General features: G+C 36.9%; 1 protein-coding gene across 1 annotated transcript; it reads right to left on the bottom strand.

Moving 5' to 3' along the window:
• Window positions 1–9,024: 9,024 nt before the first annotated feature.
• LOC106078004 (mucin-2-like) lies at window positions 9,025–58,638 on the bottom strand. Its single transcript, XM_056028784.1, has 10 exons — window positions 58,527–58,638; window positions 36,541–36,666; window positions 28,430–28,526; window positions 28,123–28,178; window positions 17,392–17,439; window positions 15,900–16,002; window positions 15,727–15,781; window positions 15,510–15,611; window positions 14,494–14,574; window positions 9,025–14,319 (listed from the first exon to the last, which is right to left on the bottom strand). The coding sequence occupies exons 1-10, from the start codon at window positions 58,531–58,533 to the stop codon at window positions 10,318–10,320; spliced, it is 4,677 nt and encodes a 1,558-aa protein (XP_055884759.1). The 5' UTR covers window positions 58,534–58,638; the 3' UTR covers window positions 9,025–10,317.
• Window positions 58,639–72,089: the final 13,451 nt, after the last annotated feature.

The following is a 72,089-nucleotide window of genomic DNA, read 5'->3' on the forward strand; positions in this document are numbered from 1 at the left end:
TATTTCAACGTTGGAGAATAGTGTTCTTGCTGTTGTTGAGCTTTACAAGGTCACACAATATGTTTTGTACAAAATCTTTTGGATGTTCCTTCAGATTATGTGGATAATTACATCCTAGCCCAAACCTCCCGACAGGAGATGCGAGCAGGAGAAATCAGAGTTTCTCAAGCTTTGAAGGAATATTTTTAGATTGGTCTCGAAAAAAAATTAACTATTTGGTGAACTTGGCCAATGCTCCTATTTCTTCTCTGTGGTTGTCATAGAGCTCATTAGTTACAATGAACTTAATTTTTTTATTATTTTTTCTCCAAAAGGCCATTCAATGAGTATTCCAGTGGCTTTCTGAGAACCATCCATGCAAACTCTGACCCATTGTTTGTTAGGGCAATGGATTTGCAGAAGAGTTCACTAAATTCTTGAGCTCTGTTGGAATATAGTCAAATATTTCTTTCTTCTAATGTAAGCCTTTGCAAACGACATATTTCTGCAAACAACATATTTCTCTATACAGCTGGCTGAGTCAACATTGTCTGGTAATGAGTTTTTTTTCAAATTATTATGGCTCAAGAAATTTACGAAAAACTGCTCTTTGTGAAAACTAAGGCACATTAATATTTAATGTTTTAAAGAACTACTTCATAAAACAGCGAATCCCTATATGAAAAATTATCTCCGTAGCAACGGATGGTAAGCTTGCAAGCCTTTAAAAACAAAAAGTTTCCAATGTGTTTAGTGATTGTATGCTATACGTATTCACTGTTCTATTATGGGTTTTAATTTGTGCCCGTTTAATAGATTTATTTTAAAAAATTAATTCAACTTAAATAGTAGTTTGAAATTACTTTTTCACTCATCGTATCACTGGTTAGAAATTATTTTAAACAAAATGTGTAATTTGAAATTGATGAATTTTCAAAAATTTAATATAACTTAAGCAGGGGGTCTACGGAAAACCAGAAAACATGACAAGGGGTCTACGAGAGAAAAAAGTTTGGGAACCATTGGTTTACATCAAGGATCTACTTCGTAAGCCAAATTACTACTAGTGCATTTGTATTCCCTTTTTAATAAAATTGTATACATGAATATATAAATAACAGAGAGCGAGAGAAGAAGAAGAAGAAGAAGAAGAAGAGAGAGAGAGAGAGAGGAAGAAAGAGGTGCAGGGAAACAAACATTATAAAGATAACTTACAATTGTATGAGTGAATACTTGTACCTTTTTAATTTTAGAATGTTCTGTCAGATGTTGCGTTAATTAAACTTTGATTGAATCGCAATATAGGCGTCAACAACAACTTGGAAACATTTGTCTCACCGTCGATAGTAATCTTAAAAGTGTTCACTTTACATTCATGTTCATTTCGATCGAATCTTTACTCTAGTTGCAACAAAAAACAAATGTAAACGAGATAACCGTTATAATTTGTTGCAATGACATCATCTTCAAATTAAAGTTGGCTTACGTCTTTTATGTTCAGCGGGAATTTCCGCACTCGACTCCAATGTTTCTTTGTAGTTAGAAATAAATGAACGTACACAAACCTTTTGGCACCACCAAATTCAAGAAGGAGGAATTGATTAAAGAAATATTTTTTTTCTTTGACTTGTGGTTTTGCATTTTTGACTTGCGGTTTTAAGACTTCAACTTGTGGTTTTTAGTTTTCAACTTGTGGTTTTGACTATGGTAAAAGTGTGAGCTAACAGAAGGAATTTAAAAGAAAATGTAGACTTTTTTTGAAGATGGATATATAACAGAAGGTCATGCTGACCTTACACGCTGACATTCATTGAGAAACTCTCTATTTCAAATTGCATTGAATACCAAGCATGCCATTGACCCGGGGATCTGAGCGGAGACTGAACTAGATCTAGAGAAAGGAATATTTTCAATGGGTTGAATGTTTCCCTTTTCTCTGTGTTTGGTATCTTCATGAGTTATGTTTCTGATCAAGACTGACCTTGAGAAGGTCGATGATTTCAGGATGTTACTAGTTGGAGTTAATGTTTTGTTGAATGCCCTGGAAGTGAGTTTTTTATTTTCGCTATTTTAAGTTGTCGCTTAACTTGTAAACTTGTATTTTTTTGTGTAAGTGTATTTCCAAGTGTATGAGTGTTGCTAGTTAAATAAGCTGTTGAAATACATGTTAGTCATAAACGAAAGATGTTATCCTTTTTCTGCTTTTGTAACACACAAACTCCTTGAAGCACTCTAGTAGGGGGGGAGGGGGAAGGTAGGAGCTTGTCTATGAAGTACCTTGTCAGTTTGACCACGTCTTTTCAAACAGTTCTTGTAATTAAAATGTTTTCTTAAACAGGAGGATGAAACAACTATGGACATCAGAGATATTTAGGACATCAGAGATATTTAGGACGTCAGAGATATTTAGGACGTCAAAAATATTTAGGACGTCAGAGAAATTTAGAACACCAGAGAAATTTAGGACGTTAAAATATTTAGGATGTCAGAGATATTTAGGACGTCAGAGATATTTAGGACGTCAGAGATATTTAGGACGTCAGAGATATTTAGGACGTCAGAGATATTCAGCACCTCAAAGATATTTATCAGTTTTATGCGGACTTTAGCTTGAGAAGTGGATTTTTTTTTATTCTGTTAGTGTGTGTGTGTGTTTATTTCGATGTTTCTTGCAAATTGGATATTTGTCAAAATCTTCAGAAATACAATAAAATACCGATAGTACACATGATAAGAGCACAGTTAAATAAAATTCCTCTTATAAGCAGACAAACTCTTATCATGGGTTCAAAGAACTGGAACCTGGACAAGGATCTCGAAAACTGCTCAAACGATTTTCCGATGAATTTCGGCAGTTAATGTAGGCCTATATTTTGGGGAAAAAAATTACTGGCTAATTGGCTTTACAGTAAAAACTCTGGATTGACCGTAATAATTTTTCAAAATATAATCATCTTAAATTTAAATGTGATCTTTTTTGAACATACGTCATTGGAATTGTAATTCCCGCATGCATTCAATAAAGATTTAGATAAATAAATGGATGATCAGGAACATTGTGCGTACCGTTATCTGTAGAAATCATTCGCCGGACTGCTTAAATTAACCTGTGACAATATACATGTTTATAATCCTATAATACTTATATAAGTTATCAATATACAGTATCTCTAAGTAGATCCTGTTAAGTAATATAGCCAGGCTGCTGCCTTTTAATATTTGAAATCTGTATCTGTATCACCGAAGTAGAACTTTCTATATTCATGGTGTAGGTTTATACATGGTGGTAGTCAGGATTTTTTTTTCGGGGGGGGGGGGGGGGGGAGGGGGTGGTTCGGGGTATTTTCTTTTTTTTTAAATCTAGTATTTATTACTTATTAAGAGTGAAGTAATGGCTCTTACAAACGTTATCAACTTCATATAGGGGGCAAAGGTCATATTTTTAAATAACTTTTTTATATTACTTGTTTTTCGTTTGATTTTTATAGTCTCTTCAGTTTTTCACGTTTTTCGTAAGGAAGAGCCGCTATTTTTTTTTTATGTTGACAAATTTATGTCGTCTAGAAAAGCGACCTTGTCAAAAGATGCTTTCCTGTTTGTTGCTATAGATCTTAAAGATCTTACATCAGGTTTTTATAGTAATTAAATTATTTAGTGAAAGTCATAAAACTGAATGATTGTTAGGATTGTATAAGACAGTGCATATTCTGACAAAGACGGGTGTCCTGCTAGTATTTTCTAAATTAAAGTATTCGACTTTCTTCAACAAGATCAAGTTTAAAGGTAGATGTTTGTTTGATCTAGATAACTCTTGTATTGCTTGGACAAAGTGTTTTTGTGAGTTGTACAATCCTGAGGATTTCTTCAGTCTGGAAGTAACCTTTGCAGATTCCTTCTAGTAGTGAATCCCGTGGCTTGGGTCTCAGGTGTCTATTGATGGGGGCAAGTATTTAAAAAAAAAGTAGAAACTGTCAATTTGAAGCACGTCTAAGAGTATTCAATGAAAAGTAACAATTCAAATTACAAAAATATAATGCAAATAAATTCTAGTTTCTCAATCATTAAAAGACAATCTCCCAGCTCCTTTTTTTTTTCGCTTGAACTCTTGTGATTGATGACTGTTGTGACTGATGACTCTTGTGACTGATGACTAATGTTACGTTGAAGAAGTAAACGTAAAGTCACGAAGTCTGCAGACGAGAATGTAGGGAGCTGTTTAATTTCCCGCTCTTTCTTGCTGCACTTTCCTTCTGCTAGCTGGCAACTGTCTGCAGTTCAGGTGGTAGACAGGCCAGTGGAGGGGAGCTTCAATCAGCTTCATGCAACCTAGTTTTTTAAACTCGCATGACAGTTGTGAAGTTGGTGGATATATTTAAACCCACGCCATTGTATCTCAACTGTAGTCTACCACTAAGCAGACGTGTGTGTATCTCAACTGTAGTCTACCACTAAACAGACGTGTGTGTATCTCCGCGCTATACGTTCAGTTAACGGTTTTATCCTTCAATGAGTTGCCAGTGAAACAGCCATTTAGTTTCTCTTGTGAAATTATTGTGAAGTAGTCTGTCATTTATTGTTGAGCATTGTGTATTATTGGCCATTATTCGTGTTTTGAGCAACCAACAAAATGTCTAGTATTAATAGTACGTGTTTGTGTAGCCTACTAACAGGCTTAACGTATACACATACACTCGGTATGAACCACACATATGCTGGCTACATTGTTCCCCCATACTTCTGCCACCAGTAATAGGCCTACTAGATCCTACAAGGAAGTGAATCTCATCCCTTATTTCTCTTAGCTATCCAACGTGAGAACCCATACCCCCTTTGGCTAACCCAAAAATATGCACGCGCCATTTCCTGGCCTCCCATTTCCACTCGGAGTTGGCAAGTAAGATCGATTCTGCGTCAGACACTGGGCTCACACAGAGCGCGCTTGTGGATGAGTGCCTTGCCAAGGTCAAGGTCAACTTATCGATCGTCTGGCAACCAGCCCGGCCCGGCCACTGCTTGATATCCTGGTAATAATCACAACACTGGAAGAGAGAGAGAGAGAGAGAGAGAGAAAGATTTAAAAAAATGGAGGGAGGAAAAAAAAAAGGTAAATTAAAGTCTGGAATGTAAAGGAGAGGTCTGTGTAAGCCAGACTTTGCTGAGAGGGTAGAGAAGAAAGATTGAATTCTAGTGCCAGAATTTTACAATGGTGTGTACCCAAGTTATTGAAACAAGAGCTTATTGCTGGTGGCACAAGTTAGAGCAGGCCACGTGCATTAAATGACTTGTTTTTCTTAGTAAGCAGGAAATAACTGAAATCAATCAATTCCTTGTGATTTGTAGTTGAATTTGAAAGGCGAAGAAATTCAAAATGACATTTCAATGTGTATCTGCAGTCCACGAACTGAACTTTGCATACAGGCCTAGGAATGTATCGCTCTGTATGTGGGACTGTTTAATTAATAGTGATTGGACTTAACTAGACTAACATGGATATCTCTCTTTAAATTGGCATTACCCCAATGAAATAGCCAGCATTCCTTATATAATTACGTAACCTACTGTACTGACAGTTTGGTTAAAGTAGGTCATAAAAGAAGAAAAAAAAGTGATAACCTCAAAGCTTAACTAAAACGAACAAGAACAAACAAACAACATACAAACAACATTGTTTGCACATCAAATAAAGTCCATTAAGTCCAATGATGATAAAGCCATGATTTATTTCCAATGTTTTTACAAATCTGTTTTCATGTCTGTACAAAGTGCGGGACAAACAGCCATACTTGGTTGACATCACATTGAGACATCAAATTAGAAATGGGGTCGTGGAAGTGGTGCTCCTATAAATATGAAAGTAAATAATCCTAACATTGTGGCTGCAGACCTAACACCAGTAACCACCACCTCGCTATCACCATCCAATAGTGTAAGCCTACTGGTTCGAGAAGAAACGTTTGACTAGAAACAAAGACAATAAGTAGGACTTGGAGGCAATAGCATCATTCAATCAAGTGTACCGCCACATTTCTCTAATACATACATCCCAGAACATAAAGAAGACAGACCAATTGACTCATGGTTAAATGCAATAAGACCATTCCATCACGTTATAACATCAACCTGTACAGCAGAAAGCGGTCCATTGGACCTAACACTTTTCTATGGTATTTCAGAATCTGACAATTACATATATAAAATCACAACAAAATGACCAGTGGCTACAATTCAAAAAGTAGAATCATCTTAAAAGTGGTACAAACACGTTTCACTATTATTTGATTAGGTATATGAAAGTAATTCCAAGTCCGGCACTGATACTAGTTCACAGCCCTGCAGACACTGTGCATCAACACTATCGGACTATCCAATGGTATGTTTGGTAGCGAGAAGAGAATGTTGTAAGTCCAAACACGTGATGGGCGAGCAACAAATGAGGGGGGTGGGGGCAAGTGTGAGCTGTATTACAAAGCCAGGGGGCTAATGATCACGATGTTGGCTGGAAGGGAGGGGGGAGACAAATGAAAATCGATAGCACTACGCCACGACAAGCACATGACGTGACGGCCAGATGGGCTATCTCCCAGTGGGTGGAAACACAGGTGAAGGAGACTAAACTCTCAAATCTATGGCTGCTATGACGTCATGTCAGCCAAGCTACACTTACACAGAAACACGTGGTTACGAATGTGACAGAGCAGCATCTTTAGGAGTTGAATCTGGATACGCTACCTTACATTAATTGAAACTTTGTACGACAGAGAGAGCTAGACCCAGACCTAGAAAAAGTCTGAGTCGTTGTTTGAAACCAACAAAAAAAAATGTTTTTAGTATGTTGATGAGTTTAACACTTGTTTAAACAAAAATAGTAATCCATATTGTTTTTCTGTTTTATACCTACATGACAATAACACAGTGACGTGAACGTGGTTACCAGAAGACAGTTATACCAATGACCTCAAGACACAGTGACTGTCTCAGTGACCACACAGTTCTTGGGTAGACCAAGTGAATGCCAACTAGGTCAATAACCAATCCCGCCTGCTCGTTATCTTGGTACAACTTCCACAGACTACCTCCGTGCCAGTGTCGACAACCAATCAATAGACATCATTAATACCAATGTATGTCTACAATGGGGATACGATCTCCAGTACTCTCTCCCTCTGATAAGACATGCATTACACAGATGCTGTTATCAGAGAAAATTGTTTTGTACCAAAGTAAAATAAACAAGTGAAGAGAAGTCTCCTCCCAGTGTCTTTGATAAGCTTCAATCACAACCACTCTCCAGGATCAACCTGACAAATCTTACGTCCTTCTATGATGTCAACATTCGTGATAAGACCAACTTGTTCAAATACCAAAAGATGAACAAAACTGCTGTCTTTAGAGTAAACCCAATCATAAGACTATGTTTCAGTCCTGCACGGAAGTGGCCAATCCAAAAACTGATGTATTTCTTATAAAGTAACAATAAAACATGATACAATGTCCAGATTATTATCCAAACATTTAAGAAGCACTGTCAATCTGGTGCCTTCTAATTTGAAAGTAGACATCTTATAGGCAGACTTAGCATGGAGAATAGCAGTAAGACAGAAACCAATAGGGAAGAAATGTGAAGAGACCGACACTGAGGAAGTCACCATTAAACTAACGTCACCCAACTAGTTGCTACAACGTCTGAGTGCCAGGAACAAAATTTGTGGCGCCACCTGTCTCATGAAACCATCGGTCAGCGGATCAGAACTTCTGGTACAATAACAACATGCCTAAACACATGTCTGTCTGTACAGTGACAGTATACTCTGTGTTTCAATGAACAAGCAGGAAACATATGAGATGAAACCATTGGCCAGTATGTTACCAAATAAACATAAAACGATGGTTCACATAAAAAATACAATGACTACAAGAGATCATTTACCGCAAGAGAAAACGTCCTAATAACCTCGATCTAAACCAAACCTGTTCTTTCTGGAACATTCTCCACTAGAACAAGTCAATGCTAGTGTCAGAACAAATTAGAAACAAGATAACGCGAGGAAACAAAAACAAAACGTGTTCACACACACACAGCACGTACTGCATAGCTCATTTCCACAGACCGGGCGTACAGCTAACAAACAATACACACATACACCATACACACATACATGCCTACACATCGTACACTTTGGATCACTGGGAATATATATAAAGTTCTGGTCTGCCCATAAATCCACTCATCTGCTAAATACATCATCACCTTATTTCTGTTTGGGTTTATCAATGACACCACGTGCCACTTATTTTCGGCCAATCAGTGACAAGCATACATTTTAACAATGATAAAGGGAAAATCAGGAAATAGAAACAAATGTCTTCCTCACCCCCGAAGTCTTGCCGATCTGACGTCAGTAGCTATTGGGTTATTAATGTGAACACAGCTATTAGAAGCTAATCACTTAGGAAAAATATACAAACATTTTACTTCCGGGTCTAGAAGTCATACAGACAAACTTTTCAACATGCGGCCTCACATCTTGATGAACCGGCCCTTCATGTGCCGAGGTTTCATTCCTCATTAAGTATTAACCGACGTGGCATGTTGAAATACCATACATCAACAAAACAAAGGCGTGTGTTCCAGGCCACATTTCCTGCAGCCCTAGGGATCATGTGACAGGCCATCAAGACACAGGCCATCAAGACACGGGGCTAACAGAAAGCACACACTAAAGCAGTGATACATTAAATAACGAGTATAATAAATAAATAAATAGAAAGGTTCTTTGGACAACATTTGAATAAATAGTGTAGTCTTGGGTTAAAACAGTAGTACTAATGACATCCTTTAGTTCTTGGGCAAGACAATGCAGGTCTTCCAGACATTCACCAAGATGAATGAACTCTATAGGGCTAGCAAAGAAACAATTGCTAGAGTACAGGAGCTGTTGGACTGTTCTGTTTGGAGAGAGAGAGAGAGAGAGAGAGAGAGAGACAGCGCAGGATCTATACAGAGACACGAGCGAGGAAGAATTTAAAAAAAAACAGGAGAAAAAGAAAAGAAAGACAGAAAGAGCGATAAAAACTTTTAAAAACCAGATGAAAAAAAAAAGGTATAGTGCTATAAAACAACAACAAATGGGGCCTTTAAAAGCTGATTTAAAAAAAAGGGGGGAGGGGGGACTCTAGTGATGTGACAATCTAACATCGTGGACAAAGCCGTTATCGTCTCTGGTCCTTAACACAGATTTAGAAAGTTTTCCTAGGGTCAAGTTTAGAAAGGTAGGAACATGTTCCCTTTCAAAACATGATGACATGAACTAGTTGAAGACGTGCTCACTAAATGTGTTCATTTCTTAGTAATACTTCGGAGGCTTCTTTATGTATTAGTTTTGATCAAACAGAACAACAAGTCTACACTATCAATTGCCATTTACATACTGAGTATATTAAACTAAACGTTTTAATGGTCTTTGACAAAGTCTCTGAAAAGACTTACTAACCAGACACAAATACAACAATAAAACAATGCTTTGTCCCTAGTGCATAAGTAGGTACCTAGTTCGCTTGGACTATTGTTTAATGTATGAAGTCCACAACTTTGCCACGGTGTTTTGCTCAATAAATTACAAAAAAAAAAAAAGGTGTTCATTTGGATCACAGTTTCTAAATGTCCAGGAATGTGTTTCACAGGTAGACGTGCTGGAACTGTTCTGTCTGTACATGAAAGTGGTGGACTGGAGGACTCTCCTATTGATCGGACTGAACCAATGTCAAAGAGACTCAAGTCTAATCTAACTAGATGCTGCTCCTGTTACACCAAAAGCCCCCCCCCCCCCCAACCCACCCACAAAAAAAAAAAAAGTCCAAGTGAATTGAAACTTGATTGTTGCTATCTCCTAAATGTTGCTACCACCTAGATGAGTTTGTCATTACTAAACTGAAGTAGTCAATAACAGCATCCCTTTATCTCTAATAGTGCACATCATTGGCTAGACACATTTTGGGCCACTGACAGGTTCAATAAAGACTAGAATAAGAACAGGCTACACCAAAGATAATACTAAGTCCATTCCAAGAGATAACAGCCCATGCAGTGGCACATAATGAATACAATCTACAAACAAGAATGGGAAGGGAGGCGTGCAACCAAAAGACAACAAAATAAGAGCATCATATAAAATAACTTATCACAATATTATTTCAGTTAGTGTCTTATCCTTGACCTGACAGGTCAATGTCAACAGTGATATAGTAACAAATCAAGCACAAAGCTTCTTTCAAAGTACTAAACATGGCAGTCAAGTCCATACATAATTCACTCATGTAAATCCGAGTACCAACAGATGTTTAAGATTTAGATGAAGACTGGGAATAATCCAAAGGCATGGCATCTGTATCATAGTGGAGATCAGGAAACTTGGGATGGGATTGTGAGGGCAGTTTAAACCCGTTGAACAGAAGGTCAGCTGTGGTGTAACCGTAGCAGTGGTTCATCAACAGCTCAGAGTCTGATGGTCGTCTGGTCTCGCGAGCTGACCGCTCATTCCCAGTGTTGGGCGAGCCGCACTCACTCCCTGCTCGTAGGTGGTTTCGGCTGGATCCATTTTCTACAGGTGCACGCGAACCAGCGGTGGCGGAGCTGTAAGCCCTGTACTGGGGTGTGAGGTGGTTATTGAGACCACTGTCCACGATGATAGGATTTCTATTGATATCTGATATTTTTATAGTTGGTACACGCTGTCTCTCACCTCCCCCAGCAGCGTACACACTCTCTTTAGAGGACAGGGCTGGAGATGATAGGGTCCTGGAATTGTGTTTCTCTTTACTGCTTTTGCCCTTTTCCCCACTGTGGTGACCACTTAGTCCAAATGGACTTGCCGCCGGAGCAAAGATGTAGTGGTCAGTGGAGCCAGGCGACCGTTGCAGCTTCAGAGTTGTGCTGCCCAAGGTAGCCTTTGGGATTGTCAAAGGGGGAATACTCTTACTTTTTGAGGTCTTTTCATGTTTACTCTCCCCGTCTTTAGCACCGTGCTTGGTCGACGTTCTTGGAGGATGAGTAAGAGGAGAAGATGGGATAGTAGGTTTGGGGGTAGAGTGTGCCAGGGAGGCTTTGCTCATGGCGCGTTGGTAGTTCACTGCGCTCACAGTGCCGTTAATGATGGCTGACAGATCATTCCGAGGCAAAGGATGCGGCATGGCAGAGTGCAGGAAACTCCTTGAAGACGGGACACTGTTTATGTTGGTTGGGTATGAGAAAGACTTGGTGTACATGCTCGACTTGGAGCTGATGGAATTAGACTTTGGAATCAAAGTGCTAATCTTTGTGGTCTGTATCACACTGCTGTTGGATCTGCTGGACGAAGCTGAGGAGGATGAAGCAGATCGGGCAACAGAGGAGTACGACTTTGACGTTTGAGATATAGTTTTGGGAAGCTGATGCATAGCAGTCAGCTGGGCCTCCACGGAGCTTCGAGGCTCCTCGGGTGATGAAATGGGCTTGGCCTTTAAAATATTCTTTGGTGGCTGTTTTATTGGAGGAGACAGTTGACGTGGTTTTGAGTTCATCTCTGGTTTGGGAGAATCTTTTTCCGAAGGTTTGGTGTCGAATAAGAAATTGTCAACATTTATAGCTTCTTTAGGAATTGTAGATGTGTTCTGTTCACAATGAGGTGAAGACCTTGACAATGGTTCAACAGAGGGAATGGGAGGTGCGATGAGGAAAGTGTTGGCTATAGATGGAGCCGTGGAATGGATGGATGAGGTGGGAGCTGATTTGCCTGAAGGATGATTGGAGCCATTGCTAAACAAAGCTGAGATGGAGACAGGTGGCACTGAAGACGATCTGGTCATGTTGTCATGCTGTTTCTCTTTACTCTTCCCTGGGGCAGAAGCCATAGATTTGGGCCCCGTGTTGGACAGGTCTTTTGGTCTCTGAACTTCACATGTTTCTGGAGATAAATCCACTTTCTGTATTGAAGTCACTGTTGGTTTTGTGTTGCTAGCTGTGGTGGAAATAAGTGTGTTACCAACTGAAGATATCGAGGAGGTATTGGTGGTGTAAGAACTGGCCAACTTGGCCCCAGACAGGCTTATGGTGGAAGGACTCACGGCAGTGTTGGATGTTGAAACAATGGAAGCAATGGTAAGGGAAACAGAGCATCCTGCAGTAACAAGTCTAGGAGGTTCTGGCAATGATTGCAAAGAAAGAACCCCATTACTGAGTGACTTTGCCTGACTAGAAACACCAGAGTCTACTTTCTGTAAGCTGACTGTCTGCTTCTTTGGGGAAGATGACTTTACAATGCCTTGAGATTCTTGGTCAGTTGCAGACACTGTGATCTCTGTAGGCGAAACTGAGTCTTTAACAACAGTGATATCATTATTGTTCTCGACCACCTTAGTCTGAAGACAATGTACAGAGGAACCATTTAATAAAAGACTTTTTTCATTCTCACCAACTTGACTCTCTTTGGTTTCCAAAGTATTCAAATGTCCTTTGCTTTCTACTTTACACTTCTCTGGAAACCCAGTTTCCTGCTTGACAAGTTCTTTGTCAATGTATTTTATATCTTGAGGGGATATTTTGGAATCTTCTTTAATGTCCACCTTAATTGTATTGTCTGTATCCAGCCCAGACACTTGGTGGTCGGAAGAAATAGACTGCTTGTTGTCTGCTGAAATGACAGAAAGTTTGTTATCAAAAGAACTAGATGACATCTTGTTTTCAATAGCCAATGACAACACTTTTTCTTCCATTGTTCTCCCGAACATTCTGCTGTCTGTAGAAATACAAGGTGACCTGTTGTCATGACTCAGGACAGAAGATTTAGAACTGTTTATAACATCAGATTTTGGGGCACTTTTACTCACTGCTGGGATTCTGTTGCTAATGGGAGTCTCAGACTTTCTATTGGATGTTAAAATGTCTGTTTTTTTCTTGTCATGTGTGATCCCTGACTTTTTATCATTTGAAATCACAGATTGTTTGCTATCTAAACTGACAACAGTCATTATCTCATTTGTGACAAAAGGTATGTTGTGTTCCGGAGTGACAGATTTCTGACTGTCAGTTTCAATGCCACTGTCATTGTCATCTTTGACAACAACTTGAGTTTGAGACACTATTTCTTCCTTGAGTGAAAGTTTCTGAAAAACATCTGAGGAAGTTGCTGGGCATTCAGTTTTAGCTTCTTCTTTTGACTTGTTTCTTGCTGTGTTCTTTGCATACTTTTGCAAGTCAGTTGGAGAAGGTTGATACTGCTCTGAAGATAAAACTTCAGACACCCCTTCAGCACCAGTTGAACCTTGTCCATGAATGGCCAATGGGAGCTCTTGTTTATGACCTGATAGCAGAACATCAGTGCTATCCAAGTTAAGGCACTGAAATTCAGTAGGCCTACTTTCTGAAGGAAGCTCTGGTTTCAGTTCTGACTTGACTGAAGCTGGTGAACAAGCTTCAACTATTTTGCCAGCAGCATCTACAACAACCTGCCTGTTACCAGGGCTGAGTTTAGTCTCCATCACTATGTCTTGTTTTTCTTTAGATTTACCATTTTGCTCTGTATTGCTGACTGCTGACTTGAACTCTTTTTGAGACTTATTACACTTTTTATCTTTCACTTTCAGCTTTTTACTTTGTTTATGAGTTATGTGGTTCAATAGTGTGGAGGAATCAGATGCGTTGACTTGGTCAGTCAGTGAACACTTGGTTAAGGATCCCATTCTTTCAAAGAGATTGGGTTTGTTTGAAAGTAAGGTGGCCTTGACCACCTGTTGCTTCTTGACCTCCTTGGCTGGTTTTAAGTGAGAAGATTTGATCAACATTTTCAGAGACGTTTTGTCTTTGCTTGGCTCTTTGACACTCTTAGATTTCTCTTTTACATTGGACGACTGGATTATAGAATACGAGGTGCACTCTACGTTGGACTTTTGTTTAAATGGTGGCCCTTTAGAATGTACAGAAAGCCCATTTAAACTGTTTTTTGTCAATTTTGGAGGCTGAAGATCAGTCTCACCAGGTTGTGTGTCTAAATGCTTCCTTTTCAACTTCTGACCATTTGGTTTGGTCTGTACCTGGCCATTTGGTTTGGTCTGTACCTGGCCATTTGGTTTGGTCTGTACCTGGCCAACAGAATCATTATTAGAGCTGACAGAATCTGCCACTTTGCACTGCTTTTTGTTTTTCTCTTTCTTAGTCTTGGACTTTCTCTCAGTTTTTCTCTTCTGTGTTTTCTCTTCTTTCTTCTCTTTGTTTTTCTTGTTGACCTTTTCAATGACACTCACTGTCTCCAACTTTCTAATCTTTGGTGGTATCTCATAGAAGGAGTAGAACAGTCGGAGAACACAGTCCTAGGGAAGAGGGACAAGAAAGAGTATCATTCTACTGCAAAACTAGACAAGTCATCTAATGCATGACTGAATGATCTAAGAAAAGCTAGACAAGTCATCTAATGCATGACTGAATGATCTAAGAAAAGCTAGACAAGTCAACTAATGCATGACTGACAGATCCTACAGACGTACCCTCTTCCACATGTGAATGTAAGCTACATCCATCAAAGTGTAGGTGTCACACAATGGTTCTTTCTCTTGAAATAAATCAATCTGAGGGCAAAGCAACAAAAAAATTATTTGTCAAAAACTATAATTAATTAATAATTTTTTTAAAATCTAGATCACAGGCACATAATGAGGTATTGTTTTTGTTTATATTATGCTACAAGGTACCCAGCAAATCTAAGTAACTCTTCCCTTGCATGAGTTCATCAAATCTTAAAAAAAATACTCATGTACAAGGAAGACAATACCTACTTTATACAACTTATGGAAGAGTAATATTTTGTTCTTAATAACAAATGAATTTTAGATTTTAAAAAAAAAAGGAAATTTTTTCTACATTGACCCATTCATCCCCCCCCACACACACACACACAGAAAAAAAAAACCCTGGTTTAGGAAATGTACTAATCTACTATATAATATTTTAATGATAAGCCTTTATATGTTCCATAATATCAATTTATTAAATTCTTGACTGAATAGGGCCTACATGCAGAAATATCAAAAGACTTTGAGTCTGTTGAAGAAAATATGTTTTTTTTTAAACCTTTAGCCGAATTTAAATAATTTTTTTTTATACTTTGAAAAATTGTAATGGTCGAACTAGAATTTTCAAAGTGTGTCCAACGAGCAAGTCATTCTTTTCCGACCTATATACATCAACTGTTACATTTCTAGAAAAATCGTTAGAGCTTTTTTTTTTTGAGAACCATGCCCAGCCCCCCATTCCAAATATGTGACTTGAATAGAGGTATTGTAAAAAGATAAGAACTCTTTCATTGCTTATAAAGTGTAGAGAGTTCAATAAGAGCACACTCTAAAATAGTTTTAATTTTTGTCCTAGTAACTGTTACTGCATACATTCAAAGCCGAACTCAATGTAATCTTCACAGTTTTATGTAGTGCTAAAAAAAAAAGGGGGGGGGGGGGCTGAGATAACTGAACATGCCAGGAATGCAACCCCTTGCTGCTAACATTACCTGTATGTTTGGAGGTAAGGAAAACTTGGACCGAATGAACTTTTTCAGGTGTTCAACTCTGAGAGCTGCAGGGCATTTAAGGTAGCGTTTCTCAGGCTGGTACTAAACAACAGAAATAGAATCAAATCAAACTGTTGAACATAATGTAATGTCTAGGTCATGACACACCAATAGTATTACATTCAATATACACTGTCTAGAGGGACTAGCAACTTACAGTGCATTTGTGTTTTTTCTGTAAGGTTGTTGTAGTTTCTTTGACTGGCTGCCCACTGAAAAAGACAAATACATAGGATTAGAGGATTACCTTTTCTAAAAAAAATATTAAAAAAAAAATGTTGTATCTGATCTTGCTGAAATGTTTGTTGAACTTCAAAATGTTTCACTTACTCGGGAGAGAACTCGATAGAGATACTGAACTCTTCATCCTGGGAGAAGATAATCCTGTCTCCAAGCTCTCCTTCAGGGGAACTGCATGTCCACACTTTTTTGTCTGTGTAAGAAACAAATGAGACTTTAAGTTTAAACTAGAGACACTCTCTCACTCTAAACATTAGGGAAAACAAAAACTGACTGATGTTTTTGAAGGGCAAAGGCACCAGAGAGACAGAAAGATAGAGAGAGACAGAGACAGAGAGAGATACAGAGAAAGAGAGGTAGAGAGAGACAGAGAGAGAGAGAGAAAGAGAGGCACAAAGAAAGAGAGGTAGATTGAGAGAGAAAGAGAGAGAGAGAGATGGCAGCAAGAAACAATGCAGCTCTGCATAAGACAGCTGTTGGACGTCTTATAAACTTGTTTAATAATTACAATGTAGTCACAAGTAAGACATACGTTGTCGGTAAACTCATGAATCAATGTCTTTTGGATGGACCCGGAAGAAGCTAGATCTGCCTGTTTTCAAGTCTTAATCTCACAAACTAAAAGTTCACCTTCAATTACTTTTAGGTCCTCTGACAGCCAATTGTTGTTTTCAAAATGGAATGTGCAAAGCGTATTTTTAAAAAATCCACATCCCTCAGTGTTTCAACCAAGATTTGCTGAGCAGTTGGTGTGTTGATATTGTGTGTGAGTACATTTTGTTACGTCCCAATGTTAACCAGTTCAATCCTTCGACCACTGGCACAGAGCAACTATCGGCCCTACAGAGTTCTCAGGTCAAGGAGGAATGCACATCTATTTATGTTATTCTAGAAGCAGACAAGGAGCTCGCTCAGATCCTACAAGAGAGCCATCCATGTGGAGAGGAGGAGGGTAGAGCAGAGGGGTGGATCCAAGAAAGATGTCAAGAATATCGTTGGTTCGAACTACCTTTGAAAAGGAATCTTATTACTCTAGGTCAAAGTTTTCCTTGACGCAACACTGCGCACATTCTGAATATTTAGCGGAACACTTTGCTTATTTTTTTTTTAGAGAAATTAATTCATGTGGTGGCCTACTAGTTAATTATTTCAGTATTTTGTGGAACATTTTGGGTTCCGGCGGAACAAAATTTGGGAAACACTGCAATAGATTAATTGAAACTTATCGTCACTAGCTACCGGTGAGAATAATTAAAATTAAAACACAAAACTAAACTAAAAAGTAAAAATAAAATATAAAAAAAATAAAAGTGTTGTGTGTGAATTTCCCTTTAACACATACTAAACGTTTTATTATAAGCGTTTTTATTTTAATTGTATTATTTATTTTACATGACAATGAACCGCCTCCTGGTCCACATGAGTTCTATATTCTATTGTACATCGCTGACCATAAAAGACAAAATACAGGAGAATAACTTTATCTCAGTTGTAGATGTGTGTTACAGAGTACAAAGTATATACATGTGTGTGTGTGTGTATGTGTGTTTTCCAACAGACAGAAGAGAAAAATGCTTTTTACCTGTCTGCTTTAACTTTTCATAAAATTCACGTCGCCGTTTCATTTCATCTGAAAACACAAGAAATATTTTTAGTTTGTATGAATTTAAACTGAAGTTTAACAGATCAAACGCGAGAATTCGTAAATACATAAATACATGAGCTATCGTAAATGCATGAGATATCGTAAATACATGAGCTATCGTAAATGCATGAGATATCGTAAATACATGAGCTATCGTAAATACATGAGCTATCGTAAATGCATGAGCTATCGTAAATGCATGAGATATCGTAAATACATGAGCTATCGTAAATACATGAGCTATCGTAAATGCATGAGATATCGTAAATACATGAGCTATCGTAAATACATGAGCTATCGTAAATACATGAGCTATCGTAAATACATGAGCTATCGTAAATACATGAGCTATCGAGACAAGAGCTGAATTTTAGAGGCAGAATCTATGTCACGTGTCACCACTGTTAACGTTCTGTTAACAGGAAACAATTTGAATTGCAGCTTTGGCTCTATGACATTGACTTGCAAAGATCTAACCCAGGAGAAAAGAGTCTTGTTGAAATCAACACACACAAAATTTATTCTAGCCAACCTTTCACTCTGAACAAGTTCATTAGTACTACAGCAGTTCCATCTAAAACGGATGTATGGATTTATAAAACACGAGCCTATACTTCAGGTTGTACAAACTCATTCTGTTCGGTAAAAAGTTTGTAACTCCGACACAAAATCTCGAATCAAGCTAAAATTTCGCACAATTATTTCTTTTACCTGATAATACAAAAATCAATAAAAAAAAAACAACAATTAGTTAAATTAACTATTGGTAATTAATTATTTTGTTTGGCATCTCAAACAAGGGAAATAAATTTTCTTGACTGAAGTGGTGGTATAAGCTTAATTAGTCCTTTTTATAGGTCGCCACTTTTAAGTAAGTTTTTAACAAACAATAGATAACTATAAAATCTTCTATTTTCATAGGCGCATAGCTAGCAGAGTGGTCAGTATGTTGGAGAGTCATGAAATCGAATTCAGATCGTTCCTTCCCATTTTTTAATGAATGCTTTCAAAAAGGGACTACGGTAATTCAGACAGAAATCTTTTTTCTTTCTCTCCCCCTCCCATTTCCCTAACTGGTCCAGACTAATGCTAGGATCACAGCGTAGTGAGAAAGTGATAGGATCACATCGTAGTAAGAAAGTGATAGGATCATGGCGTAGTGAGAAAGTGATAGGATCATGGCGTAGTGAGAAAGTGATAGGATCATGGCTTAGTGAGAAAGTGATAGGATCACAGCGTAAAGAGAAAGTGATAGGATCACAGCGTAGTGAGAAAGTGATAGGATCACAGCGTAGTGAGAAAGTGATAGGACCACAGCGTAGTGAGAAAGTGATAGGACCACAGCGTAATGAGAAAGTGATAGGATCAAAGCGTAGTGAGAAAGTGATAGGATCATGGCGTAGTGAGAAAGTGATAGGATCATGGCGTAGTGAGAAAGTGATAGGATCACAGCGTAGTGAGAAAGTGAAAGGATCACAGCGTAGTGAGAAAGTGATAGGATCACAGCGTAGTGAGAAAGTGATAGGATCACAGCGTAGTGAGAAAGTGATAGGATCACAGCGTAGTGAGAAAGTGATAGGATCACAGCGTAGTGAGAAAGTGATAGGATCACAGCGTAGTGAGAAAGTGATAGGATCACATCGTAGTGAGAAAGTGATAGGATCATGGCGTAGTGAGAAAGTGATAGGATCACGGCGTAGTGAGAAAGTGATAGGATCACGGCGTAGTGAGAAAGTGATAGGATCACATCGTAGTGAGAAAGTGATAGGATCATGGTGTAGTGAGAAAGTGATAGGATGACAGCGTAGTGAGAAAGTGATAGGATCACAGCGTAGTGAGAAAGTGACAGGATCACATCGTAGTGAGAAAGTGATAGGATCATGGCGTAGTGAGAAAGTGATAGGATCACAGCGTAGTGAGAAAGTGATAGGATCATGGCGTAGAAAGAAAGTGATAGGATCACAGCGTAGTGAGAAAGTGATAGGATCACAGCGTAGTGAGAAAGTGATAGGATCACAGCGTAGTGAGAAAGTGATAGGATCACAGCGTAGTGAGAAAGTGATAGGATCATGGCGTAGTGAGAAAGTGATAGGATCACAGCGTAGTGAGAAAGTGATAGGATCACAGCGTAGTGATAAAGCTAAAAGCATGAAGTAGTGCTAAACAAAAGAATAGAAGGTAAAGATATTTCTAAATCGCACACATTTATTGGTGTTGGTCTAGATCTACTACAAAATGTATGACATGACTGAACCAAACAAATTGATACATTTACACTTCGTATTAGCTTTTTTTTTTTTAAAACAAGAAAATATTTATTCTGTTTTTCTTGTTTACCTTTCTTGTAAAAAAAAAAAGCCACAGCTGATGACATTGTCTTTGAAGAATTGGCTGACAATAAATGACATCGACTTTTTATTGTATTTGTGTTCAGTACCTTTACAAAAATGATTTGCAATTCTTATAGGACATGCCTCCATGAGACTATATGTTTGTAAAAGAATCACTGTTGTGACATTAGATTTCCTTAGGTTTTCTAAATGTCCTGAACATTCCCAGGTTGTAGTATTTTGTTGTAAATGTGTCGTTAGCCTCAGCCTGTTGTTCTAAATATAGACACATTGAGGATTTGAATTCACCGATTGCTGTTAGTCTGAAGACGCTAGGTTATACTTAAAAAGACGAGGTTCGACTGTCCCATAACAGGAGCTAGGTGCAGTGATAAGGCAGCTAGGTGCAGTGATAAGGCAGCTAGGTGCAGTGATAAGGCAGCTATGTGCAGTGATAAGGCAGCTAGGTGCAGTGATAAGGCAGCTAGGTGCAGTGATAAGGCAGCTAGGTGAGGTGTCCAAGGTTTCTAGGACACATTTGGTTTAGCTTATAATGTAAAGATGGGCTTCGACATTTTCGTTAGTTACGTCTCCCTTGGAAGTAAGAGATACATAGATACAGACAAAAGAACAGATTTCATTTCACACGTCCAGTAAATGTTTTGGAAGTAAGAGATACATAGATACAGACAAAAGAACAGATTTCATTTCACACGTCCAGTAAATGTTTTGGAAGTAAGAGATACATGGATACAGACAAAAGAACAGATTTCATTTCACACGTCAAGTAAATGTTTTGGAAGTAAGAGATACATAGATACAGACAAAGAACAGATTTCATTTCACACGTCCAGTAAATGTTTTGGAAGTAAGAGATACATGGATACAGACAAAAGAACAGATTTCATTTCACACGTCCAGTAAATGTTTTGGAAGTAAGAGATACATAGATACAGACAAAGAACAGATTTCATTTCACACGTCCAGTAAATGTTTTGGAAGTAAGAGATACATGGATACAGACAAAAGAACAGATTTCATTTCACACGTCCAGTAAATGTTTTGGAAGTAAGAGATACATGGATACAGACAAAGAACAGATTTCATTTCACACGTCCAGTAAATGTTTTGGAAGTAAGAGATACATAGATACAGACAAAAGAACAGATTTCATTTCACACGTCCAGTAAATGTTTTGGTAGTAAGAGATACATAGATACAGACAAAAGAACAGATTTCATTTCACACGTCCAGTAAATGTTTTGGAAGTAAGAGATACATAGATACAGACAAAAGAACAGATTTCATTTCACACGTCCAGTAAATGTTTTGGAAGTAAGAGATACATAGATACAGACAAAGAACAGATTTCATTTCACACGTCCAGTAAATGTTTTGGAAGTAGAGAGATACATAGATACAGACAAAAGAACAGATTTCATTTCACACGTCCAGTAAATGTTTTGGAAGTAGAGAGATACATAGATACAGACAAAAGAACAGATTTCATTTCACACGTCCAGTAAATGTTTTGGAAGTAAGAGATACATAGATACAGACAAAAGAACAGATTTCATTTCACACGTCCAGTAAATGTTTTGGAAGTAAGAGATACATGGATACAGACAAAAGAACAGATTTCATTTCACACGTCCAGTAAATGTTTTGGAAGTAGAGAGATACATAGATACAGACAAAGAACAGATTTCATTTCACACGTCCAGTAAATGTTTTGGAAGTAAGAGATACATGGATACAGACAAAGAACAGATTTCATTTCACACGTCCAGTAAATGTTTTGGAAGTAGAGAGATACATAGATACAGACAAAAGAACAGATTTCATTTCACACGTCCAGTAAATGTTTTGGAAGTAAGAGATACATAGATACAGACAAAAGAACAGATTTCATTTCACACGTCCAGTAAATGTTTTGGAAGTAAGAGATACATGGATACAGACAAAAGAACAGATTTCATTTCACACGTCCAGTAAATGTTTTGGAAGTAGAGAGATACATAGATACAGACAAAAGAACAGATTTCATTTCACACGTCCAGTAAATGTTTTGGAAGTAGAGAGATACATAGATACAGACAAAAGAACAGATTTCATTTCACACGTCCAGTAAATGTTTTGGAAGTAAGAGATACATAGATACAGACAAAAGAACAGATTTCATTTCACACGTCCAGTAAATGTTTTGGAAGTAGAGAGATACATAGATACAGACAAAGAACAGATTTCATTTCACACGTCAAGTAAATGTTTTGGAAGTAGAGAGATACATAGATACAGACAAAAGAACAGATTTCATTTCACACGTCCAGTAAATGTTTTGGAAGTAGAGAGATACATAGATACAGACAAAAGAACAGATTTCATTTCACACGTCCAGTAAATGTTTTGGAAGTAAGAGATACATAGATACAGACAAAAGAACAGATTTCATTTCACACGTCCAGTAAATGTTTTGGAAGTAAGAGATACATGGATACAGACAAAAGAACAGATTTCATTTCACACGTCCAGTAAATGTTTTGGAAGTAAGAGATACATAGATACAGACAAAAGAACAGATTTCATTTCACACGTCCAGTAAATGTTTTGGAAGTAGAGAGATACATAGATACAGACAAAGAACAGATTTCATTTCACACGTCAAGTAAATGTTTTGGAAGTAGAGAGATACATAGATACAGACAAAGAACAGATTTCATTTCACACGTCCAGTAAATGTTTTGGAAGTAGAGAGATACATAGATACAGACAAAGAACAGATTTCATTTCACACGTCCAGTAAATGTTTTGGAAGTAAGAGATACATGGATACAGACAAAAGAACAGATTTCATTTCACACGTCCAGTAAATGTTTTGGAAGTAGAGAGATACATAGATACAGACAAAGAACAGATTTCATTTCACACGTCCAGTAAATGTTTTGGAAGTAAGAGATATATGGATACAGACAAAAGAACAGATTTCATTTCACACGTCCAGTAAATGTTTTGGAAGTAAGAGATACATGGATACAGACAAAAGAACAGATTTCATTTCACACGTCCAGTAAATGTTTTGGAAGTAAGAGATACATGGATACAGACAAAAGAACAGATTTCATTTCACACGTCCAGTAAATGTTTTGGAAGTAAGAGATACATGGATACAGACAAAAGAACAGATTTCATTTCACACGTCCAGTAAATGTTTTGGAAGTAAGAGATACATGGATACAGACAAAAGAACAGATTTCATTTCACACGTCCAGTAAATGTTTTGGAAGTAAGAGATACATGGATACAGACAAAAGAACAGATTTCATTTCACACGTCCAGTAAATGTTTTGGAAGTAAGAGATACATAGATACAGACAAAGAACAGATTTCATTTCACACGTCCAGTAAATGTTTTGGAAGTAAGAGATACATGGATACAGACAAAAGAACAGATTTCATTTCACACGTCCAGTAAATGTTTTGGAAGTAGAGAGATACATAGATACAGACAAAGAACAGATTTCATTTCACACGTCCAGTAAATGTTTTGGAAGTAAGAGATATATGGATACAGACAAAAGAACAGATTTCATTTCACACGTCCAGTAAATGTTTTGGAAGTAAGAGATACATGGATACAGACAAAAGAACAGATTTCATTTCACACGTCCAGTAAATGTTTTGGAAGTAAGAGATACATGGATACAGACAAAAGAACAGATTTCATTTCACACGTCCAGTAAATGTTTTGGAAGTAAGAGATACATGGATACAGACAAAAGAACAGATTTCATTTCACACGTCCAGTAAATGTTTTGGAAGTAGAGAGATACATAGATACAGACAAAGAACAGATTTCATTTCACACGTCCAGTAAATGTTTTGGAAGTAAGAGATACATGGATACAGACAAAGAACAGATTTCATTTCACACGTCCAGTAAATGTTTTGGAAGTAGAGAGATACATAGATACAGACAAAAGAACAGATTTCATTTCACACGTCCAGTAAATGTTTTGGAAGTAAGAGATACATAGATACAGACAAAAGAACAGATTTCATTTCACACGTCCAGTAAATGTTTTGGAAGTAAGAGATACATGGATACAGACAAAAGAACAGATTTCATTTCACACGTCCAGTAAATGTTTTGGAAGTAGAGAGATACATAGATACAGACAAAAGAACAGATTTCATTTCACACGTCCAGTAAATGTTTTGGAAGTAGAGAGATACATAGATACAGACAAAAGAACAGATTTCATTTCACACGTCCAGTAAATGTTTTGGAAGTAAGAGATACATAGATACAGACAAAAGAACAGATTTCATTTCACACGTCCAGTAAATGTTTTGGAAGTAGAGAGATACATAGATACAGACAAAGAACAGATTTCATTTCACACGTCAAGTAAATGTTTTGGAAGTAGAGAGATACATAGATACAGACAAAAGAACAGATTTCATTTCACACGTCCAGTAAATGTTTTGGAAGTAGAGAGATACATAGATACAGACAAAAGAACAGATTTCATTTCACACGTCCAGTAAATGTTTTGGAAGTAAGAGATACATAGATACAGACAAAAGAACAGATTTCATTTCACACGTCCAGTAAATGTTTTGGAAGTAAGAGATACATGGATACAGACAAAAGAACAGATTTCATTTCACACGTCCAGTAAATGTTTTGGAAGTAGAGAGATACATAGATACAGACAAAAGAACAGATTTCATTTCACACGTCCAGTAAATGTTTTGGAAGTAGAGAGATACATAGATACAGACAAAAGAACAGATTTCATTTCACACGTCCAGTAAATGTTTTGGAAGTAAGAGATACATAGATACAGACAAAAGAACAGATTTCATTTCACACGTCCAGTAAATGTTTTGGAAGTAGAGAGATACATAGATACAGACAAAGAACAGATTTCATTTCACACGTCAAGTAAATGTTTTGGAAGTAGAGAGATACATAGATACAGACAAAGAACAGATTTCATTTCACACGTCCAGTAAATGTTTTGGAAGTAGAGAGATACATAGATACAGACAAAGAACAGATTTCATTTCACACGTCCAGTAAATGTTTTGGAAGTAAGAGATACATGGATACAGACAAAAGAACAGATTTCATTTCACACGTCCAGTAAATGTTTTGGAAGTAGAGAGATACATAGATACAGACAAAGAACAGATTTCATTTCACACGTCCAGTAAATGTTTTGGAAGTAAGAGATATATGGATACAGACAAAAGAACAGATTTCATTTCACACGTCCAGTAAATGTTTTGGAAGTAGAGAGATACATAGATACAGACAAAGAACAGATTTCATTTCACACGTCCAGTAAATGTTTTGGAAGTAGAGAGATACATAGATACAGACAAAAGAACAGATTTCATTTCACACGTCCAGTAAATGTTTTGGAAGTAAGAGATACATAGATACAGACAAAAGAACAGATTTCATTTCACACGTCCAGTAAATGTTTTGGAAGTAGAGAGATACATAGATACAGACAAAGAACAGATTTCATTTCACACGTCAAGTAAATGTTTTGGAAGTAGAGAGATACATAGATACAGACAAAGAACAGATTTCATTTCACACGTCCAGTAAATGTTTTGGAAATAGAGAGATACATAGATACAGACAAAGAACAGATTTCATTTCACACGTCCAGTAAATGTTTTGGAAGTAAGAGATACATGGATACAGACAAAAGAACAGTGCAGATTTCATTTCACACGTCCAGTAAATGTTTTGGAAGTAGAGAGATACATAGATACAGACAAAGAACAGATTTCATTTCACACGTCCAGTAAATGTTTTGGAAGTAAGAGATATATGGATACAGACAAAAGAACAGATTTCATTTCACACGTCCAGTAAATGTTTTGGAAGTAAGAGATACATGGATACAGACAAAAGAACAGATTTCATTTCACACGTCCAGTAAATGTTTTGGAAGTAAGAGATACATGGATACAGACAAAAGAACAGATTTCATTTCACACGTCCAGTAAATGTTTTGGAAGTAAGAGATACATGGATACAGACAAAAGAACAGATTTCATTTCACACGTCCAGTAAATGTTTTGGAAGTAAGAGATACATGGATACAGACAAAAGAACAGATTTCATTTCACACGTCCAGTAAATGTTTTGGAAGTAAGAGATACATGGATACAGACAAAAGAACAGATTTCATTTCACACGTCCAGTAAATGTTTTGGAAGTAAGAGATACATAGATACAGACAAAGAACAGATTTCATTTCACACGTCCAGTAAATGTTTTGGAAGTAAGAGATACATGGATACAGACAAAAGAACAGATTTCATTTCACACGTCCAGTAAATGTTTTGGAAGTAGAGAGATACATAGATACAGACAAAGAACAGATTTCATTTCACACGTCCAGTAAATGTTTTGGAAGTAAGAGATATATGGATACAGACAAAAGAACAGATTTCATTTCACACGTCCAGTAAATGTTTTGGAAGTAAGAGATACATGGATACAGACAAAAGAACAGATTTCATTTCACACGTCCAGTAAATGTTTTGGAAGTAAGAGATACATGGATACAGACAAAAGAACAGATTTCATTTCACACGTCCAGTAAATGTTTTGGAAGTAAGAGATACATGGATACAGACAAAAGAACAGATTTCATTTCACACGTCCAGTAAATGTTTTGGAAGTAAGAGATACATGGATACAGACAAAAGAACAGATTTCATTTCACACGTCCAGTAAATGTTTTGGAAGTAAGAGATACATGGATACAGACAAAAGAACAGATTTCATTTCACACGTCCAGTAAATGTTTTGGAAGTAAGAGATACATGGATACAGACAAAGAACAGATTTCATTTCACACGTCCAGTAAATGTTTTGGAAGTAAGAGATACATGGATACAGACAAAAGAACAGATTTCATTTCACACGTCCAGTAAATGTTTTGGAAGTAAGAGATACATGGATACAGACAAAGAACAGATTTCATTTCACACGTCCAGTAAATGTTTTGGAAGTAAGAGATACATGGATACAGACAAAGAACAGATTTCATTTCACACGTCCAGTAAATGTTTTGGAAGTAAGAGATACATAGATACAGACAAAAGAACAGATTTCATTTCACACGTCCAGTAAATGTTTTGGAAGTAGAGAGATACATAGATACAGACAAAAGAACAGATTTCATTTCACACGTCCAGTAAATGTTTTGGAAGTAAGAGATACATAGATACAGACAAAGAACAGATTTCATTTCACACGTCAAGTAAATGTTTTGGAAGTAGCGAGATACATAGATACAGACAAAAGAACAGATTTCATTTCACACGTCCAGTAAATGTTTTGGAAGTAAGAGATACATAGATACAGACAAAAGAACAGATTTCATTTCACACGTCCAGTAAATGTTTTGGAAGTAGAGAGATACATAGATACAGTCAAAAGAACAGATTTCATTTCACACGTCCAGTAAATGTTTTGGAAGTAGAGAGATACATAGATACAGACAAAAGAACAGATTTCATTTCACACGTCCAGTAAATGTTTTGGAAGTAAGAGATACATAGATACAGACAAAAGAACAGATTTCATTTCACACGTCCAGTAAATGTTTTGGAAGTAGAGAGATACATAGATACAGACAAAAGAACAGATTTCATTTCACACGTCCAGTAAATGTTTTGGAAGTAGAGAGATACATAGATACAGACAAAAGAACAGATTTCATTTCACACGTCAAGTAAATGTTTTGGAAGTAAGAGATACATAGATACAGACAAAAGAACAGATTTCATTTCACACGTCAAGTAAATGTTTTGGAAGTAAGAGATACATAGATACAGACAAAGAACAGATTTCATTTCACACGTCAAGTAAATGTTTTGGAAGTAAGAGATACATGAATACAGACAAAAGAACAGATTTCATTTCACACGTCAAGTAAATGTTTTGGAAGTAGAGAGATACATAGATACAGACAAAAGAACAGATTTCATTTCACACGTCCAGTAAATGTTTTGGAAGTAAGAGATACATGGATACAGACAAAAGAACAGATTTCATTTCACACGTCCAGTAAATGTTTTGGAAGTAAGAGATACATAGATACAGACAAAGAACAGATTTCATTTCACACGTCCAGTAAATGTTTTGTTGTCAATTGAGTATTGTAAAACGTATCAATGAATCAATTGATGAATAAATCAGAATGTTCAGGCGGTGACATTTATTTTCCAAACAGTTCTAAGTACATAGCCCTCAACACACTTCTGGGAATGTAACATACAGACATTCAACATATCTACTTACTTTGAAATAAACCAGGAACCATCTTATAAACAGCATTTTGTAGGGAATGGTCTAATCTGTCAAGTAGAGATGAAGGCAACATTGTCAATATGACATGTAACTAGATTATCATTGTCTAACAACATATGGTGAACATGTGAAAAACAGAAATCATTATAACATATGGTGAACATGTGAAGAACAGAAATCATTATAGGAACGCACTGACACCGTTCAGTGCACATTACTAGCTGGCATCGCCCGTGCTTGCCGAGTTCAAATGTCAATATTGCAAGTCTTTTAAACACGTTTTGAACTGTCTACTTACCTAATATTCTGCCAGGGGCGTGTTTTGTGAATTAAAACTTCACAGATAGGGCAGTAGTTGCTGGTCTCCAAATAACGCAAGATACAAGTCTTACAAACTGAGGAAAATAATAAAAACATATCATGAACTGAAGCATACATCCTGCTACGGAATGTGAAATAGACTTTACAAGTATTACGAAAGATAGAAGAACATCGGATTCAAACTGTGGACGCTACAATGTGAGTGTTGAATGAAATGTGAATTCGCTCACGTACATATACTTTTAGGAGGACATTAACAATAATAAAAAAGATCCTTAAGCCTATCAGGAACTGGACAAAATAATCAAGTGGCTACAGATGATCTCTTTCAATAGACTATGAGTATTTCAACACTGCCTGGTCAGATTGTAATGACTAGATACTGTTAATACAATCCAGTACAGGATAGTGATTCATGCCCTCTCTGTATCTCTCCACTCCGGCAAACAAACAGCATGTTGGATCTTGACACGGTAACAAGGGAAGAAAAGGTCAACAACTTTGTCATGAGTAACATTGGACTTAGCGCCAAGAAGACACGTGCCGCTCAGGTGAGTAATAACTACTCTCTCGTGCGCGCGTCTTGAGAATAGACAGGTTGTTGTTTTTTTTTCTAACACATTTTGTCCCCATCACCCCCTCTTGAAAATCAATGACACACAGTAGAAATAAAATCTTTATTTAATATGGTACTGTGTGCCTCGAAACAGAAGAGAAATTGACCTCAGAGAGTAGGGACATTGTTGCAAGTCCAGTTTCCCACCCAAAGGCTAGTACCTCCGCCGTTCCACGCACCGACTCCCTCCATTGTTTCTCTGCCTGTCCGAACGGATGTCCTGTGGTCATTATGACCGCTTGCAACCCCGAGAGCTATTAACTGGCACGGACTTGATAGGAGGCCATTATGGCGCACAGGATTGGATGATTGCTGCTAATCTTGAACTTTTTGACTCGCTCAAGCGCACGCCCGTCCCCTCCCGCTCTTGAACTAGCGGGCGACACTGATGTATGCCTTTAATAGTTATTGCTGTAATTGGCTCGTTTCAGGAGCAATGGGGGCAGGGGCAGTAAGGTGAACATACGACAAACAATCCAGTAAGTAGCGTCGAGATAGCACTAACACTAGTTCATCCCAAACCTGATGCTAAAAAGCAGATAATGACGTAATATGTCTATCCAAGTGTATTAGTCTTGGTCAATAGTATGTTTTGTCTATAAGTGACACCGAGACGGCAATCAGCTGAATGACGAAAAGCACATTGGGAAATGTTTGGTGGGCTCATGAGATGTCAGTGATGACTGGATGAACAGGAAACAGACACTTTTCTATACCTAGAGGCTGAGTTCTAGTTCCTGGTTCAAGGCAGTCGCTTTAAGTCATTGTAACTATTTCTTTGTTTCCCCCTTGTGTAAATGTTCTACTTTGTCTCTGCAAAACTAGTCACTCTCAACCAATACTCGCCTTTTCTCTTCGACATCAAGTAGTGACATTTCCCCTAAGTGTTAGCAAGATTTAGCAAGATTTGATGACATCTACTTAAAGAGTCAAATAGCTGAACACGTCCAATGAAGTAATTGAGGTGTGTCGGCTTGTACAAATGAAGTAATTGAGGTGTGTCGGCTTGTACAAATGAAGTGATTGAGGTGTGTAGGCTTGTACAAATGAAGTAATTGAGGTGTGTCGGCTTGTACAAATGAAGTGATTGAGGTGTGTAGGCTTGTACAAATGAAGTAATTGAGGTGTGTCGGCTTGTACAAATGAAGTAATTGAGGTGTGTCGGCTTGTACAAATGAAGTAATTGAGGTGTGTCGGCTTGTACAAATGAAGTAATTGAGGTGTGTCGGCTTGTACAAATGAAGTGATTGAGGTGTGTGGGCTTGTACAAATGAAGTAATTGAGGTGTGTCGGCTTGTACAAATGAAGTAATTGAGGTGTGTCGGTTTGTACAAATGAAGTAATTGAGGTGTGTCAGCTTGTACAAATGAAGTGATTGAGGTGTGTCGGCTTGTACAAATGAAGTAATAGAGGTGTGTAGGCTTGTACAAATGAAGTGATTGAGGTGTGTCGGCTTGTACAAATGAAGTAATTGAGGTGTGTCGGCTTGTACAAATGAAGTAATTGAGGTGTGTCGGCTTGTACAAATGAAGTAATTGAGGTGTGTCAGCTTGTACAAATGAAGTGATTGAGGTGTGTCGGCTTGTACAAATGAAGTAATTGAGGTGTGTGGGCTTGTACAAATGAAGTGATTGAGGTGTGTCGGCTTGTACAAATGAAGTAATTGAGGTGTGTCGGTTTGTACAAATGAAGTAATTGAGGTGTGTCGGCTTGTACAAATGAAGTAATTGAGGTGTGTAGGCTTGTACAAATGAAGTAATTGAGGTGTGTCGACTTGTACAAATGAAGTGATTGAGGTGTGTGGGCTTGTACAAATGAAGTGATTGAGGTGTGTCGGCTTGTACAAATGAAGTAATTGAGGTGTGTCGGCTTGTACAAATGAAGTAATTGAGGTGTGTAGGCTTGTACAAATGAAGTGATTGAGGTGTGTGGGCTTGTACAAATGAAGTGATTGAGGTGTGTAGGCTTGTACAAATGAAGTAATTGAGGTGTGTAGGCTTGTACAAATGAAGTGATTGAGGTGTTATGGCTTGTACAAATGAAGTGATTGAAGTGTGTAGGCTTGTACAAATGAAGTAATTGAGGTGTGTAGGCTTGTACAAATGAAGTGATTGAGGTGTGTGGGCTTGTACAAATGAAGTGATTGAGGTGTGTCAGCTTGTACAAATGAAGTGATTGAGGTGTGTGGGCTTGTACAAATGAAGTGATTGATGTGTGTGGGCTTGTACAAATGAAGTGATTGAGGTGTGTATGATTGTACAAATGAAGTAATTGAGGTGTGTGGGCTTGTACAAATGAAGTGATTGAGGTGTGTGGGTTGTACAAATGAAGTGATTGAGGTGTGTGGGTTTGTACAAATGAAGTGATTGAGGTGTGTCGGCTTGTACAAATGAAGTGATTGAGGTGTGTGGGCTTGTACAAATGAAGTGATTGAGGTGTGTAGGCTTGTACAAATGAAGTGATTGAGGTGTGTAGGCTTGTACAAATGAAGTGATTGAGGTGTGTAGGCTTGTACAAATGAAGTGATTGAGGTGTGTAGGCTTGTACAAATGAAGTGATTGAGGTGTGTAGGCTTGTACAAATGAAGTGATTGAGGTGTGTGGGCTTGTACAAATGAAGTGATTGAGGTGTGTGGGCTTGTACAAATGAAGTGATTGAGGTGTGTGGGCTTGTACAAATGAACTGATTGAGGTGTGTAGGCTTGTACAAATGAACTGATTGAGGTGTGTAGGCTTGTACAAATGAAGTGATTGAAGTGTGTGGGCTTGTACAAATGAACTGATTGAGGTGTGTAGGCTTGTACAAATGAACTGATTGAGGTGTGTCGACTTGTACAAATGAAGTGACACATCTCCTGGTCTCCGTCATTCCTCTACTATTTCCGGCAGTTCATGTTGAAAAAGTTTTTAAAAAGTTTTGTTCATTTTTGAATTTTATTTACACAACCTTTTTTTTTTTAACCAAATATTTTTTTATTTTATTTCACAAGATGAACACTGCACAAAGAATACGTATTATGAAACCCAATAAAAACAAAACATGCATTGTCTGTGTAGAGAAACATGCATTGTCTGTGTAGAGAAACATGCACTGTCTGTGTATTAGAGAGAGAGTTCTACAAGCCAGGAAGTTGCAGTGCAATCATTTCGGTTCGATCATTCTATGGGACTCTAGGTTCAAATAGATAACAAACAAACGAACTAGTTCTCGTTAAAAGCCAACATTGTTATAGGTGACTGTTCAATTGTCCAGTTTTGATTAGGATTAATGAAGCCACATTGTACACGCGGTTAACTGAAGGACACCAAGACTCTCTCTCCCTCACACACCCATCCACACAACTAATAGTTCCAAGGAAATCAAACGTTCTCAATGTTTCTTTCTAATCGATGCACTAAAGCGGTACACGTGACGTTCTGTTCACCGATGCACTAAAGCGGTACACGTGACGTTCTGTGCACCAATGCACTAAAGCGGTACACGTGACGTTCTGTTCACCGATGGACATCAAAACTACATTGAAAGTATTTAGCAATGTTTAATAGTTTGATACATACAAGTTTTTCGGAATGAAAATGTGTATAATGGGAACAAAACAATAAAACTGTGTGTTTGCTCATTTAAAACATGAAGGAACTGAAGCAGACGTGATGACTTTATCCCTGGCACGGTTCACCACAAACATTGGAATGCCGTTGGCTAAATAGACCGATACATACACACTATTCGATTTTTTTGTCTCACTGAATTTGTCTTATGGGCTTTTGGGGGGGGGGGTGCACCAACATATTCTTGAACCAGGGCGCAAGGGTACCTAGAGCTACGCCACTATGCAGCAGCTTATTTAGAGGCGTGAAAAAATCAAATGTGACTAAGTATTAAGAATCAAAACGTGAATGTCATCGTATGACCTCTAGCTCATTTAGAAACACTGCATTTCTCTAAGCTACTCACTCTCAGCCTAATGACCACCGGAAGTGGACCAGCCAGTAATGTGACGATGAAGCGCTGATGAACTCATACAACAATGATTGAAAATTAAATGCTAGTCTCAAATTATTACACGATTTTAATTAGAATGATACTAATAATACTATTATCTTTGATTAGCTAACAAGGATAGATAATAATAGTGAACATACTTTAGATATGTATAATATTTTAAAGAATGGTTGCCTGTAAGTAAAAAAAAAAAGCAAAGTTAAGATTATAGTTATGGTCAGTAACCATATAAACAAGCCTGGGGCTCTACATCTACATTAAATTAAGAAAAACACTAGTTTTAGTCAATACCCAAATTTTTACATTAAGTAACAACCCGTTTCTACATCAAAGGTTTATGGACAGGGGCCTTTGTTCACGCCCAGAGATATCAAAAGACATTTAGTGTGTATTGATCGCCCCAGTTATATAGGCTAATGATACGAAAGAAAAAACATAGTATTACTATTGTAGCCTATTAAACGATTCATCCTGGTTCGTGCTGTTAACACATTGACTCTAGATACTTTCTAATAAGTGTTCCAAAATCTGCAGTCTGTGTCAACGAGTGAATGTGATGGCGTGATAACTGTATACTGAAGTAGCCGAGGCAACAAAAAGAGAGACAACTGTAGTCTACGTCAAAGTTGTCTCTGCCTCATGTTTACGTATTTAAGTATCAGTTGAACAAGCTCAAAATGTTTGCATAACTGCAATAAGTCAATGCATTAGAGTGTACACAAATAAATAATTCAATTGACAGTCTAAATCAAGCTTTCAAGATTCTAAAAATGTAAAACATATTGCTTACAGAACAAAAAAAAAAGAGAAATCAAGAGCTAATATTTCAATAAGTTTGTCAAATGTGAACAAAATTTCACTTGTCATTTACCTAATCATCAAATTAAATGAACTCAAAGACTAATGTACATAGTGATCATGTAAACACACACTCAATAGTTCCAGTGTATTTTCCCTTTGCCTTTTGTTTCTTTCAAAGATAAGTTGAAAAAAAAATGTTTTCAAAAAATCACTTTAGTAAAGCTCTTCACAAATTTCTCTTTTAATGGCTTTGTTAAAACGTCCATTTTACCGAGAAATCCATTTTAAACCATCCACTCGAGTTCAGTGTTGGTGTAGAGACAGTCTACAAAGATTGAAGTTTTCAAACAAAATTGTTGCTTGAAGTATCAAGTAGCTAGAGAACTTGGCCTGCGTCCATCTCTCTCACCTCTCCGGTAGTGGGGAATGTTGTGTAGAATGAAGGTAACCCTCCGTCAACAAACCACTTCAACAGTGACATTGTGCCAAGTAGAGAGGCACAGAAAGGAGAGGCACAGAGCCTGTTACTCCAATGTCAATTGTTCAGCATCCATGTCCTGCTGAGTGGCTTCAAAGTGTCACCTGATCAGACCCAACAACTTGCAGTGTTTGCCTCATCATGTCTTCGAACAGTTGAAACAATAGGCCATCAGACAAATAGAATTGGACAGAAAAGTTGTCACCCAAAAAATTTTGCCAAAACGGTAAACAATTATTAAATGCAAGCGTTCACTTTTCAAGTTTTAGCATTTGCTTGTAAAATTTAAATTGGGAAAAAAAAAACACTAAATAATGTGTGACTGTGTGATAATAAAACAAGATGATCTCTCGCCAGTTGGTTCGAGGACAAAAGATGAGTTGTAGACAATGGTAACAACTTTTCATTTGGTAAGCACACACACACACAAGTGAATTGTAAGGTGTAGATGTAATGTTGAAACTAGAAACTACAGTCTAGATTTTAATCATGGATAGATGCTCATTAACAGCCAGTTATAATTAGGCAATGTGTATTTGTTTTTTTTTATTGACAGGGGTACAAAAACAAAACAACAGAAACATTGGATCCAATTTTCTTTTTCTTTCAACACTTTCCAATACATTTTATAGTCCATATACATTGGGGGGGGGGGGGGGGGAATAACTAGCTTCTTGGCCATAACGGGAACAAATCTAATCTGACTTCTATAATTTTTCAAAGTATACAAATTAATAAATTTTATTGTTTTTTTTTTTTAAATAGGTTTAAATCTAGATCCAACATTGGTTTTGAAAGGACTATCGCGTTCTGGAATTTCCGAATCTAAGGCATTATTGATTCAAGAGTTAAATAAATTAAAGAATAATTTTACACCCCGTCTGCTAAATAACAAAGTTTTGATGACGCAATGTAACCTACATCTATGCAAAATAATTGCTCTATAAGAAAAAAAAAAAAGACTATTGAACCAACTTTGACGTTCTATTCGATAAGGCACTTGTCATTAATTCTTCGGACTCGAAGATAAGCCTTCTTGTCAGTTGTAGAAAGGATTTTTGTTTTGTTTTTCTTGTTGTCATTTAAGTAACAAAATGAGGAACAACATTTTTATAATAAATGAAAAGTTATCATGGAACCCCCAAAGCGATGACATTATTACAAAATCAACAATGAAACTAAAATGCTATTTATCTTGTCTTATATAATACAGATGTTACTTCAAAAAAGAACATAATTACGCCCTAAGAGGCATGTTAACCAATGACTTAAATTCTGCCAAGTTACTGATTTTCCTGTCTGGCTCAGGCAACCCATTCCATGCTCTAAAAGCACTAGGGATAAAGTAGCATTTGTAAAAATTTGTCCTAGCATATGGAATGAGAAATGTGCCTTTATCTTTGTGTCTTTCTGAGTATTTATTGGATTTTGTTTTGTATTTGAAGATTTAGAGACGCTTCAGGACTCAAAAAGTTAAGTAGAAATAATATAATACGATAAAAAAATAATAAGATAAAACACCGAACCCTAATTTACAAATAGAAACACTCAACCTTTTTAAAATAATCAGAAACATACAAAGAAAAAGCACATTTCTTATCCTATAGACTAGGCCACTAGGGGTAATTGGTTATATTGCTTCTTTTTTTCTAGTGCTATTAGAGCATGGAACGGGTTGCCTGAATCAGCCATGAAAACCAATGACAGAGTTTTAAGTCTCTAGTCGACTGGACCGACACATGGATACGTGTAGGACGAAATTATTTTCTAAGAAGTAACGTCTGTATTTTATAAGATAAGATAATTACCAAGTTAGACGCAGACGTATATGTGTACCAGAACGAGAAGAGAAGCCAATAGGCTACACTAGAATGATGTTAAATACGGATACGCGAAGTTATAAATAAACTAAAAACAATACACCCCATTATTTCTATACGCAGCCATTAAAACACTGTTAAGTTGTATGTTGGGTTTTTCCCAGGCATTGTTTTATTCACATAGTCATATTAGTGCACTGTGTTTTCCAATGCAGCCTATAGATCTCTAATTGCCATCATCGTTAGCAGCTATTAGATAGGACCCAATGGTGTGTGTCCCACACAGTCAAGACATGAAGGTTAAGAGATGGGGCAAGCTAAGGAGAGCAACCAAACAAAGTTCAAAGGTTACAATATAAAAATCAACTTACAAGCATGAAGACACTCTATTATAGTAGTGGCGTCTATCAGATATCCACCACACAGTGCACACAAAAGGTGCGGGTTCAATTCTGAGATGCGTAACCGTTTGGAGCTTTGTGGCTCCACTTTACGTTCTGAAAAAGAAACAAACAAAGTACAGAACAAAAACAAAACTTTAAATAAAAAACGACAAAGCTTATATTAAGTGTATCAATTCGTTTGCATCAGTCATGTAATTAAATTTGTAATAGATCTAGACTAACAATAATAAATTGATGTGATTAGAAATATTTGTTTACCGATTGTTTTTGCTTAGCGCTATTTCGTGTCTTAGCTTTCTCAGTACGCTATGATCCTATCACTTGATAGGACCAGCTGGAAAGGGAAAGGAGGTGGGGAAGAGAGAGAAAGCACGGGGTATCTGGGTGATCGCTTTTTAAATGTATTTAAAAGAAAAAACGACCTGAATTCGAACTTGTGGGCTAAAGCCTTCTCGGGCTTCACAAGCCAACGCGGTAACCGCTCTACCAGCGAAGAATCTATGAACATAAAAGATTGTATACTTATCTATTGTTATAATTACATGTTTGCGTTTACTAAGCCCCATCAATCTATAAAGGGAACAAATTCAGCATATACCACCACTTCAGTCAAGTACAATTTCTTTCCCTTGTTATAGATACCAAATACAAAATGATTTATTACCAATTAACTAATTGGTTACTTTTTAAAATTGATTCTTGTGTTGTCAGGTAAAAGAAATAATTGTGCACAATTTCAGCTTGATCATTGGGTGTCGAAGAAATAACGTGTACAAACTTTTGGACAGACAGACAGAGTGAGTTGATATAAGCTTTGTAAAGTTAAATCTCTAGTCAAGTATCTAAACACTAACTCAGACTCAGAATGCAAGTGTATGCAGACACGGGGAAACACGATGTACAACAGACAACAGAGATACGGGTGACAGCTGGCAACGAGCAGCTTGTCTACATTGGATACAGACTGGACATGATTCTAATCTTCGCCCTCAACATGTATGCACATAGAGAGATCTACAAACCAACTTGTACACTGGCGAACATTGTAGTATTCGATTAAAACTCTTAGTGCTTACAGAGAGAAAGTTAGTCTTTTTGGGTTTACCTTAATATAGGCTAGAAAACAAAATATCTGATGGTATCAGAAACCAGCAACAACAACAAAATTCACTTTAGTAAGAAAAAAAGGCCAAAGTTTGTCTAACAGTCTGTGACAAGACAAATGTCTGAGGCTGCCAATGAGTGTAGTAAGGCTAGCGGCACCCGATCAGATAGACGTCGTAGTTTGAATCGCGCGCAGCGTATAACGTTACGCCGTCCAGTGTTAACTTACATGTAGACTTACGGAACAGGATGACTGCAGATTATCCTCTGCTAGAGTTGGCCCAGTATCTCTCTTGTCTACGCCAATAGTGAAGACAGTCTCAACCTACTGAATGTTGGTGTAGTTTCAAATAGAATGTCTTAGTTCAGTGCGTCAACGGTGAAGTGAGAGGGGGGGTGGGGGGAGGACAATAACGTAAGCAAACTATGGTAGCACTTAAGACCGCCCCAAATGCTGCACTCAAGTCTTGCATGCTGTCAAATGTCTGGGGGGGGGGGGGGGGGATCAGTTTTGATTGATAGACAAAGTCAGAGACGCTGCTTAACTACTACACGAGATCCGGAGGCTAAGTCAAACTGAGGCTGGTGAAAAAAATGCGTGAGAGGGAGGGGAAAGTAACTGGAGCACGAAGTGGCGGCAGCGGAAACTCCTGGCACTGGCTTAGTGCTGGAAGGAACAATACTAGACAGTCCAGGAATATGTTCTAGTGTTGGTATATGTGCAACTGGAGGCGGGGTGCTAAGACGGTGGAAGGGGAGTAGCATAGACAATTGAACAAATAAAAGAAAAAAAAATGCTTTTATATGTAAAAAGAAGCAGTCAAGAGGTTTGGATAATTTTGATCAAAAGAAAGCTCAATGTTAAAACGAATGCCAAACTAAAATAGTCGCACAGATGTAGTTCAATCTATTGTCATAGTTGGGCGTACACATTTTTATGCAAAATACATAATTACTAACAGCTAGGAAATGTTGAGACAGACAGACAGACAGACAGACAGACAGAGACTGAGAGAATGGGATTGATGGAGACAGCGATAACTATTGCTTTTAAAGGAGTCTTTTATTATATTGCTCGCCATATTTAAAACACTCACACACACACTTTCCTCTTCGCCAAGAAGTAGAGCTCCATCCTCTTACCATTGCTCGTAGCTCAGAATAAGTACACAATTAGTGTGTGCCCATACATTACTTGGGAAAAAGTAGAACCGTGGGTCGTTGCGCTAGCCACATCACACCTTAGTTAACCTCCGGCCATAAAAACAGATGACCTTTACATCATCTGCCTTATAGAAGGCAGGTCTGAAAGGGGTAGTTTATTTTTTACTTTACATAAGACCTCTACTTCGACCAAAGTGTTACACAGTGGCAATCCATTTTCTACTCCGGGCATTACGAGTAATGGAAAGCTAATCGGATCAGTAAAAGGGGGAAAAAAAAAGGGGGGGGGGTGAAGAGGCCATTATTCCGAGAGGAAGGTCACATCCGTTGGGAGACAGATGAGACTGAACAAGGTTTTCAATGCTCCGTCGCGTGCTGGAGTCCAAATGTAATATGGAGTCAAATACTACTTGGCGTTCATAGCGTCTACTGTTGGCGTCACGGCGTCATTTTTGTGAGTGTGTGTGCGCTCCTGATGTTTTTTTTTTCCTTTCCAAGTAGAAAGACACCATATGCAAAGTTCAACGGCAGACGGTCTTGCGAATGAACGTCTAGTGGAGCCTATTAGTACTGCAGGGGACATAGCACTTAATAGTTAAGTACAATCGGCAAGAGAAATTGTCAGGCTCGTACGTAAAGTAACTGTGCAATAATTAGCACAAGAAGCTTTTTTTTTTAAATCTGCCCTCCCCTTTCAAAGTAGGTGGGTGGGAGAGAAGGTGGGGGGTGTAGTAAAAAAACGAATAAGTAGGCGTTCCACCAAGAGAATGATGAATGTTTGAACAGGGGCACATGATTTATACCACCCCAGAAGACAAAACGCTCTGCAGCAGTCGCGGGCCAGTTTCCACGGTCAGACAAACCAATAGAACAAGCGAACCGCAGTCTGTAACCAGGTCACACACCAAAAAAAAAACAAAAAAAAAACAACAGAAGCCAGACAAGCGGAAGCACCAGGTTTGCCCGCACCGACATAAAATAGAGAGAACTTCGCCGCATGGACAAGATTTTCCTTCGCCCTCACTCACGCTTGCACACACACACACACTCAAAGTAGGCTAAACTGTTCTGAAAAAAAAAAGTAACATGTGGCATTCAAAAAGCCCTGATATATATTTATTCGCGCAATGAAAATGGCGGCCTACTTTCAAAGAATAACAGAAAGGCGCCTGTGGAGATTGTAATACATATATATGAAACGTATCTAGTTGGCAGGAACTTTAGTTTAGGGTAGAAGTGATTGTAGTGGTATACTGAGGTGGAATAAATGTTTGGTTTGTAGTTGTTGAACTAATGGGCTATGTTTCTGTTTTAGAGCTATTGTGAATAAGATTGATGTTAACACGAATAGTGCCTCGCCTTTATACAAGTTTACAAGAGCGCCTTCAAAATTCCTGAGATAAGGGGATGGGGGGGGGGAATGGTTTGATTCCCCAGAAAATATTAATTTTTAAAAGTTTAACCTTTAAATACCTTTTTGTTTCTTTAGTTATGTAACTTTTGGTGTCACGTTAATGGGAGGGGGAGGGGAGGAAGTTTAGTGTTATAATAAAACATGTGTGCTTAAGTGTTTATATAAGAGGAGTAGGGATGAAAGAAATCCCGAACTCTAAGGATAGTTTTGTGATGAGTTGAGGATAATTAGCAGGTTATGTGTTCAAACGTTTGGCTTGAAAACTTCGATGTGAGCTCCAAGATCAGGTTGATACTAACATACCTCCAAGATCAACAGATACTCAAGGCACGATCTAGGAACAATGTAGATGTTGCTTTGTTTATCTACACGACCTGCTCTTTGTCCTCATGCTGCAATATCCTCGCCTATACAAAGATGCAATGAATAATTGTTTAAAAGTAAAAATAGATCAACCAACTTTTCAATAAATCTCAAATTTCAACGCAGTTGAACTTGAATACAGACCTTAAAGTCAAGATTGAACTTCACAAAAGTGTCTCACAGAGTGCCTAAGTCTCATTGAGTGTCTGACTAAATGTCTTACACCATCTGACAAAGTGTGGAGTAAAATGTTTCACAGAGTGTCTGACAAAATGTCTCGCAGGGTCTCATTAAGTGTCTCGTAGAGCGTCTGACAAATCTCCTGAAGTTCGACCAAATGTTACACTTGTCTTTTAACGTCCCCAATAAAAAAAAAAAAGGTTACAAAAGACAGTTTGTGTGGAAACACAAACTCAAAATCAGCCCCCAAAGTGGTCCACCCAGGCAGGCTTCAATATTTTCAGAAAGAACAGCCGAATCAAATTATATCAAAGACAAATGAGAGATAAGAATGGAGAAAGAAGGTTAACAGATCTTGTGTAGTGCCCAACGATCCACCACATCAAAGGATAGGTGAAAGTGAATGTAAAGTTAGATGTGAACCTGGCCTAACTAGTTCCCCTTTCAGACCTTGTGGTCTATAGGGCAGATGATGTAAAGTTCATCTGTTTTTGTGGCCTACGGTTAACGAGTGTGTCATGTAGCCAGCACAACGACCAACCGCCTTTACTTTTCCCCAACTAATGTCAGGTACCCATTAGAGCTGAGTGGACTCAGAGGCGCCCAAAGATTCCAAAAGTTAAAATCCCAGTCTTCACCAGGATTCGAACCCGGGACCCCAGGTTCGGAAGCCAAGCGCTTTACCGCTCAGCCACCGCGCCTCCCCTGGCCTAACTGATGTCTTATAATGATTTTTTTTTTAAAGGCTAAATCTCTTATTCAAATCCTAAAAAAAAAAAAAAAAAAAAAAAAAAAAAAAAAAATTCCGCAATAAAAAAGAAGGTTTAGGAAAATGAAATTTATAAGATTACTATTCGTTCTAAATTAGGTTTAACTTATAATGCATACTAATTAGCTTTTTCTCTTTAAAAAAATACTTGCATAACTGATTTTAAAAATGAGATTTTTCGCTTTCAGGAAAAAAAAAAGTAGCCGTTGCATCAGAACTTTGAATGGTCTAAAATATTGTGATGTCCGATTTTCAATATCTTTTCTAGTTTACGAGATCTAAACGGGACGGACGGACAGACGGTCAGACATTTCACACAAAACTAATAGCGTCTTTTCCCCTTTCGGGGGCCGCTAAAAAGCAGAAAGTCAAAACATTCGGGAATTCGGGGGAGGGGGGGGGGACGACCTGAATTCCAACTCTGCCATTAATAAGTCATCCCAAATAAATGCAAAGTTGACTATACCTAGTCATCATTTTGCGTGTGTATGCGCGTGTGTGTGGAAGGGCCGAGAGAATAGTAGGTATTTCCATGTTTACATTTTTAAAAGTCAAACCTAACGCTACCAATGAATAGTTAGAAGAAGTGGAGAGAGAGAGAGAGAGACTGAAAGTGACGACACAAATCATAAAACTTTCTTCCTTCCTTCTATTTCTGAACCTAACAAACAGTTGTATCAACGTTGTAAGCACAAAAAGAGTGAGTCACATTAGAATGTTGTTGTTTTTAGTAACATGTCACAAGTGACCAATTATAGGGATACTTCATGTGGAGATATCAGGAAGTATGAACTACAAACTTTAATAACCCCAATCCTCCATGTACCCAGTACATTTAAAAGATTTTATTGCGATCACACCCAGAGCAGGATCTGTTAATAGAATGCTTCAAGACAGTCTGAATATGGCCAGAGAGCGGAAAGACAGAGGAATAGACACAAGAGAGTTGGGCCAATAGCTATGTCACTCTCAGCACAAGTCTGACTATCGAATAACACGTAGTGCCCATGAAATCTTTTGTTTTTAAATATGTGCCTACAACGGGCAGACGTTTTTTTTTAAAGTCTGTTGATACACCCAGAAACAGATATGTCATGAATAGAGTGTTATGGAGTGTGTGACAGAACTGCTGTGTGGGCGACATCGTTCCGACCATAGCTAATACACAGGCATATATTTCCATGACATGATCCATAGTCACTTCACCACTGAAATGGGCCATAATATGGAGTGTATGTGTGTGGGCGTGTTTCTTGTGTAACTATGAGTATAACTATGGATGATAATTCGTTTCTATTTTCTCAAGAGATTCTGGTGTAACTACGAGGAAATCTGTCCTAGTTGAGGTGATAAATAAGGGATTGAACATTGAAGTATTGAGTACAATCTAGAGTTGAGGTGATAAATAAGGGATTGAACATTGAAGTAATGAGTACAATCTAGAGATGAGAGTCGAGTAGCAGAAAGATGTGTATTTGTGTTGGACCGGTTCACTTGTGTTTGTACAAAAGGTATGCTCATAATTCACGTCATGAATCCGTTGCACCGATTTATTGTAGTACGCTACAGAATAGGAAAAAATAGGATCTTCACTAGTGCTTTTAGTCTGGAGCTCTAATCGTGACAGACAGAGGCGTACAATTAGTTTGGAATTGGAAGCCCTGTTAACAATAAGAACTTGCCAGATGTCAAGAAAACGTATCAAAGTTAGTATAAATTGATCACCTCAAAATGGATTAATCAATTAAAAAAAAAAAAAAAGTTCTAGATGTAGAACTGAATATTTCACAAGAAATGGTTGACATGGCATAATTAACTTTTCTTTCTTTCAACCCACCTTCCATCTTACTCTCCCTGTCTCTCTCTCTTCTCTCCATTTTCCCATCCTCCGGTTCTGAAAGTATCTACACAAAAGAATTGTCAAAGTTTATCTAATACCGATACAACAAGCTACTCTGTAGCCTACAGTTGAAGACTTCGTTGAACGGTTTAATAACGGTGCTACACTAAATAATGATGAGAGAGAGAGAGGAGAGAGATAGAGGAGAGAGAAAGTTAGATGTATCTAAGAAAGAAATACAGGCAGAGAATCAGTCTTGCGAAGGAGGGCTTATGTTACATGAAAGTGAAGAAAAGATTTTGTGGATGTACCAAGAGTTCAACGTTCTAAATACTTCAATAACTCTCTCTCTCTCTCCACTTGATCTTGATCTTTACTTTTGTAATAGAAATAGGACCCCAAGTCATTTCGTCAATGGAATTTTCTAAAGATGTATATCTAGCACCAATAAAGGCTAAACCATTGAAACATGAATCTCTTGAAAGTTGAACTACAGTGTGGCTGTGTTCAATTGGAACTTTCATAGTCAACTAACTGCATTTAATTGAGTAATATCATTGGCAACAAACAAACGCCACTTAAACACATAGTCAAGAAAAGCATTGCTAAGAAAGCAATAAAGATTGTTATGGAGTGTGTGTGTGTGTGTTTCTATGGTGACGGAGAGATACAGTTAGCGATTGGTTGGCGGCTAGGCAGGGTGATTGATGCAAGATAAGCGGTACGCCTACCCCTAGACGACTCGAGAATGCCAGAGACAAGAGACTTTTTTTTTTTAGTAGTGAGTTAGATTTTGTTCAAAATACAATTTTATATTTTAATTCATTCCATCTCAAGTTCAATTTGTAATCAAAGTTTTATTTTGTATTGTCCACATAGAAGTTTCGTGTCATTTCAAGATAAATACGCCTACAGCGGTTGAGTTTGGTGCCACAGGTCAACGACTGTCAACAACAAGCATTAAACAAGAAAAAAAAAAATACTTTAAAAAAAAAAAAAGACAATATCTCCTTTATACAACTTATAGAGCGATTATTTTTCTCCTAATCATTATTGAATGTTAGATTAAAATAATAATTGAAACATTTTTTACCTGCCACACCCCCCCCCCTTTTTTTTTAAATCCTGTATTAGCAAATACATAGATCTACTACACTTTATAAAATAATAGGCCATAAGATCTAGACTTAGAAGACGATGCGCTAAATGTTCACGAACATTAATTTATTCAACTGACGAATTACTAACGCCGACATGCGGAAATAACCGAAGACGGCTAGTCCATTCAAGAGAAATATTTTCTCGCTCTCTAACTAAATTCAATTAATTTCTTTTTTTTTTTTTTCTTTTCCTTTGGTAAATTATAACGGTCAAACTTTTCTGACTGTGGCCATATTGTTTTGAAAGTGAAATTGTTCTTACACTTACGACTTACTACGTCATGATCCACTCGATTCTCTAACGCAGCATCGACCGCTCTACAAATCTCAAAGAAACAAGCAAAAAGCCACACTTGTATCAAATAGACATTTACACAAAAAGAGGCAGCCCAACACCAAACCGTGTTCTCTGGAAATGTCTACATTCTTGTGAGACGGAGTTGTTGGTGAAAGATTGACTTTGTTCCAGTCCAGTGACTTCTTTGAAGGACACCCGCAAGTCTTCACTTGACTGCATAGAAATGAGACGTTACTTACTAAACGGTGACTAAAGACTTGTTGAAAGCATGACAAAGTTTAGGGACAGAAGCGAACACCAAAGCAAGACATAAGGGCCTCTATTCACAAGAGTAGCGCTGGGTAGGTCAAGTCAACGAGCAAAGAGAGTCTCTCTCTCTCTCTCTCAATATACATATATCATATATATATATATGACTTAGATCGTCTCCAAGCTGTTATTCAGACTGTCTTCACTATTGGCGTAGACAAGATATATATATATATATATATATTAGTCTTTTAAATTAGTCATCAACCTATATATATATAGGTTGATGACTAATTTAAAAGACTAACATTACACAGCGGCTACACCCGTTGATTTGTTCCAAGGCTTTATATTTACATTTTAACGATTCCCCTTAAACTTTTTAGCCCGTGAATTGTTGTATCTGCTTTCTTTCTTATTCACCTCCTTCTTTCTCTCTCTCTCTCTGGAACCCCCATTTCGTTTTTTCCCCCTGAGAATGGTAATGTCCATGACCTAGATATTGATTTCATTTGGAACGACCCACTTTATAACGCTCCTGCCCCCGTATGACACACATGTAATGTTAGTCCTTGAATTCTAATATCACTTGTACATCCCCCTTCTCACCCACAACAAAAAAAAAGTTAGTCAGATGTTCCAATCTTTGACTTTTCTATTCAATATCGAAATAGTTCACATACATACATGTTGCTTTTCGACCGGCCCTTCACACACACACACACACACACACCCGCTTTCGCACATTTCGGCTTTTTTTTTTATTACAATGACAACCTTTAACTTTTTGTTTGCACCGTCCAATTGATCGACCCATCAGCACAGATTTATCTTATCTTTTGAATTCTAAATATAGCACCTTTGGTTACTTTTTGTTGTTGTTCCCAATGTCTCCTTTCATCATCAGGCAAGCAATGTACGGAATGGTCGTAGATATCTTTAGACCATCAGCTTCAGACCGACAGGGAAAAAATGATGCATTTTCCGAAGTAACCAATTAAATTTCCTTTTCCCACAATGCATTTATTTTGGCATTGCATCTTCTTAAAAAAAGGAAATACTAATTTGGTTTAATTAACTGTAATCGTTTATTTGACCCCTTTTTAATACACAGAAAAGACTGTGCTACAGAGTATAGCAGTCTAATCTACAAACGCACATAAGCGGAAATAAAAAATAAACTCTAGATCATAGGCTTATATATTATATCTAGACTGGAAACCGGAAAGAAATTCTTATGCGTGATTGATCGATTCACCGACCTATATATAGGCCTATAGATTTTTATGTACGTAACTCTTTTTCAAGCTTTAAGGGAAGTCGTCCCAATAATGCAAAATCATTTCTCAGATTTTGTTTAGAATGGGCTATTAATCACAGAACTATATATTCACGCTAATATATGAAACAAAGCCATTTCCTGTTAGTTTCCATTGAGATAATGTTTCAAAAATCCTAGATCGAAATAATTCATGTCTGTTGATTTTAATAATCTTATGTACATTTAAATAGATTACCTAGATCTTTCTAGATTATGTATCTAAAAATTGCAATATAATAATTATGAGACAAGAGTACTCTTATTTTGATGTTTAATTACTAGATCTAGATCTAAAAATTAAATTATATGTTACATAGGTTAGTGTTGAAAAAAACAACAACTTTACTTCTTATAACTATTATACAAAACAACGCCTTGTTTCAACTTAAAAAAAAAAATCACATTTTTTGTAGTTTTAAAAGATCTCAATGTCCAGTCTAGATTCAATATATATATATGTCTATGCTCTAGATTTAGGTTAATCTTTTTCATGCTATTAGGCTCAGTTAAATATTTTAGACTGTGTCTAAAAGGAAGCGGAAATGACGTAAGAAAAATTAAAATAAGTCGCCTTATGGGAAATCTTGATTTTTGTGTTATTTCTAATTACACTTGATGTACAGACGGCGGTCTATTGGGAAAATACCATAATAAAATACAAAGGTTTAATAGAAAGTTTGCTGTTTTTTCGGGGCCTTGAGGTTGCGAATCTGTCTTAGTGAGGAACCTGTGCACGAAATTTCAAGTGAATACATTTGCTATATTAAGAGATCTCTTGATAGGTAGGTACATGAATAAATCAGTGAGTTGGTGGTTTTTGTGCACAAGACTTAATAATTACGATATTCAATAAACCTATCAAATTGTTGTACGCCCACGTGTGTGTGTGTTTGTGTACAAGACAATTTTTATACTAATGATTAATTACAAAGCACTCAAAATTTAAATTAACTTTTTTAAAAATATAATTTTTAATGCACCTGAATCAATGCTGAAGTTGAGTCGCAAACTCAAAATTGGCCCCCGAGGTGGTCCACCCACAATAAAAAGGCAGGTTCAATATTTTCAGAAAGAACATCAGAATGAAATTCGATCAAAGACAAATGACAGAGAAGAATGGAGAAAGAAGGTTGACAGATCCTGTGTGGTGCCCCAGCGGTCCAGCAGATCAAAGGATAGGTGAAAGTGAATGTGAAGTTAGATGTGAACCTGGCCTAACTGATGTCTTATAATGAATATCTAATTGATCTAATTATTTTGTAAAGGGTCAATATCTTATTCAAACACTATCGTAAATTTTTTTTTTTAAAATCCTTTAGTTGAGTGTTGAATGGTTGGTGTGAAACAATGTAGTTTATGCGATAATATGAAAAACTTATTAATTGTTGTTTTAAATTATGTCCAACTTATATGCATACTAAATAGTGTAAATGTAGTAGTTAGTAATCTTAGTATGACAGAACTTACTTAACGTATACAAATGTTAAAAAAAAAATAAAAAATCTAAAACCATTTGCACAAATGGGTTAAAAATATGGTAAATAGCAATGTCCCAAACTAAAGAGCCTCCCGTGCTTGTTACTATTAATAGTGAATAGTTGTAAATGTGGTGTATTTTTATGAAATAAAAACTGCTTGCATAAGTGATTATTAAAAAATTAGATTTTTCGCTTTCAGAAAAGAAAAAAAGTAGCCGTCGCATCAGAACTTTAAATGGTCTAAAATATTATGATGTCGGATTTACAATATCTTTTCTAGTTTACGAGATCTAAACTGGACGGACGGACGGACAGGCATTCCACACAAAACTAATATCGTCTTTTCCCAATTGAGGGGGCCTCTAAAAAAGTACAAAAAAAAACCCGCCGTCTGAAAGTACAATTAGGTAAAAGCATAGCACAGCTGCAGTAGCCTAGAAATAGTGACATAAGTCCATTACATGTTGGTAGGGCTTGTACGCAATGTGTGCCCCCGTAACTGTTTCTTCTTTACTCCTCTTTCTGTCCGTCTCTCACTCTTGTTTTGTTTTTTTTATCCCGAACTCACTTCTGGATGTATTAAAATAAAATGTATTTTAAATTGATTTATTTTCATTTTATTCGCCTTCGCTGCTCCGAGACAAAACCAAATTTCCAACCAATTCTTCCTACATTTCAAACTGCAAAATGAAGGCTGCAAGTCCCAACCCCCTCCCCCTTCCCTACACTGGGCTATGGAACTAATCCCGCGCGCAGCTCTTAAACCTTTAATAACGTACTAACCCGTCCTCACTTTCACGGTACTCTTTTTTTTTTTCACAGAGGGGATGAGCAAAGCAGGCAGAAGAAGTCATGCGTGACAAACAGCATCAATCAACTGCCTGGCTATCAGTTCGCGCCCACCGCCTCTCATCACGTGGTATGCTTTCAACCAATCACAAACGAGAGTGAGTGCACTAACAGATTCTACCTCTACTACACCCAACTTTTTTCTCTCTCTCTCTAAAAATAAACTAAACACGCGCATCAAATGTCGACAGTCCACCCACCCCCCTTTTTTTTCGCACGTGCGAGCGCGTGCGATGATAATTGAACGGACACTGGGGTATTTCATTGCAATCTATGGTCTGAACATTGCAGGCCAGGTCATTTAAAGCGATCACTAGCCGATAACAAATATCGTTTATCCCACATGTAATTTGAATTGAAGTACAATGGAATACACAGCAAACAGAAGCCTATGGGACCTCTGAAATGAAAGAAAGATCAAATTATCTTTACATAAGCAAGGACCGGATCAACTCTTGACTGGTCTTCACCCAGACACACAGAGAAACACAGATCAATAGTATGTCGAAGTTTTGCATTATCATTTTCTAAATATATGGTCCTAAGGCTCGCTTCTCTTGGCGTTGCCCAGATACTGTATACTGTTACTATTTATCTGCCTACATTTCATCTAATCAAACCCTAATGAAGACTGAAAGCCAAACTATTCCAATAGAACGTAAACATTCACAGTCTAATGTCTAGTTGACTGAGTTGTCTCTTTTACCTGCAAGTAAGCGCAACTTTACTCCTTTTCTTTAAATAATGCATAAAGCAGCTTTAAAACAAAAAAAAGCAAACATGGGTTAAATGAATGGTCACTCTAATTTAGTTACTTTGCTGGATAGAGCGCTGTCTTGTTGATATGTAGGCTACGGGTTCAAAACTTTGCTTTAATCTTTTTTAAAGCTGTGTTTTGTTATGTATAAATCAATTCCAAAGTAATTGATTGGCTAAAATAAAAAAAAAATTTAAAAAAAAAAAAAAAAAAAAAAGGTTTCCTATGTTTGACCTCCAGTTATACAGTTGGCACTATTGTTACTTGTACAATATTCAAGCGGGGGCGGAAGTGAAAAAAGGGGGGGGGGGCTTGTTTGTCGGAGAGTGCTGTAAGAAGTGGGTAAAGGGCGCCAGGCCAGGAGTGCACCATCTGTCACGTGACCAGCAGCTGTGTGGCTCATTGGAAACTATCACTGTCATCTTCATTATGAGACAACTCTATGTATGTGCATGCCGTATCGTGGGAGAGATGGACGAGCCAGATAGAAAGGAAGACACACAGCAAGAGCGAGGGAGAAAAAGAGAAGAGGGAGTTAGAGAAAGAGGGAATGGGTGATAACTAGTTGACTTCTGGACACAATATCTTCCACTCTCTTAACTCTAAAGCAGCGCAAAAAACTGGTGTATGATTTTCACGTCTTTCAGTTGACTTTTGACAAAATTAGTTTTCAGTTATGAATGAGTTTTCACCCCTGGAAATGATATATTGCTCCATCGTTCAGATCCCGCCCAACAGAAACACACAATTTGCTGCGCAGGCAACAATTAAAGGCAACAGCCCAGACGTGATTTTGAAAGGGTAGACCCACCTGCTTCTCTCTATGTAACGAAACTTTTTTCTGCCCCCCCCCTCCCCTTATTGTTGACGGTCGTTGACTTCTAGCACCAAACTAATGGTAGACAACTAAACCGATGCATTCTAGTTTAACTTATAAAATTTCCATTCACTTGAATAACTTCTTCGTGAACAAAAATGAGTCTAACTTTTTTATCACACTATAGACAGATGTAACATGAGATGAAATGTAAATAAACTGATATTTTAAACAAATCTAACGCACAATAAAAGCACGTCTTTACACTCTGGCATCCTGGAGTCGTCTGGCATACCCAAAACAGCTTACGACAGTGCCGCTTATCTTGCATCATTCACTCTGCATAACCAACAACCAATCACTTACTCCTCACCGTCACCATAGAAACACATACACACACACACACCATAACACCCCTCACTCACATCCGTCCACCAAATGACTATTATAAATGTCAAAGTACAGATTGAGTACAATGCTTCAAGTATAGATACAACGAAATATGGAAAGATTTAAGACATAGCAAACTTGTTTACTAGCAAATATTTGCCTTGCGCTTCAGAAGCAAGACTTAGGAAATGTTTCCATTTGTTTACAGTCCCAATGAACTCGTTAGGTTCAAACAAGGCTAACAATAGAAAATGTAACTTTAGAAGCGAGAAGTAATGCTAGATAATAAGACACTAAATCTAGAGCTAAGTGCCGTGGCTAGAATACTTAAGGCACACAAAATAGAATGAATCCAGGTGCGTAACAGGATCAGTGGGCCATCAATACGTTCAATTAAAACGATGAGTTTTTACTGAATCTTTGGTTGACCTATAATGTTTTAGTAAAATAAGTCCGACCCAAGTAAAGGAAACCAAACGCAGGCCAGTGTGTGATCCCCCCTCCCTCTTTTATCTTCTCCCCATGAAGAGGAAGCAAGCTAGATCTAGTGACGTGCCGCCATTGCAATAAAGTCATCTCTGTCAAGAACGGGATGCGCCCAGGAGTGAATGGATCGTCTCGGTCGTAGAAACAGAAACGTTCACCGTAGCCTAGCCTTGAACAACATGACATGTAGGCGTCTTCGCAGACCTAAACCAGGGGCAGATAAGTGGTCCCCCGAGGGGGAGATTATTGCAGCGTTATCCCGTTACCAGCGACTCATGGTGCATGTCACAAATTGCTCTTCAACATCACTTCACACGACTTTAATGACTTGGAACAAAAAAAGGGAAAAGGAAAGGGATTGGTGCCCACAGAAATTTCTGAAGGACCGAACGGAAGGTTGTAGACGTGATCTGAAGTCCAGCTTTGATTTAATGCTAATCTATTTATACTAACAGTACACATTGGCTACGCCCGTTGATTTGGTCCCAGACTTTATAATGTGGACGAAACACCCATCATCTCTTTGTTTCTTCAATTGTAATAAACGGAATTCATTTTAACGATAAACCTAACATACTTCTTTAGCCCGTGAATGACTGTAGGCCTATCTCTTACACAAAAGTTTACGGCACGCTCTCTTTTTTTTTCTCTCTCTCTCTCTTTCGCTCTCTGGAATGCCCATTTTATTATTTATTTTTTTTTTACCTGCGCAACGTAATTTCTCCCACATAGACTTTTGACTTGATTTACAAAGATCTGCTTCATAATGTGCCCCCGACACATATATGTTCTAATATTTTAGGCCCGTTAATTTTAGTAGCACTTTTACTTATCCCTCCATGCACCCCCAACCCCGCTAACGAAAAAAAAGTTAGTCCTCTTTACACATTCCCGCTCCCAGATCTACATTTCTCTTAGTATTTTGTTCTCTAAATAATAAAAAAGATAACATTTGGGTTTTATTAATTATAATCGTTTATTTGACCGCTTTTGAATGTAGCGAAATGAAAGGACAAAAGATCTAGATTTATCTTTTCAATGCTATTAGGATTACTTTTTTTTTTTAACAATGTTACAAATTAACATTACTTGATCTCTCTCTCTCTCTCTCTCAAAAGAGAAAGAAAAAGACTCTAGATCTATTTTATTTATGCTATTACGATTTTTATTTTTTGTTTGTTTGTTTGTTGTTGTTTTTTTTTTAATTTGGAAATGACGTAAGGCCTGTTAAGAATAAGTAGAGTTAAGAAAAAAATTGCTTTAAAATACGAAATAGTGTGTGATTTTTTTTTTAAATATAAAGACTATAACTATTCTTGTAGCTCCAGCTAGTACATCTCCACGCCTGCATGTATCCTGCCCAAACTACTTTCCCCCTGACTTCACGATGTTGCCGAGACAAGCCCGGGGGACAATACCGTCTCCACAAGGGAAAGTAACTCTATTCAATTTCATGCCATTTATTTGTAGGGGGAGACAAGAAAGAATACCAGAGAGAGGTGGAGGGATTGTCAATAGGCTGTTAGAGGAGAGGAGGGGGGAGAGCTTGCTCTTGATGCGGTATTGATTAATACATGTTCGCCTTGATGGGTGGCTCTCGAACAAATGTAGAGGTCTATTTGGAGGGAAACTATGTCATAGCAAGACGTTCATCTGTTCCACGTGCAACAGAAACTTCATACATTTTGTTTCAATGGCCGTTCTACATCTAAGACTTACATCAATTGTATCTATTTGATTTTGTTTCTTTACTAAACTACCTGAGCAATAGGATTAATTGAAAATTATATCTATTCAAAAGAGTCTATAGAGTTTCATAATATACATTGATAAGTAAAGATGTGATATTGATATCAAAAGACGCAATTTATGTATAAATAAAACTCACTGATTAAAGTCTACGTTAAATGTAATAAAATATATTTTTTAAAAAATATTTGTCTTTTATTTTAATGTAATGTGCTAAGGAGACACTTTCTTAAATGAACGTTATCACAAGATAAAAAATATATAATTTATAGAAATAGAAGGAGAAAACTAGGGTCGTTCTACCCTCGCCCCCCCCCCTTTTTTTCCCCCTTTGACTTTGGTCTCCTTGTATAGTGTTAAAGAGTCAAGCACCATTGTACATACTACAGACAATATTTTTTGCAGGCTCTCATTTTTTTCAGATTAAAAAAAAAAAAGCCTTGCAGACCGAAAGCGCGTGCTTGCGCGTGCCAGCGAGCTTACTAGCCAGCCAGCATTGTGATGTGGAAAAAGTTTGTATTCAAAAAACAGGTGTCAGCCTGCTCTGGTTTAGTCACTTCCTTCTGGAAGGGGAGATCATGCCAGACACTCTGGGTAGAGAGTAGCTTTGGAAAACAGCACGTCTTGCTACAGAAGCCTCCATCACAACTATTTCTCTCTCTCTCTCTTGGTATATGAAATAACACAATCCATGACGAAGGTTAGGAAGGAAGCTATTCGTGTTCAATGTGACTTGGTCAAGTTTGACTCAATGATGTGCATGATAGTTCATTGAGGCAAGTAAACGTGAAGAGAAAATTGAAGAAATAACTCAAAATCTGCACTCTATCCAAGACTGTAGAGATGAAAAGAGAGTGGTGGTGAGGTACATTCAATAGCTAAAGATAGTCACAAATTCGATAGTTTCAGTGTTTAGAGTCAAACATTCAATAGCTGCTAAGTAATAGCTTCTGTCTTAAGATTGATGTCATCCTAATGACTCAGAGAAGACATGGTATAGTCACAACTGTTGGCGTAAATCACCCTGAACTCATTTAGTGAAATTAGACAAATTAAAATCTATCATTGTTTGAAAATAATTTTTAAAAAATGATATCAAACAATATTCAGACTATGCACGTTAAGATAAATGTCTTAATCTTATTCTATAACTTGTAAATAAACTGAAAGTGATCAGGTGTTTAAAGGTGGCAAGAGACAATCGCTTAGAACAAGACCAAATAGTCACCAAAACACAGGAAAGTACACGGACCAAAGACATATTTAGATTACAAGTAGTATTCGTTTAGACAGTCCCTGACTACAAAAACATCAACCTAGGAACCTAATGGTTTTGGTAAACAATAACAACTAAGAAATGTTAAAGCAAATGATTCCAGCCCTTAAGTCCACTTTTAACAAGTAGTTTACCAACCACAAATGAATAAAAAAAAAAAAAAAAAAAAAACTTCAAACTGATCTCTTTTCATTTTATGTCCAATGGAGTTCACTACTCGGAAGGTGTCCTACAATAGTTCAGTGAGAGCAGACGAGAGTCCTGCTAGAAAAATGACGGCTTTAAAATAGAATGCAACAGCAGACGATCACAAATAAATTATGCATTTCGTTGGCTTGAAGACGGACAGAGCGAGAATTCAAAGTAGAGGGGCACAAGGGGAAAAAAACAGATATGGTAATGTGCTTGTTTCTTCCTAGGACACACTCGATAGCTGTATGACACACTCGGTAGCTGTAGGACACACTCGGTAGCTGTAGGACACACTCGGTAGCTGTAGGACACACTCGGTAGCTGTAGGACACTTTAAAGAATCAAACCTGTACGTGCTAGCAAACGTTCAAATAGACTTTGGAGTCAGTCATAGAACAAATGAAATAAAATGTGTATCACTCGCTAAATCAATATGTACAAATATGCAGGCCTAATACTTCAGTGTTGAAATAAACAATGTAGACATGTAGCAACGTAAAATGAGACTACTGTGTCTGTTACAGTGTGGTCAAATAGAAACAAGAACTTTGTGTCAGTTAACTAGACCACGAAATAGATTATATTTCTCATCTGTGGAATAAGTACTTTTGTCCTTTATATCGATTTTTTTCTCCATTGTAAAAGGAATGACAAAGTGGTTCAATACATCTAGACAGGTGACACGTGTATAGCCACCATAAGAGAGGAACTGAAGAAATAGCCACAGCGAGACAGAGTGAGCCTAAGTCATCAAACAATGTAGGCAAATATCTCCCACAGATAGAGCCCAACACGAACTAAATGTTAGGCGTCAGTAGACATGATCAAATCCTGTCTGGTACTTTTGACAGTACTACTGCACTATAGTGTTTGGAAGACTGTGTAATAAATAATAGATCTATAGACAGAGCGAGGCACACTGGGCTGCATATATATACAGTGCTTTTTTGTAAAAAAAAAAAAAAAAAAATAGGTGCCGGTACTCAGTGATTAAGTGCCAGTACTCAGAAGTTGATTGCCTAACTTTTACCTACTAAAAATTAATAATATACGTTAAAATACAAGAAAAGTAATATTTTTTTCAAAAAGGTGCCGGTACGCCGTACCGGTGCGTACCATCACAAAAAAAAGCCCGATATATATATCGCAATAAATGCCTGACACTGATATATATATATTTTTTAATTAAGCTAAAAACTTCTTTAACTATAAAAAAGGAATGCCCCAAAAAAAAAATTATTAAAAAATAGCGTCTGCATTGTTAAACATTCGGCGATGTGACACTAAGAGACGAACAATTGCAAGCTTTGTATTCAGTATCGTGAGTCAGTTCTGCCCCCCCCCCCCCCCACTTCAGTATAATAGTCAGACATACTTCACTTCAGTATCACAGTCAATGTCCATCTGGCTTAAATGTGGTCTGTGTCAATACGTTTTAAGTGTGGTCTTATCAAAAAATGAAATGGTGGAAGGGGCAGAAAGAGAGAGAGAGAGTATTACAGCCAGCTAACCGTGGGAAGTGCCGATGCCCTTCGCTGTGTGTGATTGCGCACACAACTTTCCAATTGATTCTAGAGATAGCGCCACAGCCGAAGCAGACGTCACACCATAATGATTCGTCGCTTATCTCTATTTTTACGTACGACCTTTAGAAGTATTTTTTTTTGGTGTTACTTTTATTTTTCTTTCAAGGTCTAAGAAACATAACGAAACTGTACTTCAGATTACAGCAAATGTATACAATAGATTGGTGAAACAAATAGTGGTGACCAGTGCAACTTTAATGTGAAGGGCCAACAGTTCAAAAGCGTCAACGATGAAATTTACTGTCAAGTGCGAAGCGACTATGGGGAAAATGGATCGATTCCCAAAGTCCCATAGCCTCGCCGCGCAAACACAAGACTCCAGCTCGCCGCGCAAACTTGCTGAATATCATTAAGCCTAGTCCCCCATCCCCACCCCCTTCACATTTTTTTTTCTCCCCACTCACTTCAGCTTTTTTTTTTCTTCTCTCCCCTTTTTCTTCGGAGGGGAGGGGTATCGGCTTAGAGCCACAAGTGCTGAAGTCACAAATGGGCGGAGACTAGCGATAAGATTGGAAGGTCGTGGTGTCAGGCTGGCTAGATTGATTTTAAGGGCGATAGGCCTTCAGGCACCTCCCCCTACCCCCCAACAGCAGGTGAGTGGGGGAGGGGAATGATAGGGTGGGGAAGTTTCTGTCTTGTTTATCTAGTATCTATCTCTCAGTGATACTTGCACGAAGTGTTTACTTATATATGAATGGCTTCAAAGTCGAAGGACGTTCTGAATAATTGAACACAAGTTAAGCTACCCATAGCATTATTGAACTAATCATTTATACTTTTTTTGTCAGTCCCAAGAATTTGGAAGAGTTTCGTAATGGTGACCTCATTTCAATATTTTTTCTTCTAAAGATAGCCAAATGTCTTTAGAGTTTCTGTATCCATTTAAGCATTGTATTATTATTTTTGAAAGGGGGAAATAGAAACACAGGGGTCTACTACAGAAGTAATGGAGGACGAGTGGTGGGGGGTGGGCAGAGCGAAGATATAAATGTATTCATAATTCATATAGGTCTACAGTTCTTACACCACGAAATAAAACTCCCTTAACAGAGTATATATATATATATATATATATATATATATATATATATATATATATATATATATATATATATATATATATATATATATATATATATATATATATATATATATATATATGAGTCCGATGTATATCTAAAGATCTAGTAGATTTACATTAAGATCTAGATCTAGTATTTACTTTATTAAAACATTTTTTTTTTATTTTTGTCAAAAAAGAAAGTGTAGACCTAGACTCTAGATTAGCCACATCTAGAGCTTTAGCCTACTAATATAGATCTAGACTAGCCTATCTGGAATTAAGATTAGATCTAATCTGCATTCACTATTTTAAATGCATCTAAATAATCTAATCATCTATGTTATAAGGACTAAATCTAGATCTAATCTACGTTGGTCAGATGTCTATAATTCTAAGAAATGAAGACAGGATGGTTGCTAAATCCAAAATCCTTCACAATTTGTTTACTAGTATTACTAGTCTAAATCTAGATCTAGATTCTCTGGCCAGATCTAGAGTCTATAAGTATATAGACTATATATAAGACCTAGATATAGATCTATTTATATCTAAATATAGATCTAGATCTACATACAAATGGTGTGAGGCAAGGCAATCAACTGCATGATAAAGAGTAGGCCTCCGAACGACATTTGTCTGAAGTAGATCTAGTCAATATAGAGACGAGTAGAGTCTAAATTGGAATTGATTAGATTGATTAGATCTAATCTAGATCTATATAGACATAGAAATCTAGACCTAAACTCTAGACTGACTAAATCTACTTTTGATTTCGGTAACAAATGTAGATCTAGATATAGATCTATACGTCTAGATCATATAAAATTATAATCTACAAGGACTAAGATCTAGATTCTATCTAGACTCTATATAAGCCCTACTATATATATAGATATATATATATATATATATATACTATATATATATACTAGATCTATTATAATCTATACTTAGACTTAGTACTATAGTCTATAGATTTAGAGAAGGATTCAAAACACTAGACTAGTGGTAGAGGGGAGAAAATGTAGAAATTATCTAGTCTAGATATATCTAGATCTAGATCTGGACTAGAGTCTAAATCTAGGTCTAGATCAGTCTATAATTACTCTACTCTAGATCTATTCTTTTCAAGTACAGGAAACAAGAAAGAAAAACGTTAGTTTTAGTAAACAACGATCTCTATTCATTGCGCTCTACTAGCCAAGGCTTCGAGATAACGCCAGCAGTGCTGGGGAGACGGTTGTGTGTAGCGGTACGCACAGCGTTAGGCTCAACACGATCGATAACTCTTCCGACCCCTACACAGCACTGTTAGCTGGCCGCCATCTTGAAATTTCTTTTCTTCGCCCTCTGATGTAGGCAAAACGAATTAAATGCATTATACTGAAAGGCTAGGCAAGATGTAATGGTCAGAAACGAAACAAAAATGAATTTAATAATCAACTTACCACACATTTTGATGTTAGGTCACTGCTAAAAGCACAATTTAGTAAAATGTCGGCATGTCTGTGGGAATATCACAGCAACTGTACAACGCACAGCCTAACGGGTCACGTGACGCTGGGTAATTGACACTCCAGCAAACGGCATTCCTTCAAAGGCTGTGGCTTGCGCGCAGAAAAGGGGCGGGACGCCAGTGCGGGCTTATTTGCTGTCTCGCTAGAGACGACGATAGTTTATTGCTCTGGTAGTAACTCCGCTAGTTTTCATTTTGTTCTCACATAAAAACATACTGTTAGCCTAAAACATGCAATAGTAGCCCGCACTTTTTGACCATAACAATAGCCTACATATCGACATACTATTAGCTTACAATAGATCGTGGGCCATTTTTTAGAATATTATTTTTTAATCCCATTTATAAAGAAGATGACAAAGTTTGTTGAAAGTGCTCGAATTTTTTAATTATAGGCCAATTTTATAGAACGAAGTCAACTTTACACTACATTAAACAAAATTGTGTAGAACTATTATAGAACAAAGTTAGTGTATATGGTTTACTATAAGTAACAAAAACAATCCATACAATTCTAACAATAATTAATCGAGACATGTAGATCAGAACACTATATGAAACAACAAATAGGAAATAGTCTTGGCCCATATGCTAGGACGAATTGTATAAATGCTTCTTTTTTCCTAGTCTTATTAGAGCGTAGGGCGGGTTGTCTGAATCAGCCAGGAAAACTAATCATTTAGCAGAGTTTAAGTCTCAAATTAACACTAGATTAGCACATGGGTACGCTTCATTATGTACACTTTTGAAGGGTCGCCTGTAATGTATAAGATAAGATATAAACAAGAAAGAAACCACAAAAAAAATGTGAACTCTGTATCAAGTCACTATCACTAATATCTTCAAAGGAAATTGGCACCAAAGCTTTATTTGTAGTGTAGTGTGTTTTTTAAATAGAACTGTTTGAAAGGACACACAAAATACACAATAAATATGACCTGCGTTTTGTTGAGTAGGCCAAGGACATAGATGTTCTTTGAAGAACTGACAGAGAGGTTGTTTGAAACTAAAATAATGTTAAAAAATATGAGCTAAAATAGAATTCGTCTTAAGTAGTTCAGTTCAACGAAACAAATCTTTAGACACAGCTTCTAGACTCAGTGTTTCCCCAAGCCTTTTCCCTAACGTAACACTTGGCACATTTGGAAGTATTTAGCGGCACAGCTTATGTTTTAGAGAGACTACTTCATTTGGCGATCTGCTAGTTAATTAGTACAGTACTTCGTGGGACATTTATTCTGGCCCCGCGGAACTCTACGGATCTGTGAAACACAGTTTGGGAACCACTTTTCTAGACCATGTTTGTAAGATTTGCAATACATCTAACGTGCCCAACTGGTCAAGAGATTCAATTCATTTTCTTTTGTGTTTTTTTGACATACCGGTACACTGAAAAACTGATCACATTTTGTTCTCAATCAGATGTTTCCATCCAATCCGAGTAGACTTGCACATGTGTGCACTATTGGTCTGGGTTGATGGGCATTCAGTAAAGACAAAGTAAAAATTGTTGTTAAATACTAAGTCGCAAAAGTGTCTTCCTAAAACTTGCACAGTGCGTTGAATACAAGAACCAGTTCCTACCAGATTTTTTTCTACTTACTAAACGAGCGGGGGGGGGGGGGGGATCGTGACATTTCTAAATAAATATTTTTAAAATTTGTTTTCCGCCATCAGTAAATGTAAGATTTAAACGCAATGACAATTAAAGTATATTTTAGATACATTTTACAATAAGCACACACACACACGTTCATACACACCCATAAAGAAACAAAATGGTTGCTTAACCAGTAGAACTTGATCAGGTCTCAGGTGTCTGGGCTACACAATGTCTTTGTTACGTTATTTATGTGATTTTGAAACGAGTCTGTAGTCGTGTCAATGGATGGCTCTGCATGTGGGTGGGTGTCTGTGCTTTGATGCTGCAGAGTGGTGCAAACATTGTTATACATTGGAATAAAGAACAATGAAGACAAAGATACAAACACAGATACATATACAAACACTGAGACAGACGCAGATACAAATGCAGTTACAAACACAGACACAGATACTATTGAAATTGTTGACACTAGAAGTTCATCACAGTAATCAACTCTTTCTCAACACTTTGATGTTTAACATCCTGTTGACGTACTAGAAGTTCGGAAATGAAAAGAGAAAAAAAAAAAAAAAAAAAAGAAAGCGATGCGAATAAATGTGGTGGCGATATAATGAAACCAAAAGAATAACGCAAGAAAATTAAAAGAGAAAAATAACAATAAAAATTACTTTTCGTTATAGCAGTACAGCTTATTCATAGGACTCGGCGTTGCTGAAAAGTATACAGAAATATATTGATGTTTTTTTTTTTAATACTTTGCATATTCATATTTCCCGATAAAAAAATTCACAAAAATAAAAATCTCGTAGTTTATAGATTTTCCTTCCTGTATTAGAAAATCTCCAATAAGATCTAGTCTCGTGACAATCGTTTCATTTTAATTCTGGTACTAAATTACAACAGGAAAAATTAATATAATACTTTTATAAACTTGTCATCGAATTCTTGACAAGTGTTGAGAATGTTCTTTGAGAAATACAAACATAGAAGATCATGAAAGATGAGTTTCTTTCGATACATGTATTATCCGTGTCCATAAGCATCTTACACGTCAAGGTCATCTATTTGTTTCACTTAGTGCAGTGATTCCCAAAGTGGTCTATATAAACCCCCAGGGGTCTACGAAGACTTCCAAGGGGTCTACAAAAGTGAAAAAATAAATCGGGGTCTATGAGATGTCCTCGGGGGTCTACGATAATAGATTTCATTTAAGCAGGTCATGACTTTAATTTTTACATCAAATTAATGTAAATATTTCATACGCTAATATATGATTTGTACTTTAGTTAATCCTTAAATATTTATCCTGCTATTCAAACGAAAAATTGTTGTATTTAATTTCAATACTTATTTAAATAGCTTAATTTTGTCTAATTGTAACTAATATTTAACAAAACAAAATGTAGTCTGTACTGCGTGGATTATTTAAAAATGTTCATTTTTTCCTTGTCAAACAAGCGTTTGCCTAAGTGTCTTTTTTAAGACGATATGAAACTAATTACGCTGGAGGATCATCTGAGACAATGCCACCCCGATAAAAATAGATAAAGATTTGAAAACTTTCGAACACTCAAAGATAAAGTTCACAATAAACCACCAAAATCTCTCTGCCAAATCATATGGAGAGGATGATGGTTTGTGAGCGTCTTACAATATCTCTTTAATTATAGCCAAATACGGAAAACAGCATTGCTTTATACCAGCCGTTGTACACAAACCTACATCTTAAAGTATTAAAAGAATTTTTTTAAGGAACACTACTGTTGAAGGGCACATCGGGCACATCGATGGCATGAATTATAAAATTAGAAGTTTCTTATGTAATTCTTTTCAAACGACTAGTTAAGAATCAACGGTGTCATAGGTATGACAGGGTGTAGCGCTTTGTGCTATAAACTGCTGTCTCTTATTTTTCCATAGAGTTGACCCACAAAACCTTTCCCATGTTTGGGCATAGCTGCAAGGCAGCAGAGGTTTGAGTTCTGCTTTCCTTCTGCTAGGTAGGCAGCAAGCCAAGGCTAATGAGCCCCTCCAGCCTAAAGTTTACTGGTTTAGGCACCAGTTACTTGCCTTCGCCCCTTCTCCTGTTAATGAAAATAGTTCCGCAGATTCAATATTTGAGTCACACATGAAATATCAAGAAATACACGAGAAACTGCTCTTAGAGAAACCTTTTACTATGATACTTAAGGCATATTAATTAACTTATTAATTAATATTTTATGTTAAAAGGACTACTTCATAGAACAACAAATTCCTATACGAAACATAATATCGGTAGCAACGGATGATAAACCTGCGCACAAAAAAACATTTCCAGTGTGTTTGGTGATTCCAGCTATACATATTCAATGTTATTTTAATTGGTTTAAATATAATTTTATCAATAAAAAAAGATAGGTCTTTATAACTTAAATATGTAATTTTAAATTACTTTTTCACTCTTCAACTCACTACAGTTAGAAATTTGTTATAAAAATATTTTGATAGATTTGCAAAAATTTGAAAGTTAAGCAGGGGTCTACCGAAAACCAGAAAACATGGCAAGGGGTCTACGAGACGAAAAAGTTTGGGAACCACTGACTTAGTGTATACAGTTACAATATTTCATGATTATATATCAGCGTAGAACCAGTTACTAACAAAATAAGTAATTTATGTGGTATTATCACTATGTAACTTTTTTTTTTTTAGAGTCAGTAGACTATTTGTTACAGGAGTAAATATTGTTGTAATTAGCTTGCATATGTTTATGGTCAACTAGAGAGACAGTTTTTCAACCGCTAAGAATAAAATTACAAAGCAATGGGAAAGAACTAACAAATAGACATTGTACTTCCGTCAACTGCTATTCAAATGTTGTACTAGTACTTCCGTCAACTGCTATTCAAATGTTGTACTAGTACCTCCGTCAAGTGCTATTCAAATGTTGTACTAGTACTTCCGTCAACTGCTATTCAAATGTTGTACTAGTACTTCCGTCAACTGCTATTCAAATGTAGTACTAGTACCTCCGTCAACTGCTATTCAAATGTTGTACTAGTACTTCCGTCAACTGCTATTCAAATGTAGTACTAGTACTTCCGTCAACTGCTATTCAAATGTTGTACTAGTACTTCCGTCAACTGCTATTCAAATGTTGTACTAGTACTTCCGTCAACTGCTATTCAAATGTTGTACTAGTACCTCCGTCAAGTGCTATTCAAATGTTGTACTAGTACTTCCGTCAACTGCTATTCAAATGTTGTACTAGTACTTCCGTCAACTGCTATTCAAATGTAGTACTAGTACTTCCGTCAACTGCTATTCAAATGTAGTACTAGTACTTCCGTCAACTGCTATTCAAATGTAGTACTAGTACTTCCGTCAACTGCTATTCAAATGTTGTACTAGTACTTCCGTCAACTGCTATTCAAATGTAGTACTAGTACTTCCGTCAACTGCTATTCAAATGTAGTACTAGTACTTCCGTCAACTGCTATTCAAATGTAGTACTAGTACTTCCGTCAACTGCTATTCAAATGTAGTACTAGTACTTCCGTCAACTGCTATTCAAATGTAGTACTAGTACTTCCGTTCTAATGAAATAAGTAACTATACATTATAGTAATCTTTTTTTCTGTGTATGTTATACAGTATAGTATCTACCTATATTAAAAGTATAAACATTTGAAGGTATAGACAAAAATCAGTGTTCCGGTTAAAGAAGTATCTCCCAAACTGTGTTCCGCGGAACCCTAGTATTCACCAGCTAAGCTCAGTTCTTTGATTCCCTTTTCTTACAGAGCTACAGTAGGATCACACCACGCGTGTGGCGTGAGAGAGCTATATAGAGAATGAGGAGTCTGCTATCAAAGATGAATCAGATAGATGAACATGAGTCCGACTGTTTAAGATGAATCAGATAGATGAACATGAATCCGACTGATTAAGACGAATCACATAGATGAACATGAATCCGACTGATTAAGACGAATCACATAGATGAACATGAATCCGACTGATTAAGACGAATCACATAGATGAACATGAATCCGACTGATTAAGACGAATCACATAGATGAACATGAATCCGACTGATTAAGACGAATCACATAGATGAACATGAATCCGACTGATTAAGACGAATCACATAGATGAACATGAATCCGACTGATTAAGACGAATCACATAGATGAACATGAATCCGACTGATTAAGACGAATCAGAAAGATTAAGGTCGTGACTTAGCAGTCTTTGATTTCATTCCTTTACCCATGGGCTCAATCAGTTACGAACGTTAAATTTAAGTCTGTAAGCATCAACTAATTCACTATAACACTCATCCCTTATTAAATATTTAAAACAAGCCATTCGTAAGGGCTGGATTATAAAACCTAACCTTCTTATCTATATTCAAAGATATAGAATGCAGTAATTAAAAGTCTTTTAAAAAAACAACTCTTAAATTTACTCCCGTATCTGGGATTGTACTGAAAAGAGTGTTGCCTGTGTGGCTTCTAAGTAGGCAGAAGTAATCTTTTGTACTATTATTTGAGGTTTTAGAAGTGATGTCACAGTCTCATGTAAAGTGCCAAAACACAGAAACAAATATTACACATATCTTCAACTCTCGAATGATTTACAACTTTGAATATTTCCTCTATTTTTTAAAATTTAATTACAACATTCCATGAAGGAAGAAACAAAAAATACAAAAAACACACCCACTTCCACACACACAGAGACACAGAGACGCACGGATTAAATACACAGACACTCTAACAAACTAAGTATCATATTTGAACGTATCCGTTTACTTTCATTCATCGTGTGAGTAATGAATATTAAATTCTCCCCCCCCCTTTTTTTTTTAAAGAAAAAAAACAACCTTCTCGCCACCCACCCCTCACCCCCCCCCCCCCCCACTTGAGGTTTAAACGGCTTATAGAAAACGTTTAATGTTCAATTCATCAAAGAGACATGTGTTTCTATTCTGTGTCGTGTCGAACTGCTTATGAAAACCGGAAATCATAAAAGTGATTCCTCAGATGAACCTTTTAACAATACACTTTGATATTTTGTTTTATGTAGATATAAAATTATGGCCTTACAGAAGTTGTACTGAGTGAATCTTTTCTTTAGAACAGTTAGCTCGAGTAAAAAAAAACAAAAAACAATTGTATTCTAGTAGAGATGCTTGCAGCTGTTGTCCGTAGCTCTGCATAAAAGGCAAAGATCTTATTAAGTATATCTCAGCCATCATAGTCCCGTTTATTTAGTTGATTGCAGCTTGGAATTGGGTCTAGTTTAGAGAGCACAGGTTCGAGTCTAACCCAGAAGTAAAGAAGCACGACAACAATGTGAATGGTTAGTGGTCGAGACTGTCCATGACAAATAGTAAAGTCCAACGATGTTAGAACTTGCCTTCAACCTCACTCTCAAACTTGGATAGAATCGGACATTTGCACACACACAATACAATTTCAGATAAATAATTACCTAAATTTCTTAATGAGTTTATTAGTAAAAGAACTTACTTCTGAAAGCTGCAATATTTATGAATTAAAGGACTAAACTTCAATGTCTGTTTTCTAAATCTGTAATACAGAAAGCAGACTTTATCTTTATCCGATATCTTTATGATTATTTGTATTTCTGATATCTTTATGCCTATATATTTATTTCTGATATCTTTATGCCTATATATTTATTTCTGATATCTTTATGCCTATATATTTATTTCTGATATCTTTATGCCTATATATTTATTTCTGATATCTTTATGCCTATATATTTATTTCTGATATCTTTATGCCTATATATTTATTTCTGATATCTTTATGCCTATATATTTATTTCTGATATCTTTATGCCTATATATTTATTTCTGATATCTTTATGCCTATATATTTATTTCTGATATCTTTATGCCTATATATTTATTTCTGATATCTTTATGCCTATATATTTATTTCTGATATCTTTATGCCTATATATTTATTAGCAGTACTCACCGGCTACGCCCGGGTCCTTTATATTGTTTACTATGGCCGGAACACAACCTTTTTTTTTTTTATAAGAACGGACTTCAAGTTACGAGCAACAGAATGACATACTTTTATTAGCCCGTGAATGAGTGTTTTAACTGTTGCAATGAAGTTTCAACACCCGCTCTCTCTTTTTCTCTCTCTTTCTCTCTCTTTCTTTCGCTCTCTGGAACCCCCATTTTGTTTTTTTTTAACCTGCACATTGTCATTTCTCCCTCATAAACTTTTAGTTTCATTTGGAAAGACCCGCTTCATAATGCGCCCCTGACATATACATGCTCTCATATTTTTGGGTCCGTTAATTTGAGTATCACTTTGACTTACGCCCCCGCCCCCCTTCCTCCCACCATCAACAATAAAAAGTGAGTCCTTCCTACACATCCTCGTTCCCATTGATTCATTTCTCTTGGCAGTTTGTTCTCTACATAAAAAGAAATATCTATTTGGGTTTTATTAATTGTAATTGTTTACTTGACCCCCATTTAAATGTAGAGAAATGACTATAGATCCAGATTGCAATACTATTAGGATTAGATGTTGTTTATTTGTTTTGACAGTGTTACAAAGTGCCATTACTTGCTCTCTCTCTCTCTCTCTCTCTCTCTCTCTCTCTCAATCGATCGAAAAAAAAGAAGACTCTAGATCATTAGATCTATCTAGTTAATGCTATTAAGATTGGTTTTGGTTTTTTATTTAGACGGCGTCAAAAAGGAGATGAAAATGATGTAAGGCATATTAAAACTATATAGATTTGGGGAAAAAGAACAAAAAATGCTTTCAAAACACAGAATTCGATTTCAAAATGCTTTAGAATTAGACTGTGGCCTTTTGGGGAAATACCGAAAATAAAATACAAAAGTTTTGACAGAGCTTGCGGTTTTTTGCGAATAGCGGCGGTCAGGTTGGGTATCGGTCAACCAGCGTTCTTAGTGAGCACCTAGGAGGTACAAGGAACTTATGTACGACATTTGATGCGGACCCCAGTGAGATCTCGTGACAGGTCAGTGGTATTTTCACGTTATATAGTAGAATCCAATACCTTAGTCTTATATCCTTATACCTATCATTATGTCTATCTTTTTACAATACTTTTAATGTTCATATCTTTAGCTCGATAGCAATAACGGCTTTCACCTAGATGGACGTTATATGTAAAATCACCTGCATCAACAAAAACAAAATCAGAAGATGCGTTCTCGAGACCTAGTTACAAACGCGATGACATCATCCTTAGTCCTTTGAGAAATATCTAATACAAGCAGGACACTAAACAGGCCTAACTCTTTGGACGGGTTAGCGAGGTGGGAGCGTCGCTCTGTGCGTTGATCTAAGGAGATTATGCATAGAAAATATAAAGAAAAACTTGACATTGTTAGGAAGGAACATCCACCCTCTCCTATATTTAGTTATTAATTGCCTGGTCTAGGCACTAGAGAGAAAGAACAACATTTTTTAAAGACATGACCTATATATACAAGTATAAAGTGTCTACAAGATCTAGATGTCTTTTTTTTTATTTTACCATGTTTAAAAGTAAACCTAAAAAAAAAACTAAAAAAAAAAAAAAAAAAGATATACATTCTTTGATGTCCTTACTGTTTGAAATGCACCAGGCACAAATGAACGCGAGAGCGGGCTAGAACCATTTTTTTTAAAGATTTCGTTATGCTCTAACAATAACAAGAGATTCTGAGACACGTCGACTATAGTCTTTATTACGATTACCAGGAAATCATAAACATAAAAATAGGATGATAGGCGTTTTTTTTGTTGTTTTGTTTTTTTTTGTAATTTTTTTTCCGGGTGATATCTCGTGAATAGGGTGTTTACCATAAACGTTTTAAAACTGAGAATCAAGTGTTTTTTTTTTTCTTTTTGTTTTTTGTTTGTTTGTTTGTTTGCTTTTGGTGAAAAGTATACACACAGATTCTTTAACAGTCAGTTTGTGTGTGTGTGTGTGTGTGTGTGTGTGTGTGTGTGTGTGTGTGTGTGTGTGTGTGTGTGTGTGTTTTTTTATAATTTTAAATTTTATATATATATATAAAAAAGATAGCATACAAATGAGCGAAAAAAAGCACAGTTCTTATTCCATATTCTAGGACAAATTTGTGCAAGTTCTTCTTCCATAGTACTACTACAGTAAAGAACGGAAATCGCCAAGAAAACCAACGATTTGGCAAATTCTAAGTCACTGATTAGCCTACATGACTAGATTGACACGTGATACGCTGAAGACGCAATTATCTACTCTTTTGAAGCAACGTCTGTAATTTATAACATAAGATTGTAAAAAATCTTGTCTATGTAAATCTTAAATTTTATGTTTTGAAAAGCTTATGTTTTTCACATTGTAAAACTGACTAATGACGTCATAATGTGGTTAACTCAGATCAGAGGATAACATCAGAGGCGGACTGGGTGTCAAAATCGGCCCAGGCATTTCTATACAATCCGGCACCTAAATAACATGCGATATGGGGGGACATCGAATTCTACATATCCTCAAAATAATTATGTGACAAAAATTGGGTTTACCTAAGATACTACATTTCTACTAGTACACACACACAATGTTACCTGCTCTCAGAGCATCACGTTTATTTGTTTCAAGGCAATCTAATAGCCTTGGGGGGAAAACAAGATTGTTTTATATTTTAGCCAAGTCTCTTTGTATTTCAGTTGAAGTCTACATCTTCATTGTCTTGACACATTAGTGTTTCTTTGTTGGATAACGTGGCTTGATCTACAGGAATAAATGACATTGTTCCTGTTCATTCATAGAATCTGTTAGCCTTAGATTTATCAACGGTTGTTGAATATCTTGTGCATGCGGGGTATAACTCCACTGCATTTATTTGGCAAAGGATTCCAGTACTATTTGCTTTTTAAACTTTCTTCTCCTTCTCCTTTGTGCTTCTTTTTAGACTCTAATGCATATTGACTCAAAAAAAGGTTTGATCACTTTGCTACACTGCTCAAGATAATAACTGTGTAATTGTGATAATTACGAGTTTATACAATAAATCAACGATATCAATAATTATTCGATTATGAGTGAACATTACACCTATAAGACTGGAAGCGTTGTGATTGGTCCCTCTATAGATTCATCCGAATATATTCACACAAACGTGAACTTTATATCTTTATAAGAAATATAGGCCTTATGTTGCTTGTTAATCGCTTAGTGTGTAGGCCACCATGATGGATGAAGCCTATAAAAAGCACTGTATGCGGATGTAGGCTATTACATTATTTCGGAAATGTGGCCCTAATACACTGTACTATTACATTATTTCAGAAATGTGGCCCTAATACACTGTACTATTACATTATTTCAGAAATGTGGCCCTAATACACTGTACTATTACATTATTTCAGAAATGTGGCCCTAATACACTGTACTATTACATTATTTCAGAAATGTGGCCCTAATACACTGTACTATTACATTATTTCAGAAATGTGGCCCTAATACACTGTACTATTACATTATTTCAGAAATGTGTCCCTAATACACTGTACTATTACATTATTTCAGAAATGTGACGCCCTAATACACTGTACTATTACATTATTTCAGAAATGTGGCCCTAATACACTGTACTATTACATTATTTCAGAAATGTGACGCCCTAATACACTGTACTATTACATTATTTCAGAAATGTGGCCCTAATACACTGTACTATTACATTATTTCAGAAATGTGACACCCTAATACACTGTACTATTACATTATTTCAGAAATGTGACGCCCTAATACACTGTACTATTACATTATTTCAGAAATGTGACGCCCTAATACACTGTACTATTACATTATTTCAGAAATGTGACGCCCTAATACACTGCCTACTATTACATTATTTCAGAAATGTGACGCCCTAATACACTGTACTATTACATTATTTCAGAAATGTGACGCCCTAATACACTGTACTATTACATTATTTCAGAAATGTGACGCCCTAATACACTGTAGTATTACATTATTTCAGAAAATGCCCTAATACACTGGAGTAGAGTCTGAAAATCACGACGCTCTGAGTCCTGCTCTAATAAAAGAATATTATAAAATATTTTACATTTTTATACAATTCTTAATGGCATCATTGCGACCCTTTCACTGGCCCTACCGGCCCAATTGGGTGCCCGAATGCCCCTGGACAGGGCCGGTCCTAGCAATTGCGGGGCCCTATGAGAAACGGATTGCGTGGGGCCTATTCTGGGTAGGGATAAGGATAATAAGATTTTGTATTAAAAAATAAATTCGTCTTTGTATTTTATACATTCTTTACTAAGTACAAAATCACGATCAAATTAACTTTACTTTACGAGCCTTGTGTGTAGCGAAGTCATACAGTAGATCATCAAAATTATGTTTCCTACATAGATCACGCTCAATAGCACGAATCGCCACATTGTTCAATCTCTCTTCGTGAATTGTTGACCTTAAGTAATTCTTGATTAGTTTAAGACGCGAGAAACTTCTTTCACAAGATGCCACAGTTACAGTTCAAATCTCAGCTGCAAGGAGTAAATTGCAGTGCTCACAATTCTGTTGAAACATTTTATCCTGTAGCCATCTTCAGCTTTTCGATGTGTGAAATTTTCCACAGATTTATCATACTGCCTTTCCTTTGACTTTTGGCTGGAAAGATTGCAACAACGTCGTCCATGTTTCCAATCCACTTCTTTTCGCTGTCACAAGAAGAAACAACAGGAAGAAGCTTAAAACGTTCATACACAACCACAAGCTCTTTCACATTAACCCTTATTTGAGAGATACCCATAAAATCTGCTCTTTGTGACTTATGTCTGGAGTACAATCCAATATCACTGCATTCTTGATGTCTCAAAGGATAATATTCACAACAGCATCAGCTACTACAGTAATAAGTTCGTTTTGAATCTTCTTTCCCAGGTAATGATCATGAATTTCTGCATTGGTAACACGTCAAAGATGTTCGCCCATTACTGGATCAAACTTTGCGAGTAATTCTACTAGACCAGGAAATTCCCATTACTTGGCTCTTTAAGTCTTTCAATGGTCCCTCTGAAAGCTAAATTGCGCTTCGCTAGAAATCGTACACTTGCAATTAGTCACAGAATAAAGCATCTCCTTGTGAACTTTTTCAATGCCTGTTGTTTTTTTTTTACTTAGTCTTGCTCCAGCTTCAAAGCAGCTGGTCATGGCATCTAAATGCCTTTGCGATTTTTCATGCTCTGCTAGCCTTGTGGTACAGCTTTGCCACTGGTCAAATCCGTCATTTAAAAAGGAACTTTTTTGTTTTTTCCAGTAGACGACAGTAGAAACAATAGATCTTGTCTGCTGACAAGTGGGGCTATTTACGAAGATCTGATTTCTGAATTTGTGAACATGCACTATTTACATTAGATTTTTACCAAATATTTAAATTTTTACTACCTTTACTATTTTAACTGTGAATAGACCTTAATTTTAATTATATGACTGTATAGAATCTGGCCCTTGTTGTTTAGAGAGAGAGTAGTCCTTAAGGGACTGCAGGCACGACATGGCCTAAATTGTGCCGATGTGCCTCAAATCAACAAACAAACAAACAAACAGAATATATCAGCCAAGGACGCAAAACACTTTCACCATTACTCAGGTTTGGATTTGCACTTATGTGAAATGTCTACCATCTTTATTTTTCGGAAAATTCTCAAATGTAATCTCAGGTGGACCTTTTTGTAATAAATAGTCAATACAAGATCTTTCCATTTCTTATAGACACATGGCAGGATAATCCAGATTTCTCAATGAATCGACCACATTTAGCTCATTATCTATAACTACATGTTGATCAGTTATTACATTATTGCCTTCATTTCC

This window comes from Biomphalaria glabrata, chromosome 1 (assembly GCF_947242115.1).
Source record: "Biomphalaria glabrata chromosome 1, xgBioGlab47.1, whole genome shotgun sequence".
NCBI lineage: Eukaryota > Metazoa > Mollusca > Gastropoda > Planorbidae > Biomphalaria > Biomphalaria glabrata.

Bases quoted from the DNA above. Each gene is read 5' to 3' on its own strand.
- LOC106078004 (XM_056028784.1), bottom strand. The intron at 28,527-36,540 runs GTAAGTTGATTT...TATTTTCCTCAG, and splicing joins AATAGAGTGTCTTCATGCTT to TTTGTAAGACTTGTATCTTG. The intron at 16,003-17,391 runs GTAAAAAGCATT...TTTCTTACACAG, and splicing joins TGAAAAGTTAAAGCAGACAG to ACAAAAAAGTGTGGACATGC.